The 70,374-nt window shown below is 53.9% G+C and overlaps 1 protein-coding gene across 1 annotated transcript; it reads right to left on the minus strand.

The window, feature by feature from the left end:
- Positions 1-15,845: 15,845 nt before the first annotated feature.
- On the minus strand, positions 15,846-45,241 carry LOC309685192 (electroneutral sodium bicarbonate exchanger 1-like; the record flags this gene model as incomplete). Its single annotated transcript, XM_082501002.1, has 24 exons — positions 15,846-15,933; positions 16,445-16,542; positions 16,955-17,089; positions 17,190-17,363; positions 18,646-18,714; positions 19,530-19,781; positions 20,372-20,533; positions 20,887-21,000; positions 21,703-21,864; positions 22,748-22,853; positions 22,956-23,201; positions 24,086-24,219; positions 24,354-24,528; positions 25,017-25,108; positions 25,273-25,419; positions 25,854-25,941; positions 26,315-26,472; positions 26,603-26,712; positions 26,859-27,047; positions 27,996-28,156; positions 28,347-28,482; positions 28,886-29,029; positions 29,712-29,793; positions 45,197-45,241. 24 exons carry the CDS (start codon positions 45,239-45,241, stop codon positions 15,846-15,848), a joined length of 3,267 nt encoding a protein of 1,088 aa, XP_082357128.1.
- Between the last annotated feature and the right edge of the window lie 25,133 nt (positions 45,242-70,374).

The following is a 70,374-nucleotide window of genomic DNA, read 5'->3' on the forward strand; positions in this document are numbered from 1 at the left end:
TCTCCCTTTGAAGGCCCTTTCCTCCCATTACAGGCCTGGGGCGGTTCATCTCCTCGGGCGAGAATCCCAGCGTTTCTCGTTTTTTTTTGGCTGAGAAAAAGGTTCCACTGAAGTTCCTTCTTGCGGTTTGCGGCCCGAGGGCTCCCGCGCTACGGTCGCTTGTGCCACGCAGAGCCACTTGAGTTTCAGTCTGACCCGATTTTAAGCCGTGTCGCCGTTACTTCTCTTATTTTAATCCCTAATGATCTGCCGTGTTTAACCACCGAGGTCCCACCCACCCGGGGGTACTGGCACAAGCTGTATGGCACCACGCAGCAAAACAGACCAGAAGCTCACAAAAGTAGAAATAATGAAATGTCATCTAATGATTTTTTTTTTTTTTTAAAAAAAAAAAGGAATTAAAAATCCCTGTTTGTTTTCTCCCTTCCAGGGTGTTTGGGACAGTCAACGGGAGGAATGCGCACGTGAAATACCATCGCCTGCAGGAGGATCGGAAGGCCCCAGAGGAGTCTTTAAAGGGCGGCGAAGCCGGCAGAAGCCCAGAGGGTGACCGCCTCTAGTTGGCAATTGGGCAACTGCCGGTTCAGCCCGGCAACCAGGTCCCTTTCCTGCTCTGGGAAAACACACCCACCATCTCTCGCCTCCGGCAGCACCTGAGCTCTGCGGAGGGTCCACCACCACGAGGTCGCCCCCACTCACGAAAGACCCACAAGATGAGAATGGCAGAGAAAGAGTTATATTTAATAGTGTTTCCCCCTTAGGTAATAGTCCCGTGTAGGTTTTAGGTCTTAGCTAGCCATCCTTTAGGTCTTAGTTTTAGGCTTTAGTGTTCTTCTGATAGGAGTGAGGTTTGTTGTTCTGGTACGAGTCAGGATGTTTATCTTGTTATAGGAGTAAGTGGGGGGGGTTATGTGTTGTTCTCCTTAATTTATTACATTGGGTTGTTGAACGTTCCAGTCCTGGGGCTGCTCTTGCTGGGTTTGTGCTGTAAATAACTGAAGCCGTCAAAACCCGTTCCACACGGTTGATGGTGCAAAGTGAAGGAGAACCCGGGCCCGTGCCGTGTTGTGCTGTTCCTTGGTCGGTTTTCCCACCGGAGAGCGCCACGGCACCGCTGTGACAGAGCCGGCAGTAGGATTGGGGCCGGTAAAGGCATTGGATGGTCGTGAGGCCTCTGGGTTATCTGCCAGAGTCGGTGTTGGCCTTTCGTGCTGCGCTGTAGCGCCCATCGGTGTTTGATTGCACAAATAACGCGGCTTTCGGCAGTGAAAATGGCAGTTGGATTAGTCCAGGGAATGACATTGCAGTTTGCCCTGACCGGATGGCTGCAAAGGTTTTTGTCATCATAGTGAGTTTTGTTCGAATGTCTTAAGAGTCTCGTTATCAAGCAATTATCTCAATCTTATGTATTAGTGATATGGGATAGAAAATGAGGCTCATCCAAGTACAGAAAGACTTGGATAAGTCTCAAAGGGGGGAATTGTTGTAGTAAAATGGACATCAACTAGGAAAATTAAATGTCATTGAAGCAACAAAGGAAACCTGCTGCTGCTCAAGTCCTCTCTACTGCCCCAACGCCATTTCTTGACCTCATCTTCACATAGAGAAATAGTTACTGGGCACGATTTATCTATGGTTCGGTTAAGGAACTACCCAGCAGGCGATGGAGCACTGTTGAGAAGCAGGGGGTTCCTGTCGAGAGAGCCATGAACTGTAGGCCTGGTCAGCAAACCCCGAAAGCCACTCGGAAGTGCCAAGATGAGAGGAAAAGCAGGTAAAAGGGAGTTCCGGCAGGGGGAGATGGTGACCACCCACTCATTGACCACCTCCCCAAACGGTACCACCTACTCAAAAGAAGGAAAAAAAAGACAGAGTCTGCGCACTCCTTTACATGGGAAGCAAAGAAATCTCGACCAGTCATTAGAGGGAATGACAGGGAATATGTATTAATTGTTCGAATATGTAATAATCAATGAATAAAAGTGGAGATTTTTGGAACTAAGGTGTGAGCGCTCCTGTTTTGGGACAAGCAGCCCATTTCTGCGCATTAATGGCATAAACTTAGAAATACCTCTGCTTTGTGTGTGTGAAAAAAGGGGAAAAGGGCTTCACTGAGAGGTTCAAATTAACAATTTATTTGGACTTCGCTCACAGGTCCAATACGTCACTATTGCAAGTTCTGTGTGTGCGATGGCGATTACACTATCGCAGTTTAAAAGAAATTAGCGGGATCCACTATTGCGAGCTACAAATGCCCCCGACAAGTAGCAACGCAAACCACAAGGGCGCTAGATATTAATGCCTTAGAAGAGTGCACCAGTCACAAACTCAATCGCATGCCCTATACCGTACGGATGTTTCTTAGTCACTTACCCTCTCTCTCTCAGGTGAGGTCGCTCCATCCCGGGGAAGTTACCCTGTACAGCGTCCTGGATGGGGGGGGCGGATCTCCGAGGGGCCAGCTGTATCCTTGGAGGATTCCCCATTTGTCTCCCCAGACCCTGCGGTTTATATTTCCTGACTCGGTGAGGGTGCAGGATTATGCCCGAGTGGATTACACTGTCTGGGATATTTCCCTCTGGTGGTGCCATAGCGAAGTCTCTGTTGCCAATTTGTGATGTCCGGCGCTCAACGTCACGGGAAGAGTGGTGGGATGGGACTAGAGGCATTTTGTTTGTTAAGGGCCATTTGGTTTTGGTTGTTCTGTGCCATCTGGAGATAAGCCCGGGCTGAGCTGTTTTGCAGCTGCCCCCAAGTTCTCTCTGCACAGCCAAGGCACGGCGGGGATGGAGCTGAGTGGGATGGCAGCTCCCTGCCTCTCACCTCTGGTGCTCTGAAACCGGCTTGGCTGGCTGCTCCCACACAGGGAGGCGTGTGCATCACGAAGCCTGCACTAAAGCGGGGTGGGGGCAGTTGGTTAGCAAAGCCAAAGTGGTTATTAATGGTGGTTAATGGCACACTAATTACGCCCGTGTAATGCGGAAGCTCAGATGCCCCCTAACCACCCCACCCCCACCCCCCCCCCCCCGGTGCTTCTCTAGCCAGGGGAGCGCTGGGCGTCCCCCCCGCAGGAGACGAGCGCACCTCCGGGGTGGGTGGAAGGGCATCACCCTCTTGTGGTTCGCTCCAGGTAAACGAACTGCAAAACTTAACCAGCGCGGCAGTCATTGTGCCACGAGACCAAATCCCAGATGAGAACGAGGAGGTCATCGTTAAAATCATTGGGCATTTCTTTGCCAGGCAGGTACGGTTTGGCCGTGGCGTTACCCGATATTCCCCGGCCGCTTTCATCCACCGAGGAAAGGCGTGGGGCTTGCTGAGCCCAGCACCACCCGAGCACCCTGCCACTCTTCTTTTGGGTGGTCCCTGTGCCCCCAAGAGGCACTGAAGGTGTTTCGGTAGCTTCCCCCCGGCTGTGCAAGTGCTGAAATTGAAGATTGGCTCGATTGAGCTAAAAATGTGTGTTCTGGAGGCCGTGCAGAGCAGCGCCCAGGGTGTGAATGGACTCCTCTGTGCAGGCAAAGCCACCCGCATCCCACCTGGGTGCATCTTCCATAACTGCACAGCGCAAGATGAGGGAATTGCTCCAGCAGGTGAAGCAGCAGGAGCAGAAACACGCTCCGGGAGCCCCGGCCTCGAGCACAGCAAGGGAGGCTCCCGCCGTGCCGCCCAGCACCGCCCGATGACTGTAACCCCGCCGCCAGACATCCCCCCCCCCTCCCCCACCCCCAGCAGGTCAGGGGAGCAAACCAAAGACCCCCCCAAACACACAGCCCCCCATTCCCCGCGGCGCTGCGAGGATGCACAGCCAAGGGGTACGGGGAGGGCTCTCTCCATCCCACAGCCTCCCCCTTCCTCCTCCGTCGCCTCCCGACGCTGTCCCTTTCGTTGGACTAACGTGGGCAGGTTTGGGTACCTCAGCACCTCGCGCTTGTGTCTCCCTTTTAGAGATTTTGTATGCCTTGGAAACCTGCGAGTTGGAGGGTTTTTTTATTAATTTTCTAATAAAAAAAGAAACGAGTTGGACAAAACGATGGGAATAGGCAGCACTGTGGTCATTCTCTCCGGGGCGTTGTGGAGGAAGGCTGCCAGTCTTCCTCCCAGTGTACTTTTCCCCGTTGGCTCCAGACTGCTGCTGGGGCTGAGCTCTGAGCCGCCAGAGCGGTTCTCAGCAGACGGTCACTCGGCGCAGACAATGAGGCCCTGAATAGCCCTTCCTGTGCTCTTGATGGCTCCGGACGGCTCTGCTCCTCTGCTGCTTCTAAGGTGGGGCTGCCCCAGTGCCCTCACTCAGGAGCCTTTTGTCTGTGCAGGTCTCACTTGTGACAGGGGGTGGGGGTGTTGCCAAACTAACTGCTGTGCTGCGATGTGTGAGTGGGTGTTCCTGCCCGTGTCAGTGCCAGAGCTCTTCCGTAGGCTCCTTCTGCCAGCGGAGAGCCAGGGGCCGCTCCTTCAGGAGAGAGCTTGTTTAAAGAGAGGAAAAAAAAAAAAAGGGGGGGGGGGGGGGCGGAATTGTGGGAAAAGAAAAAAGGGGAAAAAGAGAAAAAAAGGGGAAAAAAGTGAAAAAAGGAGAAAAGTGAAAACGGGGGAAAAGGTGGAAACAGAGAAAAAAGGGGGGGGGAAGCAAAAAAAAAGGGAAAAAGCAAAAAGGGGAAAAAGAGAAAAAAGGAGGGGGAAGCAAAAAACAAAAGGGAGAAAGAAGAAAACCCCACATATTAAAAAAGAAAGGTAGAAAGGAAAAAAAAAAAACCAAACAAACCAAGGATGGAAAGTGGGAACAGCCGCCGGGCAGGAGGAGGGACAGGAGCCGGGGGAGGGGGGAGGGGGGGGGAGGTGGCGGTGCCAGCGGCGGCCCCGGGGGCTGCGACACCACGTTTTTGTCCTCTGCTGCAAAGTGTTCTGTGAAAAACAACCAACCAAATCCCACCCACCGACAACAACAAAAACCAAAGAGAAATCTCTCCAGCTCACAGGAGCCTGAGCTCGCTCTCCGTTGCTCTCTTTCCAGTGTCTTGGGGGAGTCACGGCCGAGCTGAGATTGGGGGTGGTGGTGGTGGGAGTTTGCCCCATGGCTGTGATGGGGGGAGAAGGGGTGGGCGGGGAGTGGGGGATGTGGTGTGGGGTTTTTTTGGGGTGGTGGTTTTTTGCCAGGCGCAGCTTTACCCAGTGGCTCGGGGAGGTGTTGGCATCAGGAAGCCTGTGCTAAAGCGGGGTGGGGGCCTCGCCGCAGTTGGTTAGCAGAGCCAAAGTGGTTATTAATGGTTATTAACGGCACAGTAATTAGGCCCGTGTAATGGGGAAGCTCAGATGCCCCCTAACCACTCCCCCCCGGTGCTTCTCTAGCCAGGCGAGCGCTGGGCGTCCCCCCCGCAGGAGAGGAGCGCACCTCCGGGGTGGGTGGAAGGGCGTCACCCAACGGGGAGAGGACCAAGATGGGGCTTGGGTGTCCCTTGGGGTGGCCGGGTGGCGGGGTAGGGCTGCTGGGGGCTGCCACGATGAGGGACACCCCCACGCCTTTCTCCATGGCTCCCAGAGCTGTGCTCCCTCCCTCCCTCCCTCCCACCCATCCAGTGCCACCGGAGAGGTGGTGTCCCCCCTCCCGGGGCGGGCAGGGGCTGTGCCACCCCATCTAACACCTCAACGCACCAAAGCACCTCACTGGGGGAGGGACTCTGCGCCTGGTAGCCCCGTGCGCCCCAGCACTGTAAGGATGGGGCTGAGCCCCCACCACTGCTACCCTGTGCAAACCAAAGACCCCTCCCAAAAACACCCCCCCTCCCCCATTCCCTGCGGCACTGCGAGGATGCACCACCGAAGGGTACGGGGAGGGCTCTCTCCAACCCACAGCCTCCCCATTCCTCCTCCCTCGCCTCCCGACGCCATCCGTTTTGTTAGACTAACACAGGCAGAGAGAAAGAGAGGTTTTATTATTCTTTTTTTTCTTTTAATTTTTTATTTGATATTTCCTAAAAGCCACCGGTTTTTCATCCCAGGCATGGCCAGAGGAGCTCGCCCAGCGTTGGGGGGGGGAGGTTGGGCTGCGGCACACAGCACAGCAGCTCATCAGTTTTTACAATCAATGTAACGATAACGAAACTAGCGGCTATTTTTAAGTTTTGCAAGGATTTTAATTCTTTATTTATTTCATTTCAGAGGGGGCCGGGGCAGGAGGGGGACGTTTGTTTTTTAGCAAAAGCCGGCTTTTCTAGAGGTTAAAGGAAAGGCCGTCCTCGGCTGTAAATGCTCCCCTCCAGCGTCCTGGATGGGGGGGACGGATCTGCGAGGGGCCAGCTGTATCCTTGGAGGATTCCCCATTTGTCTCCCCAGACCCTGTGGTTTATATTTCCTGACTCGGTGAGGGTGCAGGATTATGCCTGAGTGGATTACACTGTCTGGGATATTTCCCTCTGGTGGTGCCATAGCAAAGTCTCTGTTGCCAATTTGTGATGTCCGGCGCTCAACATCACGGGAAGAGTGGTGGGATGGGACTCGGGGCATTTTGATTGTTAAGGGCCATTTGGTTTTGGTTGTTCTGTGCCATCTGGAGATAAGCTCGGGCTGAGCTGTTTTGCAGCTCCCCCCACGTTCTCTCTGCACAGCCAAGGCACGGCGGAGATGGAGCTGAGTGGGATGGCAGCTCCCTGCCTCTCACCTCTGGTGCTCTGAAACCGGCTTGGCTGGCTGCTCCCATACAGAGTGTTACTGGCTTGCCCAGCAGGTAAAGAACCCAGATTTGGGACGCCACTAAGGTGTCTGTTAGGGATCCTGGGCGGCCCTTATGTGGTCCTGGGGGGGGAATCTTGCAGGCCAGAGGGAGTCTGGGGCAGCCCTTCAAGGATCTGGGGGTCCCCTCTGGTGCCTCTGGGGAGGGTTTTGTGGCTGGAGAGGGCCGAGCTGGTTTCAAGAGGTGCTTCCTCCCTTTCTCCAGCCCACCCAGCTCCCCCGACACCACCACCCCCCAGGTTGGTGGGTGCCAGCAGTGCCAGCCTGTCCCACTGGGTCGGGCACTGAGGGGGGCACAGCCCCAGCCACGGGATGGGAGGAGGAACCACAGCACCAGGGATAGAGACCAACATTTTATTTCTTTAACATTTCCCATGGGGGGCACCCCAGGGTTGCGCGGCTGCACCGCAGCTGGTGCCAGGAGGGAGTCCAACATCCCCCCCGCAGCTCACCTGGCTCCGCTCGTGATGCTTTTGATGGGGCTCAGCGCGGTCTCTTCTGTGCTACGGACCAAGCGGCTCCAGGTAGGCGACTGCTGCACCGCACTGTGCCGCAGCGTGGGGTGGGGTGGGGGGCTGCGGCGCGGGGCTGGGAGCTGCTCCCGTCTCACCCAGCTCCCGGGGTCCTGCAGAGGGACTGGAAGAAGCCAAAGCAAGGGACGACGGACGCGAGAGCCCGCCCAGAGGAGCAGAGCAGTGAGTGGCCCTGGCACCGAGCACCATGCAAACAGCCCACACCCCACGGCAGCCCTGAGCCGGGGCTGTGCCGGGGGCTGCTGCCTGCTCACTCCGTCCCCTCCCTCAGCAGCTTCTCAGCTAGCGGATGAAGGATGGGAGCTCAAGTCGACACAGGAGAAGCAGGGAGTGTGGGGGAGACCCCCAGATCCTGCCCCAGACCCTCAGCCCGTGCCCTGCCTGCGCTGGGCAGCCCTGCCCGCCTGCTGAGGAGGGGGTGCTGCCCGCGGGCCCCGACGGAGGAGACGGGGTGCAGCGGGTCTCTTCTCTCTCCTCCTCTGCAGGGCAACCGAGGAGGGAGCACCGGGCCCCACAGGACCCACTGGGCTCCCTGCCAACCATATACCATCTGAGCAGTGATGCCTCTCTCTACCCCCTGACCCCCCCAAGCCCCCACGTCCCCCTGCCTTCCTCTGCCGCCTATAGGTCCTATCAGTGGGGACAGCTCCTTCTGGTCCAGGGAACCCCCCGGGATCCTGGGCCCCCCAAGGGCTACCGCAAGAGCCCCTGCAGCCTGTGCTCGCTGGCCAACTCGGAGGACTGCAGCAGCCTGTTGAGGAGCAGCTCCTCTTCCCAGAGCTCCCTCTACCACTTCCTGGAGGCCTGGCCCAGTGCAGCAACAGAGCCAGTGGTGCTCACACACTCAGGACACCCCCGCTCTCCCATGGCTGCTGGTGGGGCAGTGGGGAAACTGGGGCTGGTCCTCGGCCAGGAGCCTCCACAGGAGCTGCCAGCAGGGACCGAGAAAGAGCGGGTTCCCAGGCAGGGAACGGAACTGAGCGTGGAAGCATACACTGTGGAGCTCTGAGCTGCTGCGTGGTGCCAGGTCTATCCAACGTCAGGCAGTATGTTCCCAGGAGACATCACCGCTGACAACTCTTCCGAGGAAGTGGGGCCATTTCTGTAGTCGTAGCCTGCCTGGAGAAACAGCCCCACGGAGCCAATAGTCTGCTGAGCAGCAAGGGAGCAGAGTCGCTGACTCTCAACCAAGGACTGAAGTACAGCAACCCACTCTATTGCCTTCCCCCTTCGCCCGCTGCCTCCCACAGTCTACAAGAAAAGAACCAGGGAGCTCCAAAGGAGGGGACCCCTCCCCCACTCCCCCAAATCTGCCCAACACCCCCAAAGCTCCCCAAAGACACGGGACTCCTCCCACACACCTCCACTCCCCACACCGACAACCCTCCCCCTCCCCCAACGCTCCAAAAAGCAGCAGTCCTTAGGGCAGACTCCTTAAGCTGACTCCACAGCTACGGCTCCCCGTCGGCTCCGGGGGAGATAAGGGGGCCCCGGGGGGTCTCCGTGGGCTTTGAGGGGGTCCCAGGGCTGCCCACGGGCTCCCAGCAATGCCCATGCCCACCACCCGCTTCAGGGGGCCCAGCGCTGACACCCCCCGACCCATCTCGGGGGTACCTGGGGGGACTCGGCCGTGGGCTGGAGGCGGGCGAAGGGGGCACGGCCGGGCTGACCTGCCGGGGGGGGCTGAGAGCGGAGCCCAGAGCGGAGCCAAGCGCCCGGCCAGGCCGGCCCCGGGCACCCTGCGCTGCGGCCGGGGCTGCCGCCACCTGCGGGGAGCGAGCGGGGGGTGAGGGGACGGCAGCGGGGGACGGGGGAGCCTGAATCGGCCCTGTTTCCCCCGGGGACGCCCCACTCGGCTCTACCCCCCCCAAACAGGCCCAGACCGCCCCCCGCGCCCCCCAGCCCGGTCCCGCCACCCCACAACCCCCCGAACTGGCCCCGGAGACCTCCGCACCGCTCCTGCCGCCGCCGCCGCCCCACCCCCACCCCGCTCCCGCCCCCCTCGGCCCCGGTCCCCCCGTCTCTCCCGGTACCAAACGCCGCAGCTCCCGCCCACCGCCGCACACCGGAAACGTTCTCCTTCGCGTCCGCCCACCCGCGCATGCGCCATGGGGCAGATCCGGGCCACGCCCCCCAACGTCGCCGCGGCAACGGCGGGCGAGAGGGGCGGGGCCGCGCCGAGGAGAACGAGGCCCCCTCAGCCCCGCACCACCGCTTCTTTCCGCCCCGGGCACTGCGAGGCCGAAAACAGCGCAGCCCTCCCCCAAATGCGCCGGGACCCCCCTAAACTAGCCCAATCCTCCGCAAAATTAGCCGGGACTCCCTGAAATCAGCTCAGCCCTCACCAAAATGAGCCCCACATCTGCCTGCAGAGCTCCGCCAGCCCTCCCGACGGACATCACGGGGATGGGGGGAAAGAAAACAACCAGAAAGGTACTGAAAACAACGTGGAGACGGTGCTTAGAGATCCTTCCGAGAGGCAAAACTCGGCCTTTATCCTCATTTTTGAACACGGGGTTTCGCAGTGCTTCGCGGGCAGTGGTTATCCAGGGGCATCAGCTATCCCGGGAAGCGAACGTTCCCATCCCGTGTGGCAAAAATCCACTCGCATGAATAACTTAGACAAAACCAGCCCACAAAAGGACAAGAGGCACCTTTGGTCACCTTTTCCTTGAAGCTTCGCTAAAACTGTATACTCAGATTGGCCCTGTCCTGCAGTTTCTTTCCCAGAGTTTTGCCCCAAACCCACGCTTCTAGCCCCGCTCCCCAAGCCCTCCCTCGGGGCCACCTCCTTTCCCCAGCCCAGCCTGTCCTTAAAGCTTTTCTTTCCACACACAGCCCTTTCCACTCACCTCCCTCCGGGGCCTCCTCTCTCACAGACAACCTCACAGCCCTGCAAACCTCCGCTCCTTCACCTCTCCCGCTCACGAAAATCTATTCCCCCCTCACAAACATCCATTCCCCTCACTCCCCCCTCACACGCTCACTCCCACACCCCCAACCATTCCCCCCACCATTCTCCCCTCCCCCCTCGACCCACCTCTTCTCTTCTTCTCCTTTTTTCTTCTCCTACCCCTCTCTCTGCCCGTGGGCAGCCCTGGGACCCCTTTAAAGCCCACGGAGACCCCCGGGGCCCCCTTATCTCCCCCAGAGCCCACGGGGAGCCGTAGCTGTGGAGTCAGCTTAAGGAGTCTGCCCTAAGGACTGCTGCTTTTTGTAGCGTTGGGGGAGGGGGAGGGTTGTCGGTGTGGGGAGTGGAGATGTGTGGGTCCCTTCTGCCAAAGTGCAGTGAGAACCACGTTCACTGAACCCCCATTCTACATGGACAGGGTCAGTTGGATGTATAGGACCAAGTTGTTGGAATAACCTCAGCTCTTTTATTAGCAATTCCAAGGCATTGGTATGTTGGTCCGTCCATTCCCAGGATTTTCCCTTCCTGAGCAAATCATCAAGGGGCGAGCAATGATGGAAAAGCCAGGGGTGTGTTTATGCCAACAGCTTAAAGTTCCTAGAACTTGCTGTAACTCCTTCACACTGGGTGGATTCTGCCCCTGTTCTGTTTTTTTTAGGGTATCTTGAGGGACCGAAGCAGCTCCTTTAATCCACCAGAGCCCCAGGAATTGCACTTCCTGCGCCGGTCCTTGACACTTGGTGGGGAACGGCCCCAGTTTCAGATCTGACCTTGGGGGATGAAACCAGGCTTGGGTCTAGTGGGAGGTGTCCCTGCCCATGGTGGGGGGGTGGAACTCCATGATCTTCAAGGTCCCTTCCAGCCCAAACGGTTCCGTGAGTCTATGATGGTGTCTGTCCAGCTGATGAGCTCCCACCCGAGTTTCACTCGGCGAAAAGCAGCAGCCGGTGCTTGGGTACCCAAAGGCTTCTTTTACATTTTTCCTCTTCTTTGTTTCTTAACTTTTTCAACTCAAACCAAAGGTGTTGGAAAGGGTGGCCCCGTGGGCAGAGAAATCATTCCTCCCTGCGAGATGGGCTGTGGCACCACGGGGCCATCTCACCTGAAAGGAGGAAACCCACAGGTCACTCCTTTGGTCCAAAGAGTGGAAAAAAATAGAAAAGAGAACCACCACCACCACCACCCCCCACCCCCCACCCTCCCCCACCCCCCACCCCCAACCACCAAATCAGCCCCTCGCTGAAGGCGTAAGGTGGGAAATAGTGCAACAACTGTATTTTTTGCAACAGCCCCACTTAAAAAATGCTGTAATGATTCATAATGACCCATCCGACTAAAACCAGGAGTAGCGGTGACCTACCCGTCAGCTTTTAGCATCCTGCTAACCAGCTTAAAGGCACCGGTGAGGAGAAGAGTTTAGCCACAACCAGCTCGAAGGAGGAAAAGAGGATCTTGCTTTTAGGGGAACGGCTGTCTTTGCAGAAGGTAAGTGCCCCCGCGGCTCGACCGCCCCTTCAAACCTCGATTTCTCTGGCTGTTTTCTCTGTAACTGCTCCCACAGCACCACGGATCCTGCAGCTTTCCCTGAATCATAATAAAACCTTCCCTAAATCCGGCAGCAGGTTTCTGACGTCTCCAACGCCTCCGAGCATCCCACAGGGATCCCGCACGCCGCTGGTCCCCCGGGATTTCCAGGCTCTGACCCCTGGCTTGGCTCAGGTGCCCTCTTTTTTCACTCAATTCCTCAAATTTTAGGTAAAAGGGCACTGGGGATGCGCCTGCCTGACCCCACAGACCTGTGACAGAGGGGGGTTTGAAAGAAATGAATAAAAAAAATACTATATGAAAGATAACTAGAATCTCTTTGGATTTAATGTAATGCTAATTAACTGTATTGCAGATGGGCAAAAATATACCCCCAAGAATGTAGGGAGGAAGAAATGCTCAATTTCTGTTGTGCGCCGACCCCTCCCTCCCCCCAGTCCCTTTCTGAGCTCCCTGAGCACCCCACGGTCTGGCAGAGGGGACACGTGTGACACTGCTGTCCCCTCCCTCCTGCAACACAGAGCTCATCGCAATTACTTGCACAGAAAAACAACCACAATTAAAAAAAAAAATATAAAAACCCAAATTAAAGAAACCCACAAAATTTAAACCCCCCAAATTTAATAACCCAAATTAAAAAAAAAAAACAACAAAATTTAAAAAACAAAACACAGTTAAGTCATTCAATTTTTCAAACCCCCAAACCCACTAATTTCAGCCCTTTCCCCAGTCAGCTGGTTCCCCACCCCCACGCAAATGGGCTTTCCCCCAAAAATCAGTGCTGCCCACTCCCCCATCCCCTCCAGCCCCCCCCAAAAAAGCTCCACACCCCCCTCTGCCTCCTCCCCGCCCTCCCAAAGACACGGCAGCAGCGCAGTGAGACAAACGAGAGGTTTATTCCATTCTTTTTCCCATTACGTTCAATGAGCAACAAGAGAAAAAGGGCCGACAGTCCCGGCTCCGGTGGGGGGAACCCCTCAGTCCACAGTGACGCTCCACCGACGGGACCCACGCGACGGCGACAGGGATTTGTGTCATTTGTGTTCCACAGAATGAACCCAAAATAAATTAAAAAAACCCAATGAAACAAAAAAACTAAAACCAAACACAAAACCGCACAAAGATTCAAAGTTATAACTAACACAGATTTGCTTGGGGGATTCCCCCCCCCCCGTTTTATTTACAACACGGAGCGTTTCCAAACTAGATCATCTCTTACAATAAAATAAATATATTTCAGCATCTGCGCAAGAAAAAGAATTGCTGCATTTCTACATGTAGTGCACTGGGGGGGGTAAAATAATAACCCCACCCTTTTATATTACCTTTTTACATTACACCCCCCACCCCCTGCTTAAGGATCTCTATTAAGCGCATCATTTTAGGAAACTTCTTTCGAGGGGCCCCCGGGGGTGTGAGGAGCTGTTTGAAGGCACCGAAGCGCACTGCAGCCCCCGTCCCGCCTCGCTGGGAAGGGGCTTTGCTGCCAACTAAAGCATTGCGGGTCACTGCAGGGATATCTCTTTTGATTCCTAAAGTGACTCCAGCAGCAGCTTTGAGAGGGATTCCTCCTCCCGACTCCTCCCCGTAAAATTCTCCTCTGCACAGGGAAATATTAAATCCTCCCAAAATACAGAGCCGGCCGTGGGATCACGGAGCACGAAGGGGGGACAGGCGCAGCACTGTGTCCCACAGTCAGCCCGGGGGGTTACAGCCGCCTTTTAGGTGGCTCACAGTCACGTTGTTAACCAAGGCCTCAGCTTTCATTTAATTCAAAATAAATACATAAATATATAAATAAATAAAAAGTCTCACCTTGTAAGCAGCAAAAACCCCCGAGCTTCGAATGCAGAAGAGGGCCACGCCGGGGAAATCTGCTTTGTTTTTTAAGTAAGGACTTTTGGAGGCAGCCGCCAAGGTTTTGTGGCCCCTGGGGAGGGGGGAGATGCAGAGCCGGACTCAGCCCGCTCTGCCCCAAAACCGGTCGCGTTTTCCCTCCAGGGTGATTTTCTTCCTTTCTGTCTCTGCCGGAGTGATGCCCGGCACGTGCCGAAAACAAGCCCAGGCTCTGGCCCCGGTCCCGGCCAGGAGGGAGTGAAGCTCAGCCCCACTCCCTCCTTTTCCAGGGAGGAAAACAAAATGGAAAAAAAAAACCCAAATTATCCTATATTAGAAGTGTATAATTCCATTTTAGAAGTGTATAATTCCATTTTAAGGGCAGGGCAGCAATAGGGCTAGTACCACAGCCCCACAGCCACTGTGGGTCACCAGCGTAACGATTAAGTTAAAGTTTCTTTTGGGAAGGGGGGAGAGACGGGGACTCTCCTGCTCTGGGACCTTTCCCCTCCGGGGAGGCAGAGCCGGAGCAGCGAGCACGGTCCTGCCCGGAGGGCAGCATGGAGGGGACGTGCATGGCCATCCCTGAGGAACAGCAGCAAGGAAACCCCGGTGCTGCACCTTTCCCTTCCTCCGAGCCTTTTTCTTTTCCTCTTTTTAAGGGCTCAACCAGTTTCTTCCCCCTCCGACCGTCACCGTGGGGCACTGGCACCAGCCGCTTTGCAAAACCCCATCCCGTAAAAGCCGCCTGATTTTGGCCCTGTTTGGGGATGCGCCGCTTCCATCCTTACAGAGCAAACTGATAGATGATTTGTTTTTCTCCCCCCTCCCCATTTAGCAAGAAGCACCAACGTGCCGTTGTCATTTTGGGTCGGTTTGCTGCAGAAAAAGGCTCCCACAGGGGACGGGATAAGCCGATGGCAGGAGGGTCCCTGCACCCATCCCACCGCTGCTGGTGGAGGGCAGCAAGGGGACCTTTTCTTCGGGGTTGTCCTCTCCTCCCGGGCTCCGCGGCCCCACGCCGCAGCCCAACGACCCCACCGAGATGGGAAGAGAGCACGAGAACCATCTCTGCTCAACAGCTTCTTCCTGCAAAGGGGCAGGAAAAAGGAGGAGGAAAAGGCACCTTCCCACTTGCCTCCGGGCTCATCCCACCCTGCGAGAGGCTTTGTGAGGAGAGGGGAGGAGGAAAAAACACCACAGCGAGAGAGCCAGGGAGGGAAAAGGAAGGAAAGCGGAGGGACAGCGGAGGGGCAGCCCGGGGACACAGAGCCCCAGGTCTCGCCTGGCCGCTCCCGCCACCACCCGGCGGATTGGAGGGGTTTGATCTGAAGCGCTGCCTTATATTAATTTAACAGCCGGGGGAGGAGAAGGCGCCATTTCTGCCTTTTGCAGCTTCCAGGCTGACGGCAGAGCCGAAACAAGAAAAATAATTATCATAAAAACAAACAAACAAACCAACAAACAAAAATTCCAAAAACACTCCAGTGTAAAACTGGAGCGCAGGGAGCAAATGCTTTTCCTTCGCCTCGGCCCAACCGCTCAGGCGCTCCGCGCTGCCCCGCCACGGAGGGCATCCCTCTCCTGCCAGGGAGAGACAGAAGGGCGAACTGAAGGCAGGACCCCAAACCAGACCCGAGAACCTGGTCGCGATGAAGAAGAAAGTGGAGAAAGCGTCACATACAACAGAAACATTCAGAGTTTATTTTTGGGGAACAAAAGAAAGATAAATAGAAAAGGAGTGAGATATTAAAAAAATAGCACCGAACGATGAAGCGGCAGCAGTCCCTCTACTGCTACAAAATGGCAACAACCCACACACTAACACACGGAGGCGGAACACCACCGAACTCCCACTGACTGTCATGTGCACCTCAGTTTGCTGCTCTGGAGAGAGGGAATGCCTGAAGCACACCAAGGACAGCTGAAACCATCGCCGTGGCTTAAAGGGGAATCCGCCAACTGGAAAACAAAATAAAAGCGGTTTCTGCCCATGTCTGCATGGGCACATCCCCGAGTCACGTTCTCACGCCTCTCCTTCAAAGTCAAGATTCCTACACATGAAAACTGGAGTTGGGGGGATGGAGGAGAGAGAAAAGGAGGGAGAGCGTCATCAGTGGGGCTGCTGCCCCACTCGTGGGACCGTGCCGGCAGAGAGGAGCTGGTTCGTGTGCCGCAGCCCTCGCCGCTTGCTCGACATTGCCGGCAAAAAAAGAAAAGCCGTAGGCATGTGCCACAGCTTGCAAAGGAGCACGGCCACGTTCCCACGCGATCCTTTACCTCTTTTCTCCCCAGATTCAGACTGTTTCCATGCTCATAGTGAGAGCCTTCCACACGGGTGTTTTTGATATCTCTTCCGAGATATTAATCTCCGAAGGATCAGTCCTGCAATAAATATTTGAGACAGCAATCCGTGACTGCGGGAACTGATGCCACCCAGCGCATCAGCACCAGCAAGAGGAACGGGGGGGGAGGAGAACCAAAGCTGCGCATAAGCACAGCGGGTTGGGCGGGATGAGGAGGTTTGGAAGGCGAGCCGGAGAGCCGCAGAGCCACAGCTCTGTGCAAAGGCTCTGCACAGAATCCCAGACTGGTCAGGGCTGGAAGGGCCCTCTGGAGCTCACCCAGTCCCACCCCCGCCAGAGCAGGGGCACCTACAGCAGTGGCACAGGACACCTCCAGGCGGGTTTGGAATGGCTCCCAAGTGGGAGACTCCCCCACCTCTCTGCGCAGCCTGTGCCAGCGCTCTGCCGCCCGCCCTGCCCATAAATTTGCTCTTCCCGCCAAGCTGAGTGCATGGCGCTGGGATGCTCAGCAAAGATAAACGTGGAGAAAATTCTGCCAACCCCCTTCAGGCTAATCATGCCGGGGGTCCTGCTGCTTGGTGGGGCTTTACCTGTCGCTGCTTGGCTTTGGGATATCCGCGCTGCTGGTCTTGCCCAGCTGCAGCCAAACGGAGTTTGCAGCAGCAGCTTCCATCATCTCCTGGGACTCCTGACATAAAAAGGGACAAATCAAAGTTCTCTGTCTATGATCGAAGTGGAGATAAACTGAACACCCAGCAAAACCCACATGCTGCCCTCTCCTTCTGACCTTCTGTTAGCGCAGCCGGGGAAGGACCTTTCACTCCAAACATTTTGGGAGGGGGTTAAAACCACCCTTATGAGCAAATCTTTCCATCATAATTATAATGTTTATTATAAATGGCACCTTTAAAAATTGTACCGCTATTCAAGTGTTAAGCTCACTGCTAATTTAAAAAGTTATGATGCGGGATCCAGGCTGTCAGGATCTATTTCTATTGAGTTCGGATCTTCCCCCAACATTTCAAGAGAAGCTGTGACGGAAAGAGGCAATCTCAGAGCCCGAGGGAGACACCCACCCCCGAGCACTCAGCAAGCATCACCTCTTCTTCTTTGGCTTCATTTTTGGCATCGGCCAACTTCTTCCTGCTTTCTGGCATAAGGTCATCCAAAAAGCTGAGCTCCCGCTTTGAGAAGCAGAAGTCCATCACTTTCCGGACAAACACGAGAGCCAAAACCTTCACAAAATAAGAAGGAAGAGGGGGTGAGGTCTGAGATGATGTTACATCTCACTCCGACGCTGCAAATGTCCCACTGCTGAGCGGCACCGGCTCTTACCATCATGGGAAAGATGATGGCAGCACGGGACACCTTGATGGCCCAGAGCAGGACGAGGCAGATGAGCTGGATCATGGTGAAGAAATGCACTTTCCGCAAGGGAACGTGCCGCAGGTAGATGAAATCCGGCTGGTGTTTTGCCGGCATCCAAAAGAGCTTCAAGCGGTCGAAGAACTGCAAAATAAAAGCGGAAAAGTTACCCCTTGGGGCTGCGGAAAGTTTCCGGCCCTGTTGGCACGTGGAATGAGTTTTCAGGATCTCGCGTGCAGTGAGAAATCCTGAATCCCATTTTGTTCCTCCCAGGAGCAGCACCCGTTTTCCCTTTGCTCCATCTATAAACCAGTGTGCCCATGAGAGCTGCCCACCAAATTGCAATTATTCCACGTCCTTCTATTATAGAATCACAGAAGGGTTTCGGTTGGAAGGGACCTCGAAGATCATCCAGTCCCACCCCCTGCCCTGGGCAGGGACACCTCCCACCAGCCCAGGTTGCTCCAAGCCCTGTCCAACCTGGCCTTGAACACCTCCAGGGATGGGGCAGCCACAGATTCTCAGGGCAACCTGCGCTGGTGCCTCACCACCCTCACAGGGAAAAATTTCTCCCTGATATCTCATCTCAATCTGCCCTCTGTCAGTGTCAAACCATCCCCCCTCGTCCCATTGCTCCCCTCCCTCATCCAGAGTCCCTCCCCAACTCTCCTGGAGCCCCTTTAGGCACTGGAAGGGGCTCTGAGGGCTCCCCGGAGCCTTCTCTTCTCCGGGCTGAACACCCCCACCTCTCCCAGCCTGTCCTCCCAGCAGAGAGGCTCCAGCCCTCCCAGCAGCTCCAGGGCCTCCTCTGGCCCCGCTCCACCAGGTCCATGGCTCTCCTGTGCTGTGGTCCCAGAGTTGGAGGCAGCACTGCAGGGGGTCTCCCCAGAGCAGAGCACAGCAGAGGGCACAATCCCCCCTCGCCCTGCCGGCCACACTGCTGATGCAGCCCAGGATGCGGTCGGCCTTCCGGGCTGCGATCGCGCATTGCCGGCTCACGGTGAGCTTCTCATCAGTCCGCACCCCCAGGTCCTTCTCCTCATACCATCTCCCCCTCCCCCTCCCTGTTCTTCTATAAAAATATATGTTTAATATATTCTATTCTTCTGTTTGTTATTTGGCATTTCTCAGCCCACTCAACCCCCCAGTGAGGATTCCCACCGGCAGTAGAAATCGCCTTCGCTTTGCACTGAATTCCCCCATTTTCACCACACCAAACACTGCCCTGTCCCAAACCGTGACGCAGAGCGCGCTGAACTTGCCTGGTCCTCCCGCCCTACGTACCTCCTGTGCCCCCACCAATCTTTTCCTTATACAAAATACTTTCACTGCCTGCTTTTGGGGAGGTTTTCTCCCACACCACTGCTTTTTTCCTGCTTCTCTGGAGATGACACAGCAGGGAGCTGCACGCTGTAAGAGTCCGTACCTGAATCCCTCTGAGCGACGACACACCCATGTAGAGAAAGACACCATAAAGCACAGGCATGGGTATAAACTGGGAAATTAAAAAAAAAAAAAATGCAATAATTTATTTTTTTAATTGGTTTTTCAGTATTACTGCTCTCTTCTAGAGGCACTGCCTAAAATTGCCTAAAGCTTTCCAGTTTCCACAGGGTTAGAGATGTTTCAGCTCTCAACCCGTAGAGGTTTTGTGCGTGCGAGTGAGTGAGTGTATGCTCTGCTTTAGGCAGAGCATTTAGTTACGTTTCATTAGAATAATCTAATAAATTTTTAGTTACGTTTCATTAGAATACTCCTGTTTTCCTGAAAGGTTGGAGGAAAATAGGTCATTTCACCCATGAAACTGTACGCCACGTTCTGTGACGGCAGAAGAACATTTCTACACATTTTTGTGGCAACACGCAAAAGCAAAGTGCCTCCTTTTAGCCTAGAGCTGAGGTGACTTTGTGGGAGGAGCACACAAGGAAGCCCACGGGGATGATTTTGGTGTGTTTAGCTACTGGGAACGGCTGTTGGGAGGCATTTGGGGGAGCCAATTGCATCCCATAAGGTGCTGCCTGCTTGAAAGAGAGCAGTGTACTGGTCTGAATCTGCTTTGTCGTAACCCATAAACACAGGTGGGCCTGAGAGACACCTGGGAATGAAAGCAGTTGTCCTGCTCGCTTGCCTCGAGGACACCAAACTGGTGGAAAGGGTAACTGAGGCTGGTTCCCACCGTGGGCCAAGCCTCAAGGTTTGGGATCGCCTCCTCCTCTGCTCCACACCTACTCAGGCCTGGAGGGAGGGGATGGTTTTTGTCAAACCTCCAAAAAGCTCATGCTTGTTGGGCGTTTTGCATTTTCCTCTTACCTTTAACACCGAAGTGAAGAAGACAGAGCAGCCCATGAGCACAAAGATCATCAAGCCGGTGACTCTCTGCTCTCGTATCCCCAGAAACTTGGGTTGTTCTCCTGGAGCTGAGCAGCCAGACTCCACTTTGAGGTTATTGACGTGGGTGATGGACAGGACAGTCGCAGCCACAAACCAGGGCAGCCCCATCACGGAGCACACCCCGAGCATCACGGCCACCATGAAAAGGTCCAGGTGGTACCCGCATCCTTTCTGTGGGCAGCAAAACAAGGAACAGAGCATCCCACAGCACAAGAGCGAGGACAACGTCGCGACTCAGACCCTACTTGGGCGCAAGTCACCCTCTTGAAAATTTAAGAGAAGAATTGGCAAAAATAAGGATGGATCCGGTCTTTGCGCAAGCACCTTGCATGAAAATCTGGCAGGAGTTCAGACCAAGTGGATTTGGGAGGTTTGTGCAATAGCTACTTCTCAAACAAACACACAAACAAACAGACTATTTTCATTCATAAAGAAATTTCTACTGCTTGTAAGCAAGATGTGACCCCGAGTTATCCCTGGCAGTGCGTCAAAACAGTTCGTTCCCCCAGCTCCTGCTGGCATTCTGAAACAAAAACACGCTTCTATAGTGCTCGAAAATTAATTTGCTCCTCCAAAAGATTGCTCATCTGAACTGCCCTCGTTTGCTCCCTGTGACATCACTAATCCAGCAGAGCATCCTGCCACACAGCCTGACCTTGTCCCAAACCAACGCCTTCACAAAGCACTTGGCATAGGAGCTTCTCCCCACACCTGCAGCCCAGAGTGGGGTGGGGATGGGGTCAGCTCTTGCAGCCCCTTACCTTCAGCTTGTGCTCCTTCCTGTTGACAATGACAGACGTGATCTGCTGGTCCATGAATATCAAGATGGTGCAGAGCAGAGCTGGGATGGGCGCGGCCAACACCGTCCACCAAGGGTTGGGCCCTATGGGGTTGACCAACCACCCGCGGTCGTCTCTGGTAGGCTGCAACAAAGCCAAAACACACATCAGGATCAACTCCCAGCCCAGCCACTTCACTGGCTTTGATTTTCCTCTCCATCGCTGTGCCGCCTCATCTCCTGGCCCTGCCTTCGTGTCACCCTCTCCTACGGGGTTCAGCAGTGCCAGCGTCCTCGTCGCAAGCACCTATAGATACTTCTGTAGGTATCAAGTTTTGGGGCTGGCTTCCTCTTTCCAGAAGGAAACGATGCACTCGGAGGTGGAAGAGGAGATGGTAACACCACCAGCATCCCCAGACTCAGCCCTGTCCTGTCCCAGCATCACCCTGTGGCATCCCCAAGGGCCAAAAGCGGCTCCACACCAAAACACCCCATTACCTTGAACATGTGGGGGACGTGGAGCTTCGGCGATGGGATCCCAACCAGGAAGTCAATGAGGACCATGATGACGATGGTGAGGAAGACACCAAAGTCACTGACTGTGGACCGTACCTGGGGCAAGAAAGCAGAGCTGAAAGGGACAGCACAAACGGGGCCATACCGTGAGATGGAAAAGTTAAAGACATCAACAGCATTAAGGCTGGTTAACAAATTCCCACCACTCTGAGAAGATGCAGCCAAATCCCTCGTTTGGATAGTGTTGCTGTGTTTGTACCTGCAAGATCTGGTGTCAGGCAATAAAAAAAGTTTAATTAGGTGGAAAAGGGTGGTTTAAATTCAAACTTAAAAAAAAAGCCAATAAATATTAAAAAATAATGAAACAGACGTCTGCCACTACAGCTGCACTCACAGCTACAATGGGAATAAGGCACTGAGGCATCATTTGCTCCTCAAAAGGAAGAAACAGTGTCTTTTGTGTCTTTTTCTATGGCAGTTCCTCATTTGAATCAACTTTCCCCTTGGGCACACAAGGTGAAAAAAACCACAAATGAAAATACAACAAACAACCAACTTTGGAAGACCGATTTCCCACTGCCTGGGGAAAAAAACACTCCGGGGCAGGTCACGAGGCAGGTGGGAAACGCTACGATCGTTTTGCACTCCTGGAAATGAGTGAGAGACATCCAAGTTTGGCCTTCAAGGTCCAATATTTCCCAGTTTGACCAAGCGGTAGCAAACACTGCTTAGTGCTCCGGGAAAGCCATTTTGGGAAATGAGTGTGGAGACTGCTGCTGGCCACCGTCTTCTACCTACTCTGGTCGGGAAGTAGCGGCTGGTTTTAAACTTCTTCAATAAGCCCGACAGGACAAAGGTGGAGAAGAAGAGGATGCAGCACCAGAAGAGGACATCGGGCGTGTAGGGGCCATCGTGTCCACAGGCAGGTCCACGAAACTCTCCATGCAAATACCGACATTCCTGGGGAAACAGAGCATCAGGACACAAAGGTAGTGCACATGCGTCAAGGAAACCTCGGATAACTAGGGGGTTTGGAGGATCTTGCTCCAAGATCTGTGACCTCGGGACTGCTGCAGCTAGCGGAGATTTATATTTAACGATCAACAGCAGCTGAATAAGTGACACATGGAACTACACAGACAGCGGAGAGAGGAGATGTGATGGGACACTGTACCACAGACCTATGGCACATCCTCTGCTTGAACAGCAGGTAACCGTGGCTGAAGAAGACACCAGAGGGGAAGGAAACACTGGGAACTCTTGGGGAGAGTGAAAGAGGGAACGGGGAAGGAGGGCTAAGACAACAGTGACAGGAAAGGAGAAGAGACAAATTGTCCCTTCCCAGGGTCGGGCTCACAGGACACGGCCAAGGGGGGTGAAGATGTCCATAAGAGCGTCCCACCCTGTGCCTGAGCTCTGCTTCCAGCAACAACAGCCCAAGGGGCTGCTCAGACATGCAAGTTTATGCACGTACCTTCAGACAGCGCTGAGTAAGAAAGCAAGGCCTGGAGTTACTAGGAACCAATGAAGGAAGCTAATTACAGCCTTCAAGCATGAACTTAAGTCCTCCAACTTCTCCAATAACCAAAGCACCCACTGAACCTTGCTCCCAGACAGAACCGCTGTCCTGAGGATAACAGTTATTGCCCACCATGTCAGGGATGAGGTGAACTCTCCTTCCCAGGCCCAAGGAGGTTAAACACACTGAAGTAATGACTTTTCAGAGCAGCACTGGCACAAGTTGAAGCCCACCATCACCTGAAGGGCTCTGAGCTTTGCACCAGGCCAGTGCCCCTGGACCCTGCGGCCGCGGCACGAGGAAGCAGTGACTCGGGGCACTTACAGTCACCGTGAGGTTCTCCCAGGTGATGCCAGACACATTGATCTTGTTGCTCTCCCAGAACTGCAGGGTTTCGTTGCTGGGATGGGTCGGTGCCTCACACTTACAGCTGGGAGGAGAGAAGCCAAGACAGGGGTGAGGGGAAGGCGATGGAGGTGCAGCCCTGAGCTCCTGCCAAGGGGCAGCGGCACTTTAGAAGGAAGAAACCCACTAGGAGATGGTGAGGAAGTCCAGCTTGCTGTGCGTGTGCACAGGGTAGGGCTCTCGCAGGTGACTCAGCTTCTCCAGAGCCTCATAGATGAAGATGATGCAGATGAGGGAGGCGAAGGCTTCTTCGGTGAAGCGGGTGATGTAGCACACCAAAGAGCTAGCATCAGTGGCCACCAGCACTATGCAGAAGAAGGCGGTCCACAGCCCGATGCATGCCCGGAGAGAGAGATAAGAGAGCGCGTAGTCCCTGGGAAAGCAAAAGAAAACGCAGGGTGGAGAGGGCAGCAAGAGACTCCGAGCGTTGCCTTCCTTCGGGGAAAGTCGGCAGCAATTCAGGAGCGTGTCAAGGCTGCGGATGGTAAATGCAGTTTCCGGTCCTACGACAGACAGCCTTGGGACTGCGGCACAGGGTGTGGGCCCGCAGGAGGAGAGGCTAATTAATCCTTATTTAACAATGACCTTGTGTTAATGCCTCGGAGGCTAATTGAGGTCAGGTCCCTGTTGTGGAAGGTGGTGTTCTCCCACATCACCCCGATGCCCTAACAGCGAAACCGGCTGGGTTTGCACCCAGTTACCTGCTGCCAGCAAGTTGGGGCTTCATAATAAATTTAATTGCAATAAGGGGGTTAATCTCCCATCACAGTTGCCACAACAAAAAGACTGTCATGGAAAATATCCATTTCGCGTGAAAAGCTCCTGCTTTCTCAAAAATCATCAAAACATTTGACCAGAAAACTCTTTGGATATGTGGGTAAAATATATTTCCACTTCCAGCAAAAATCATACAAAAAAGTGCCCGAGTTTGTACTGAGAGGAAAGCAAATCTTCCCTCATTCCCAAACCAGAGTCATTTGTCTCATCTTCCCTGTGCAGCCCATCTCGGGCATCCACATCCTTGTGGTTTCTCCTCCTCCTGCTCTTTCACTTTAACCCTAAAAAACCCGAACCACCCATCCATCCTTCAGAGACCGAGGGCTCCTGCACCGTCACATACTAAAGCAGCAGCGCGTGATGTCTGTGACACAGAAGACAACTTAAATCTACCAACTACCACTAAGAAAAACATCCTTTCTCCATCCCTGCCTTCTTCCAAAGGCGCTCGCAGCACCTGGCCGCAGAAGCCAGCCTTACTTGCAGAATTTGTAGAGGATCTTCTCGAACACGAGGACGGGGCCGGTGCTGCCGAGGATGGTGAGAGGTTGGCCAGCAAAGAGGGAATACACCACGCCGGTCATGGATGCGCCCAGCAGCGACTCCATGGCACTCTGTCCGGGGAAGAGAGGCAGCAGCGAGTAATTAAATCATTAGGGGGAAAAAAACAAGTGCAAATTCACTGCAGCAAGGACTTTTGCATGAGTGTTGTCCTCCCCCGTGCCACCCAACAGAGAGAGGTGCTCACTATGTGGCCGTTGGTCGCCTCCCCCAGCAGTCCCCCGAAGGTGATGATGGGGGACATGCAGGCACAGTAGAGGAACAGGAAGGACGCCAGACACTGCAGGCTCAGACCATCCCGAAAGTCACTCCAGAACCAGGGGGCTTTTCGCTTCACATCCCGGATCAAACCTCCAAAGAGCCTGGAGGAAGGAAAAAAAAACAAAACAACATTTTCGTGGAAGACAGCATTGAGTTTTCTTGGCTGAGGAAGGACAATCACAAGCACAGAGTAACTTCCGTTGCTAAAAAGAAGTCTCCTTCTCCCATTTTAGCCCCAGTAGAAACTGAGGCATACAAAAAACCCCTCCAACAAAAAGAAAAGGAGACCAAACCTGAGAGCCCGTCCCCTCTTATTGCAACAGTCCCTCACTTTGAGAAGCAGCAGAGCTCTACCTGGAGGTACTTACACATCTGCTTCCACCCCAAAGCAAGAAAACCTGTGTGCAACCATGCTGCGGCTCAGCCCAGCTGCCCAAATGTCCCACCCACCCAGCCCAGGGGACCAAGCTGGGAACCTGGAGCCCCTTCACTGACCCAGTTAACCCCAAAACTCTGCTAGAAGGGAGGTGCACACTCAGATTTTAGGGGCAAACAGAAAAACACCCCACCAAACTATTTCAGTTCACACCTTCCTGTCCGCTCCAGTTCAGGACCGCTGTGTTTCTCCAGCTTGCTGTGAGAAGCGCTGTCATCAAGAGCTTCTGGCAACTTCCTTTTTTCCTGTTAAAATGCAAATAAGATAAAGATATGTCTTTGCAGCCACTGGCTTGTTTTGCTTTTTGGGCTGGGTACGTGACCTGTGAATTTGGGCCCCTGAGCAGCACCCCCAGCTGTGCTGCCCTCCTGCCTGTCCTCCTCGTGCCTCCTTCTGCCGCAGCACCCACCTGCGAAGGGACGTTTTTCGGGGGCTCAATTCGGATGGAGGGATCCCACTCTCCTGGCGGCAAAACCATGACCTGATCCAGAAACTCATCGATGCCAGCCACCAGGTCAGCCCGGTTCTTGGCTTTATAGGCAACGTCGTGGAAAACCTGCCGTAGGAGACAACCTGGTGAGAGCATGACCCATCTCGGATGTCCTAACCAGTGTAATAAGCTCTTGGCTAAATGCAAGGTCATTTCCCCCAAATCGCCTGTTGGAAGTGGCAGGAAATATTCCCCCCAAAGCAAAAATCTGTGCATCACAGTATTTGTAACCATCTCCACCAGGCTCCCGTCCCCCATGGCACACCACAGCCTTCTGCTTCAAGAGGAGAAGTTTCACTGGCCCTGGCAATGCCACCACTGGGGACAGCATGCTGGGGACCCTGGGGAGAAGGATGAGGCGCGGGCTGCAGCCCAGGTGGGATTTTAGCCTCCTGCAGGCAGCTAAGAGAGACAACAAACCCTCTTCCTCACTACTACAGAGACAGGGAGAGGTGAAGCCCCAAAAAAATGACCCAGAGATATCTCTTATCTCGTCACACCTCATCCGTCATGATAGTAGCCATGGACCTGCCGATCTCATGGTACTGATGGGCTTTTCCTCCTGGTCCAAGCAAAACAAACAGGAACCTAGGCAAGAAAACCAAAATGAGAGAGAAGAACATGGCCTCACTCAAAGGGCGCCCAAGGAAATCCCTGGGAGCTCCCAGCCCAGAGCGTGGCTCCAGGGGGGACGTGTAGGCTCACCGACTCCGGTGATGAATTTGAAACGCATCAAAACCAAACACAAATTTGAGGTTTGGACCAACTTTCATTAAAATTGGCCAATGGGTTTAAAAGCTCCAGCAGGGAAGGGAGGAATGAAAGCAGGGAGATGTGGGTGGGAGAAACGTGCTTGCTCCCACTGGCTGTGTTCCCCTGGGACGCCCAACTGATGCATGAATTTGGTGTTTTGTTGTGGTGTTTTTTTTTTAAATAAAAACTTTGCGCTTCTCATTCAGACCTCGTTGGGATGGGAACTTCCATCATGCCCGAGAGGAGGACAGCTGGGCTCAGGCGGACAAATGCCACGATGGGCTGGCGAAGGAAATCCAGCTCTCCTACGAGCACGCTGCACGCTTCAGCCCCGGTGGGAATTTTCTTCATGAAGCGCAGCTCCGCCTGGGCACGACAAGGGATTTTCAGCCATTACCCCAAAAGCAAAGCCCACAGCACTCTGCAGAACACTCTGCAGCCAAGTTTGCAAGAGCAAATCTGGCCTAAAAGCGTAAGAAAGCTACGAGTGTCTCACCTTGCTTAGATCCATCGGATGGCTGTCATGGTTCACCCCATTTTTAGCTTCTGCAGTGGTGGGAGATGGATGAGGAGTGAGTGTTTGGGTTGGGAGGAGAAAGAAAGACACTGAGAAAGACAGGCAAGGAGCAATCGGGACACTTCTCCTTTGCCGGGAGAAGTCTAATGGGGCCAAAGCCCTGCAGAAACCTTCACCTGGTGCCAAAGCCTGGCAGAAACCCTCACTGGGTACCAAACCCTGCAGGAACCCTCACCTGGCTTGTCAAGGGGATGCACGTCTAACTGCTTCTTGCTCATGTCAGCAAATGAGCAGACGATGGGGAGAAGGTTGTTTCTTTTCTTCTCGTTCTGATGGTGATGCTTCTTCAAAAGCACTTCTCGAACTTTCGCCCGCGTGCGCTCATCAAACTCCGTGGACTGCTCTTGCTGGCCCAGGATCATATCTGGAGATGGCAACGGGAAACGAAGCCGTCGGAGCAGAAAGTCCCCAAGCCCCGACCCCTCAAGCCCCCGGCGAAGGCTGCGACATGCAGGATACCCTAACGCGGGCTCAGCCTTGCTTAGCAAGACGTTTTAATGCAGTTCAGCCTTTGCAGCCAAAGGAAGAATTCTCTTTTGCTAAAAGCCATCATCAAAGTGTTTATTCATCACTCCGCTCAGATAATTATTCCCCATCCTAGATAATGTGATTTTTTTGCCCGATCTGGCGTTTCTAGACAGACTTTCTAGACTCGACACATGTCAACAAATTATAAGCAATCTCTAGCACAGACTTTCCCAGAGTTTCCTTTGCCCATCGACTGCAATTTGCCAAGCCCAGGGAGAAACGTGCTAAGAACGGCTCCGACTTCTCCAGCTCTTGCAAGGGCTGAATGGAGACCTGCCAGTCAAAGATAATTTCTCCAAAGCCGCTTTTTCAATTAACTTCAATTATCTTCCCCACAGAAATATGCTGCTTGGTCACCTGCCAGATAAACTCTGCCTTTAAAGCTCTTAAATCCTGGATGTTAAGGCAATAGGAAAAAAAAAAAACAAGAACAGGAAGAAACAGCTTGTAGTAAGTAGCTTATTTAAGGAGGTTCAGCTCTTACGCAGACTCCGTGTTCCTGAGAGCAGCCTGCCAAGCCCTGACACTCCTTTCTGGCCGGAGAATATTCTCTAATCGCCTCTCTGACCCCACAAATTGCTTTCAAAAGGCTCCCATACTGGGAGAAAAAGCTGATGTGACTGTTGTACACCCAGTCTACATCCAAAAAGCAACCCACGATTTAAAAACACAGTGGAGGTTCTGGAAAAGGACGTGCCATTGGGGCAGGGCTTGATACGGGAGTGAAGGGCACCACGGCAAATTGAGCTCGGCCGTTCCCAGCGGGTCGCAGTGCGCTCAGTACCTGCGATCTCTTCAATGCTGTTGGCACAAACATCCAGCAGCACCATCCCGTTGCTGATGCAGCTCCGCAGCTCGAAGAGGCTGTGCAAGGACAGCGTGGCCACGTAGGGCTTGCTCCAGCGCTCGCCACCATCTTCCACGTCCTCCTCAAACTTCAGCCACCTGCGGACATTGGGCACGATCAGCCCCGTTGCAAGAAAACAGCCTCAGCTCTGCAACCTCTTTGGTGCAGCTACGGGGCAGCAAGAGGAGAAGGCTCCGCGCATTGGCACCTGCAGCTGCAAAGCTTCATGTCCCAGAGAGCGGAAGGCAGAGCCCACGGCTGCCACCGCAGCCGGCGGCAGGGATTTACCTTGCCGTTTCCTTCCACTCGGCATCTTCACCCGCCTTCAGGAAGATCTCATCCAGCTCAGTGAACAAGTGGTGGGGAACATGCTGCTCGTCCTCCTCGGTGCTGAGGATGAACTGCACCCGCTGGGATGGGGTGTCTGGGGGCAGAAGATAAATCCCGTTACCACACCTGCATTCGACCCGTCACGCTCATACGCAAAGTGGCCATCGATCGGCACCAGTTCAGCCCTAAATATTGGGCTGGCCCCTCTCCCCCGGGTCTGGCCGGGCTTGCACAGAGCCACGGAGAAGGAGAAGCATCTATTGCACGTCTGCATAAGGACGGGCCACTTTCCTTCCCCACGTTTCCATTTTTAATGGCAGGATCCCTCTAAGGAAGACCAGCCTCAATCCATTATGCCTTCAACTGCCTCCCAAATAATGCCACTTTCCCTCAGAAGAACAGCAAACCACACAAATCAGCCACACAGACCTGCTTGCAGAGGACCCCGGCACCCACACAGCCCCGAGAAGGCTCGTGAACGCTGCGGCGGGACTTACAGTGGTAGCCCTGCTCCATCGGGGCACAGTCCTTCTCCCGTTCCTTCTTCCGATGCTTCTGGCGGTGGGGTCGGTGGTGCCGGTGGCACCGGTGGCTTTGCCTCACCAGCGGCATCCGCACGCCCACGGACAGGGTGCGGTGGCCTGCGAAAAAAGCAGTGTTCGCATCACTCTCGATATTGTGGAGACGGTTGACACCGCTGCCACGATTAAACCAGCGCATCCATCCCAGGAGGAAACACCAACTTCTCTTCATTTTAGTTTCACTGCATCCCTGAATGTCAGAGACATCCTTTTTTCCAAGCCTGTTTAACTTTGCAACAATAGAGCAACAACAAGCGATGGCTCCGGGTCACCTAAAAGTGCCCTGAAAATATCAACCCTTGTCTAAAATTCCAGCTTTGGCTGGACAACACTCAGACCTGCTCATTAAGCAGCCACAGAAGGTAATTATTTTTAAAATCTTTGTATGGCACAAGGCAACAAGAGGAGATCCAATCAGTCCTGTGATAATGAAGTCTGGAACAAAAAAAAAAGAAAATCACAGCCCTGTGTCTGCAGCCATCAACTTATTCTCCTGACCTCTCCAAGCCAAGAGCAGCCTCTGAGAAAACAAGCTGGGAACTACCAAGCTCTGTGGCCAACGCTCACACCGCAGATGCCATGGGGGCTTTTTCCCCTCTGTCTAAAAGCCATAATATTAAAACAATGTGAAAATAACTGTGCTTGTTTATTTGCAGGTGATGCATACGCTGAGCACAGGACGCGGCAGGGACTTTGCGCGACGGGAAAACGCGTGGGGCTGGTGGCACCTCTCACGACTCACCTTCCAGCTCCTCCTTCTCATAGTGAATAGTGACAGCGGTGCTCGTTCTTCCCTGGTCAATCACCGCCTCCTCGTCGTGTCTCTGTTTAGTGAGGAGAAGAAGGTACAAGTTGGGGCCGGGTGAGGAGAGCTCCCTTACGTCCTCCCAGTCATCACCCATCCCTGCGGCCACGCGAGCCCAAGAGCATCACACCTCTGTGTGTCTCCTCCTCCAGGCACAGCCCTAAAAACACGGACTTGGAGGTTTTTATTCCCATACCCAAATAAAACCACCTGTAATGTCACCTGTATTGTATATACCGTGAGTCTGGAAGGCTTTACTAAAAGGGGAGAGAGTTGAGTGTTTCAAACCAAAACCAAACCTCCTGCTTCGTTCTTGTGGTTCCTTTCGAAAAATTAAAATTGAAAAAGGGATTTCCAAACTGGGGTGGAGTGGGGTGGGGGAACCCAACTCCACACTTTTGAGCACAGCCAGTTTCATTCTCCAAAAGTGATACCTGCAGGACTCACTAGATGGCACTTGGCCACAGGACATGGCCACCATCAACCTCCAAAGGCCCTCAAGAACCTGCAAGGGTGAAGCTTCGACTTCAGCCCAACCAGGCTCGGGCTTCTCTTGCTGCAAGCCTGCTTTCCACACAAAACTGCGTTTTTCTCCTCAAAAGAAAAGCCAAAGGCTAACAGCTAATGCCCTCCTTGGCTGAAATACCACTGCCAGTGCTGCACGAAGAGCATCTGTGCCTTAAAAGCCAAAGGAGAATTACAGGCGTTCTCTTCTCCCCTTGCCCCTGGGCTGGGGAAGGGCATCACCGGGATCACCACGCTCAAAGAAATAAAAACCCAACCACGTCTCACACTCGAGTCGCAACTGCAACTTTGAAAGGGCCTCCAGGAAACCCTTCTCTTTAGAGAAGAGCAAAACACCAGAAATCTGCTTTTTATCCCCCAAATCCCTGCTTCGACTGAATGGCATCACCTGCCGCTGCGCAGCAGCAACGCTCGGGAAGCTCACACCTCCCGCTCACCAGTTAATTTAATGAGCAAAAGGAACAAACGTTCCCATCTGGGAATGAGTTTTTTCTGGCCCCCGAGTACTAATTTCAAAGCCGACTTGCTGTGACCTCCCCGCCACCTCCCGGCACTCGCCCGTGTCACCCGGCAGCCGGATTATGACACGCCTGTGGCTTTCCCGTCCTCTCTCCCACGCCGATCTCCACCACCCTCCGTCCCTTCTTAGCAATGCGTCTACTCCCCTCCAGATTTACCGGAAAAAAACCTCAAAAACCCAAACCCCATCCTCAGAAAAGGCACGGGACAAAAGGGGCTTAATCAAATCGCTTTAAATGGCAATTTTAGTAAAATCATTACTTAAGTAAAACACCAATTTGAATTAAATCACAATTTAAGTAAAATCGCCACCGAAATAAAACCCCAATTTGAATTAAATCACTGTTTAAATTAAATCGCAACTTAGATACAATCACAATTGAAATAAAATCGCAATTTAAATACAATAGCGAGCTTGAGTGTGTTACAGGGGTGTCAGAGTGGGAATAAAGGGAGCGATTTGGGCATCACAGCTCCCCAAATCCCCCCCGAGCAACATGGGGAAAGTCTGCTTCTCTCTCAGAAACCATTTTGGCTCCGTGCTCCCACCCACGATGCTAAACCTGCCCCCGGCAGGGCACAAAGCATCGTCCCCCCGCATCCTTCCCTGCTCTGGCGACATGCCAGTGGGATTTTGGGAAGTCTCCCCCCCTTTTGGGGGGATGCGCAGCCCCTCGGCACAGCCCTCCCACCTGTAACTCTTCCAGAAGTGTCATTTTGGGACCCTCCTCCTGCTTCATCCTCAAGTCGGTCACCGGTTTTGGGGGATAACTGAGCCTCCAGATCAATCAGAGGACCAAACCCTCCGACTGCAGACCAGTGACTCCCAGTCTGCACCATCTCCAGCACATAAACAGCGACCGTTGCTGGGATCGGAATGTTCAGGGTGACCCCGGCAGTTATTTAAAGCCATACACCCCAATACTGATCCCGCTTGGAAAACTTAGCGGATGGGGAGAAACCAGCTCTGTTTTGAGGAAAAACTATCCAGAATAGAGAAAAGGGGTGGAAACACTGCATCTTGGCAGGGCAAAAGGTGTTACACAGTGTTTGGGTGTATTTGAAAGCCCAAACTGCCAAAAGACCACGTGAGGCACAAACCGTTGGGGAAATGCCCGTTATGGGGCAGCCCTGATTTTCATAAACATTTCCTGCATCAAATCAGGGTGTTTCAGGGAGGTCTCCCTTCGGCACAGCCTCCGTCCCTTCGCGGCTTCCATAAACCCTCGTTAGCCAGACCAAGTCCTACGTCGTACGGAAATGGCCAGAGAAGCCCCATGTTTTACTCTCCTCGCTTCCGCCAGCTATCTCCAGCCCTACTTTATATTCCGAGCGGAGCTAATCCCTCATTTCCAGCCTACAGATTCATTTGCTGTCATGAACTTCCTCCCCAGCGCTGCTCAGCACAAAGGTTGACGGCCCCGGCTCGCCCTGAAAGGCAACACGGGGTGTAAAAGAACACAGTGAAGGAGGGTGACACTGAGGTCTAATCCGTTAAAATCCCATCGGGATCCAAGCTCAGATCTCTGCTGCTTTTTTATTATTTAGTATTAAAGCTTCAGGCGCAAATACAGGAGAAAGAAGCCAAGTGGGTCTGTGGCAAGATGCTCCGAGCATCCCATCGCCCTTCCCCAGTTGTTGCAGCATCCCCGAAATCGCGGCAAACCTCGCACAGAGATGCCACCGAAGGAAACGGTGCCACTCAAAACCCTCTTTTTCCTGATTAAGCCACTCAAATGGACTCAGAAATGTTATTTCATTGAGGAAATCGCTGGAGGATTTAAGGATTTAATAAGTCTATGGGATCTGTGGATGCGTGGGCTTGGGATGGGACGGAGCAGGACAGAGAGATGCGTCCAGAAAGCGAATTATCCCATCCCAGGATGGGTACCAGCACTCACAGACGCTTTGCCTTCCCTCTTTGTCCTTCTCCGCTGCTGCCAGGCGCCTGGAAAACATCAAATCATCGAAACTGGGCTGGGAAAGGGGATGGCGAGATCACTTTTGGTTTCGGAGGAGAGAGTGTTGTTCCATCTCAAGAAAACTTCTCCAAATTACTATTTTGCTGCAGGGTTTTTTTTGTCCCAGCAGAAGAGAGAGGGATTTTTGACTGTCCTGCCTCAGTTTACCTGTCTCAGTGCAACTCCTCCAGTTAGAAAGAAAAATCTTATCTGATCCCAGTGTTATAAGGGGATGAGGGGCCAAACTGGGGGAGCTGCTCTGGTGGCGGAGCAGGAGACCCCCCTCCTCGCCCCTCTCCATCTCCATCCTACCCAGACGAAGCCACCAGTCCTGTGGCTCCCTCCTTTGCTATCGGGGGGGTCAGCACCGTCCCCTGCGGGGACCCCTCCGGCTCCTGAGCCAGGATTTGGGCTGTGACGGGGACTGGACCCGGGAGAGGACACATCTCCAGAGCCCCAAAGTGGGGCTGTGAGGGGGGGACACACGCAGGTCACAGCTGAGCATCACCAGAACGTGACCGTCTTCCCTTGCTGGCAGAGACGCAAATTCCTCTCAGTCTTTCCCGTGAGCTGTAATTTCAGGGCAGATTAATTAATTGCCCACCTCTCGTTTGCACCCGAGAGCACCTCCTGCAGCCGGGTCTCATGGGTGCAGCGGGGGGGCGGACAGGCCCTCCCCCAGGCCAAGGAGATGCAGAAAGATGGGGGGACCACCCAGCCGCCTCCTGCCTGCACCCCAACACCGGGCGCACCCGTGCAAGCGCCTGGTGGGACAATAGCTGAGGTGACTGGGTGGCATGGGGCTCTGCGGGGACAGTGGCCTTTGTCCCCCTGCTCTGAAGGGCCACAGCATCACCAGGGGGTCACATCGAGATGCGGAGGAGGGGACAAGGAGGGAGGGTCTGGTGGGGAGACCCCCAACAGGCATCGCCCAGGTGTCTTCCTCCCCTCCTCACATCCCTCCCGCACCCACGTTGGGTACCCCTCGCCTCCCCCTTTGCGCCCCCACCCCTCCGCCTTGCAGATGCCTTACACCCACCCCCCTTCAGCAGCCTGCTGTCTCCCCTCCTTGCACACCCCCAGCAACCCATTTTAGACACCTACCACCCTCCTTACCCCCTCCAACCTTGCAGATGCCCTTCACTCCCCTTTCCGCGGCCCTCACAGCGCCACCCCCCTTCTATTGCCTCTCATAGATTTCTGCCATCCAAGTAGAAGGCAAATTAATTTTTCTTATTTTCTCTTTTGACTGATTCCCTGTCCAATCAATACACCAAGGAGTAGATCGCATGTAATGCCATTCTCCATGTTCTGCCGTCTTCCAAACTGAAGGGAACTGCATTCGAGAAAGTGCTCGAAAGCCCAGCAGTTATCTGTTTTGGACCTGCACTTAAAGGAGATGCGGTTTCTCAGCCCCAGCCCGAGAAGCGAGCTGCACCAGCCAGTGAGAACCACGCTGTTGCGGGTTTGCAACCACCAGTCCCCATCTGCCACCCAGTCTGGGGTGCCAAACTCGGATTCCAAAGCCACAGGCGCAGATGCCGGCAGCCAGCTGCCTGCTCGCAAGAACCCATGCGCCAGCGCCCCATCTCAGAGGAGCTACGACATCCTTCTGGGGTAGGACCCGATGGAGAGCATGCCCGAGATCCACCAGCAACTGGAAAACTACATCCTGGAGCCCCTCTGCAAGTGCAGCACCAGCTGCTGCGCTGGTGGAAGAAGAACGAGCATCGCTTCCCGGCTGTGGGGCGGCTGAGCTGGCAGTACCTCGCCATCCCCACCACCGCCCTCCTGCCAGACCAGGCCTTCGCTGCTGGGGAAAGCACCCTGGAGCATGGGCGCGCCATCCTGGCGCCGGAGAATCTGGTCCAAATTCTGTTCTTGCATCCGCATTCTGATTTTTTAGAATCAATGTGAAACAGCAACAAGACTTGGAACAGGAACTGGCATGTGGAGCCCTTCCCTGGGTCAGTGGAGGTTTAAATCGACCCGTGGGGTTTTGGATGCCACAGTTAGATAGGGTGCCGGGTATTTTTCCCAAGCTTCCGCCTTTTTGGCATCGCTTTGGCAGCACCGGCAGTGAGGAGCAGGCTTAGGGAAGAGGTGTGAACACGCCAATGCCTCTTCTGACTTCTAGGGTAGTTTTTTTATAAATACAAGTGATGGGAAACAAAAGGAGAATGTTCGTACCCGCTCTGCAAAGCGGGCGCTTCGGGGAAAGAAGTTTACCATGGCCCAGACCTGAAGATCAATCCTTTAAGGACAAAACAGAACCAAAATACAAATTTGCTTCAACTGGGCGGAAATATTCAGCCACACCAAAAAAAAAAAAAAAAAAGAAACAAAGCCATGAAAATCGGGTGGCCTGGCAACGAAAAGTAAACCTTTTCACCCTCCCGGTACACCACCGGCAGAGACCATCCCCTTTCTTTAGATGTCATTCCCTGAACTAACCCAACCGCCATTGTCACTGCCAAACGCCGCGTTATTTGTGCAAACAAACACCGATGGGCGCTACAGTGCAGCACGAAAGGCCAACGCCGACTCTGGCAAATAACCAAGAGGCCTTGCAGACATCCAACGCCTTCACCCGCCCCAGTCCTGCTGCCGGCTTTGTCATGGCAGTGCCGCTGCGCTCTCCGGTGGGAAAACCAACCGGGGAACAGCACTGTGCGGCGCAGGCCCAGGTTCTCCTTTGCTTCGCACCACCAACCGCACACAGAACGGGTTTTGATGGCTTCGATTATTTCTGGCTCAAACCCAGCAAGAGCAGCCCCAGGACTTGAACGTTCAACAGCTCAATTTAATAAATTAAGGAGAAGAACACATAAAAAAAAAACCTTACTTCTCTCAGAAGAACAACAAACCTCACTCCTATCAGAACAACACTAAAGCCTAAAACTAAGAGCTAAAAGATGCCTAACTAAGACCGAAAATCTACACGTCACTATCACCTAAGGGGGAAACACTATTAAATACAATACCTTATTCTCTGCTGTTCTTATCTTCTGGGTCTTTCTGGAGCGGGGGCGACCTCGTGGTGGTGGACCCTCCGCAGAGCTCAGGCGCTGCCGGAGGCAAGAGATGGTGGGTGGGGTTTTCTTAGTGGTGGAAAGGGACCTGGTTGCTGGGCTGCACCGGCAGTTGCCCAGTTGCCAATGGGAGGAGGTCACCCTCTGGGCTTCTGCCGGCTTCGCCGCCCTTTGAAGACGTCTCCAGGGCCTTCCGATCCTGCCGTGGGCGATGGTATTTCACATGCGCGTTCCTCCCGTTGACTGTCCCAAACACCCTGGAAGGGAAAAAACAAACGGGGATTTTTAACTCCTTTTTTAAGAAAAAAAAATTCGTTAGATGATGTTTCATTATTTCTAATTTCGTGAGTTTCTTGTGCGTTTTGCTGCGTGGTGCCACACAGTCTCTGCCGGTACCCCCGGCTGGGTGGGACCTCAGTGGTTAAACACGGCAGATCGTTGGGGATTAAAATAGGAGAATTAACATCACGATGGATTAAAATCGGGTCGGACTGAAACTCGAGTGGCTCTGCGTGGCACGAGCGATGTCGCTTGGCACGAGCGACTGCAGCGCGGGAGCCCTCGGGCCGCAAACCGCAAGAAGAAACTTCAGTGGAACCTTTTTCTCAGCCAAACAAAGGAGAAACGCTGGGATTCTCACCCAAGGAGATGAACCACCCTGAGCCTCTAATGGAAGGAAAGGGCCTTCAAAGAGAGAGAGAGAGAAACCGTTGTGGCTGCAGTCAGCGGGAGACGGAGGAGCCCCGAGTGCAGGGGAGACGGGAGGAGGATGGAACTGAGCAGGAACAATCCCGACAGGTTCGTTGCTCCAACGGGCACAGAGGAAAAGCAGCTGTTAAACAAATGGTGGTGACAACACGTGGCAGCGTGCAGCATGGGACAGGTGCCCCAACACCTCAGGGAAGAGACCGTGAGGCCTTCAAAGGCACAGGAAAACACAGCGGTTTCGGCTAAAAGTCCAACAAAAGCAGCAGGTGGCGGCGGGACAGGGGGAATCCTCCAGCTGCCCTTAGTTCTGCTGCCCCCCGGCCATCTCGGAGAGTTTCCATCTGTTTGAGCCCAAAGCAGTGAGTTTCAAGAAGAAAAAGCGAGCAGCTCACCTTCCACACTGCCCGCAGGGAAACCCGGCTGCATCGCCTGCGCCCCCAGCCCCACACGGAGCGTCCCCGGGATGGCGGGAGGGACTGCCTGTGCCACGGGGCATCTTTTCGCTGCTCTTCCGCTTTCTTTTGGCATTCTCCTTCAGCCCGAGCCGGCGCCTCTTCTTCGGGCTGCAACCACCCTGTAAAGCAGACAGCCTGTGCTCATTTCTCCATCTCCTCAGCAAGGGGGACAGCTAAAACGAAAAACTGGCTGGAAACATCCCCAAACGGCCCAGACACTGAGGGGTTTATTTGTGTGCTGGGTGGAACGCGTTCTATCAGCCCCAGCCTGCCCCGCTGAGCTCCTCTGAACGTTAAAACAGCCAAAACAATGCCGAAATTCGACAGGGAGGATGGGGTGCAAAGACAGATGGTGAAAGAAAAACCGTATTATTTCCACTGTCCTCAGCAGAACAGTAGAATTTCTGAGAACTGAAGTGACATGCTTACCCAGTGGCTGCCACCAAAAAAAACCCTAAATAATATATATTTCTGTGAGCCACATTTCTGCTTCCTGGCAAGGAATGTTTTGGCAACACCCGCGCAGAGGCGGGTCCCCGGCAGTTCCTCTTCCAGAGCACTGGGACATTACAAAACATCCCCGAAAATCATCATCAGCAGCAAGTTTAATGCGAAGGGTATCGTTTCCCAGAGCCCGGGAGAAGGCGATCATGGAGGAACGGCATCTCGCACCCACCCCCAGCGGTTTTCCTACCTTCTCTTCAGCCTCCTCCACCTCATCCGTGCCTCGCTGGAGCCTTTTGGCTGTCCGTCCAGGTCGGGTGGCGCCAAACCTGACGTGTTTTTTCCAGGTATAGTAATATTCCACACACTGGGCCACGGTCTTCGTCTGAATCTGTCGGGAGAAAACCAGAAGCGATCGATGAGGGAAATAGCGCAGCAAAACACCGAAGGCACAGACCCAGGACGGATCTATCCAGTGCTCTTTGTCTGTCCCCCCCTGCGTCTGCAGTTCCCACAGGTGAGATCAGGCTGAAAACGAGCCCCCTTCTTCTGAAAGGGAAGTAAAGAAGCCTTGGGAGGGCAGAACTGTACATTACATGCCGATGGTCAGCGGAACGTGTCATTATTCTTTTAATATTTCCCATATTTTGTACCGGAGAGATTAAATATTGTTTGGTAATTACACATTAGGGAAAATTATGTTTCGTACCAGTGTCTTTTTAGCATGAAGCTGCATCCCAAGGACAGGATTCTGACACGCCGATCAAAAGACTTTTCTGGGTTAAAACTCCCCTCCACGCGACCAACCCGTGACCCGCCTCGGACTAACTGCTTTACCTTCTTCTGTATCAGGTGGAAATTCTTCTTATGCACATAAAAAGCCTCTTTAAACAACTGCTCCTCCAGGGGCGTCCAAGTGTCTGAGCCTGGGAAGAAACAGCCACGTGCAAATGATTAGACCACTCGCAGCCTACCTGAAATCTGCACAAGTTATTCATCACACATCCACATCTCTCCTCCTTTGGAAAGTGATTAGCCAATGCCGCAGGGAGTTCGTTAGCACGAGCAGTTATGGCTGCCAGCAGAGCTGCCGTGAAGCCGGCGTGCAAAAGGAGGAGCGTACGGCAGCGTGGGGCATCACTGCACAGGACAGCAGTGGGCTGGAACACAGGGACAAGGCACTCCCCGCGCCAAAAGGCCCCCGGAACAGATTAAAACGACTATTTTCCCTGCCCCGAAGAACACGAACCGCTGCTCGCACGTTTCTAAAAAATCACTTCTTTCAATCAGAACAAAGGGAACGGCAGTACCCGCTCGCATTCCCAGAGAAGCAACAAGCTCTGCTTCCAGTTTACCTGCGTAATGATAATCAGCCAGGGGATGGGATTCAGGTCGCTGGGGTGCCCCAGACTGCAGCATCTCCAGACCCTCCTGCGGGAGTTCAGAGAACAAGACTTAGATTCCCCCTCAGGAGGGACCTCAACTCTTCAGCCCACTGTGGGAAGACGGTGCTCAGTCGATGCTCAGAAACAGCGCGTCGGGGTCACCTCCGCCCACGGCAGTCGATGGGAATATTTCCTCAATCCACACTGATGTGTTTTAAGAAACCAGAACCTGCGCAGATCTCCGGGGACCAAGCTGTGGCACCCCAACAGCCATTGCTTGCTGCTGGAGTCCTTCTGGGCTCGTCCCTGCTGCAGGCAGAGCTGCCTGCAGGAGTAGGAGGACTTCTATTCTCCAAATTGGCACAGAATTGACAAGAGACACAACAAGCTCTCATTGATACACAGGGTCTGTCATCCCACAAGACCTTAATGCAGAGGGCGGCCAACAGGCAGCACGCAAGAACTCTGCCCCTTTAGCAAAGGGACTGGAGCCTGTGGAACAGAAAACTCAGGAGCGACTCCCAGCTCACCCCAGTAACAAAGGCTGTCCTAGTCCGGTAGGAATTCGAAAATAGCTGCTTCTTACCAGAGCTTCATGCAGGCGGTGCAAGGCGTGCTCCAGGTTGCCTCTTCCCCCCGGCACCATATTGGAGCAGGCGAAATTGAGCAGATTTGTCACTAGAAATGCAACAAAAACCAACAGAAAGTCAGTTCCCATCAAGAAAGAGGAAAAGATACGATACAAGGCCGAGGGCAAACAGAGCAGACAGACTGGAGACCCAGAAAAGGCACTGAAAAAAAGGCAGGTTATCCGGTATCGCTCTCTCTCCCTTCAGAGCAGCTTTGGGACCAGAAGCTCCAGAGACAGATCTCCCCTCTCCCGAGGTCGCTGCAGTTGAGGTGGGACAGCTACAAACACCCCTGACCGTCTCTCCCAGAGGACGCGACTCAGAGCACCACCGGTTATCTGTTCACTGTCCCATCAGATCTGAGCACCCTCGGGTGCTACCAGCCATGAAGGCAGTCAATGAAAGGAGGGAGAGGGTCCCAACAGACAAACAGCTGCTGTGAAAATGTGCAGTTTTCAACCCTTAGTATCTCGGGGGGGAACTGACAAGAAAAACGTTAAGAGAAACCTCTGTCCTGTGTTTCCGGGTTCGTTGCGATGTCTCCCCAGGGCTTCCACACTAGCGACGCTCCCTCCTCCTCCTCTTCCAAACAGGATCTCTCCTGCAGGTCTGGGATCTCTGCCTGAAAGTCGCTGCCAATGTTGACGTGTCTGAAATTGTTAAGGCAGAGGAGGTGAGAAAGCAGAGCTGGGAACAGCACGATAGCACGCACCCGCTTCAAAGGAGGGGATGTGTCAGGTACGGCAGTTATTTCCCAGCACAGCGTCACCAACTGCCCTCTAACAACTCCCACAGCCCCTTCTCGCCACCAACAGCATTACCGTTCCACCACGTGAGCCCTTTTGCGCCCCATCGGGCAAGAAAATTGCCGCTTCCTTCCTCAAAACCCTGAGCAAACTGGCAAAGTTCACTCCAAGAGCCACAGCCAGCAGCAGAAGAGCTGCGACGGTGGGCCAAGACCACCGTCGGAATGTTGTGTAGAAGGCGGGAGGCCGGCAACCGGCATCATGAGGTCAGCCTGAGTGGCAAGCCCAGCCTGGGCTAGCACTGGCCATTTCTGGCCAGCACAGGGGTATACTCCAGCCAAAAATAACCCTCCATTACCCTCCGCAGTGCTGTGGGGCAGTGGGAGAAGTGGCCGAGCCACAGGGAGATGGTCAACGGCAACAGTGAGGGCTGGCAGAGCCCCGGCGCCGAACCAACCACGCACCCACTCCTCAGCCCCCTTTCCCCAGGGTTTGCGGTTATTCTGACCGCTGGGCCGGAACTCACGGCCCAATGCGGATTTTAGAGTTAACCTTCACTGGCCAAAACACAAAGTCCCCGTCCATTCTGCCCGAAAGATATATGAAAAAACCCGCTCACGGTAAAAATCATTGAGACCATCCTTTAGCCTTCTTCGCCACCCTCATCATTGAACACCGCTCCCCATTCTCCCAGAATGTCCCTCCTTTCGGGGAAATCTCTCACTGGACACGGAAGGTGTGGAGATGGACCCTCCGGATCTCCTGGCACAGCTGCCCCTCACCTGGGTTACAGTCGGCCCCGCAGGGATTGAGCCATTCAGGGCTTTTTCCAATCCAAAGCCAGGAGCGGAGCAAAAGCCCGGTGGGCTGTTTCCATCCCCTCTGCCACAAAAGCAATCCCAAAGGAGAAAGGCACATCCTTTTTCACTTTTCCAGACTTTCTTTGCAAGGCACGAGTCTCTTAACAATATAGTTTAATCACCGTCAACATTAGATCCGCGCTTGCATTCACTCAGTAGAGCTCACTGCCTGTCTAGCTGGGAAATCTCTGCTGCTCAATTAGCGGCAAAAGATGGGAACTGAAGAAAAATCCACAGCGGGACATCAATCCCTGGCGTTATCACGATACAGCCTGAAATAAGAGATGCGGTTAAGATCCATTCTCCTTCCAGCGACTACGTGAATTGCACCCATTGACAAATACGTATAAATATTTGTTTCAAAGTTACAGATGTCGCTTTTTAATTGCGACACCAAAAAGGAATAACCTGCATTAAAAATGCCAGGAGTGTTTTCTTCCCATACCGTGCTGGAATTTCTGAAAAATCCCGTTTCCTGCACAGAATAACACATCGTTTGTGGATAAGAAATAGCGAACTCAGCGTTTGGGGAAGGTGAGCTCCAAAGTGCTGAGGATTCATCTCTCCATTTGCAGGAGGAAGATAGCAAAGGCAGTCAAAGCTTCCCAGCGCAGCATCCTTACTGCCTGCCTGTTCCTATAGCCCGGGAGATCCTTGGAGACTTCCCACAGGGAAAGGGAGGAGGGGGCTGACCACCAAGGCCGGCTGGACCACGTAATGATTGTCACCACATTCGTTTCTTGCCAAAGAACGATGAAATTCATCCATCTGAACAAGACAGCAGGTCCCTTCCCTGCCATGGTTCCAGCGCTGGAGGAAAGGTGCCTCTCCCGAGGCTGCATTGGCATGGCACTGCTACACAGAAGGACAGAGATTTTTAAATCTCTTTATTTCTTCCAGGGAAAAACTTGCTTTCTCACTCAGTAAAGGACAAGCTCCCCAGGCCGGGCAGGAAGGCGGCACAGCCACGATTTACTTACAGAGAAAGGACCAGAGGGGTGTGCGGTCCCTGCGCCCAAGGAAAGCTGCCATTGCCAAAGCAGAGGGCAGGACGTGTCTCATCTTCAGCAGAGAGAACCGAGTCACAGAGTCACTCTAAAAAAAAAAGAATTAACCACAAAATTAGCTAATGGTTTCCTAAACCTAAACTCAGGCCCTGTCTCCATGATTATAATACAATAATGGTCTTAACAGGCAGGCAGCTCACCAGGAATGAGATGGAGAGTGACCCCCATATTCCCCTGGAAACCCTTCGGCCAGGCAAGACCCTGAACGCCCTCCCAGATTGTCGGTTCTTTACCTCCACGAGGAACTTGTGGCCTTTTATTGTCATATTGGGTGACCAGAACAAGCCCCGCCATTCCTTATTCCAGCCTTAACAGCCTTCAGCGTTTCACTCCGGTCACCTCCCTGTCCCACTTCCGTCCCTGCACAATTTTTAAGATGGCGACTCAGAAATTAGGTCTTCTGGTTCTCATTGAAACACGCATTAATTCATACAACCAAAAGCTAGGCAAATGAAAAGGCCATAGAATCAGTGAGGTTGGAAGGGACCTTTAAGATCATCAAGTCCAACCATTAACCTACCCTGATAAAAACACCACCACTCCTAAACCATGTCCCTAAGCAGCTCATCTACCCTTTTCTTAAACACCTCCAGGGATGGTGAATCCACCACCTCTCTGGGCAGCTTATTCCAATGTTTAATAACCCTTTCAGTGAAAAAATGCTTCCTAACATCTAATCTAAACCGGCCCTGACATAACTTGAACCCATTTCCTCTTGTCCTATCACTTGTCGCCAGGGAGAAGAGGTCGGCTCCCATCTCTCTAAAACCTCCTTTCAGGTAGTTGTAGAGGGTGATAAGGTCTCCCCTCAGCCTCCTCTTCTCCAGGCTAAACAACCCCAGATCCCTCAGTCGTTCCTCATAAGGTTTGTCCTCCAATGTTAAATCTCAGCCCCCAGGGAAAAGAAATGTGCCTGACGAGGGGCTAAAAGGCACTCTGGCAAACCACCCTCCTCTCCAAACTGCAGTTTGCTCCAGGAAACTGACAAGTTTTCTTCCTCTGCGGCCTTAGTGAGGCTGTAGATTTTTCCACCCTGCAGGGAAAGAAACAATCCTCAAAAGCAGATGTTATTCTGCCTGCAAGGAAAGCTTTAAAATAGGCATTCTGCCTTTAAAAAAAGAAAAATAAACGGAACATCTGAGCTGGTTTCTCCATGAAAATAACACTTTGCACTTGCACGGCAAAGCAACGCTCATTAACCAATCTCATAAAGCTTCGAAGGCATTAAGAAACACTCCCAGTAACACACATGCGAAGAGGAATCCCCATTTACGCACCCCGGCTATATCAAACCGCACTATTTCCCTCACAAGCTGTGATGGAAATGGGCCACGCTCCCATTCCTTGGCTCCAGAGCTCCGGCAATGCCGGGATCATGCCGACACTCAGCTGCTGTGGGCATCAGCTCTGCTAACACCCCGCTGACGGGCCAGCGACAGGAATCTGGGAGCAGGAAGGGGATTGTACCACCCAGGCTCCCCAAAATCCCACGCAGGTAAGAGGAATGCAAATCTCAGGCTCCCCTAAGCCAACACATTTCTCACCGTGACTGCTGCACTAACACCCAGAGCAGTTTTTAAGCAGCACGCACCGGGTTTAACCTCTGCACTTGAGAAATACCCTGCCCTGAGGGCTGCCGGTCCCCTTGGCCCAATGCAGGAGGCAGCAGCAAACCCCTCCAGACAGGGCAAGAGGTGCTTGTAAGAGTGACATCCAGCTAATAACCAAAAAGCACTTAAACCAACCCCAAACTGTGGAGACATTTAGTCTCGGGCCAGCAGCAGCATGTTGCTCAGTAAGGCACACTTCCACAACTCCCCTCAATTAACCGTCACCTCCAGAGCCCGATCTGTGAAGGTGAGAAGTTCCTTTAGGTTGACTCTTGACGTCCCTTTCCCTCCCACAGGCAACAAGACCCCAAGTATTTCCACTTGAGAGTGTGGTTCCCCTTCCATGGGCACCCAGCTCGCTCTGCAGTTTTGGATTATCACCGACCTTCAACGTAACAAATTTTACCATTTTTCCACCCCTCTTTCTTGGGAAAAGACAGAGGGAATGAGACAACTCCAAACCGCTCTCTTTTATTTGATCTGCAGCGATTTGACCTGGTATTTGATCTGCAGCAACCTGACAACCCCAGCACTTCCCGCTGGATTAGGCTTTGGGAAACAATTCAAGGGTCCCAACTACAAGTAAGGACCACGCGTAAGGAACGAGCCGTTACTAATTGGCGAATCAGTAAAAACACCAGCCCCAATCATGAGGAGAAAGTCTCATTTTTCAGTCATGGATTTTCATGTGTTTTGTTTTCAGGCCACCCAAAGAGCGCGCGCTTTTATAGCCATCAGCAATTAAGTTCTCTGTCCCCTCCAGAAAAGCCTTTTCCTAAAGGCGCTCTCCTTCCAAGGGCAGACCCACAAAAAGAAGCCCTCTCTGCTTAATCCATTTCACAGAGACTTTCAAATGCAAAATAGAATTGAACAGGACATCTTTTCCCCGCTTCCGGGAAAGCCAGTAATAGAGACCTTGGCAACATATTTAGCAAATCTATCATTGTAATGCCTTTGCATTGCCCATTTCCACCTGGAGAGCAGGCTGAAAGGACTCTCATAAAAGAAAAAAAAACAAACCATCCACAAAACATATTCCTGTCTAGGAGGTAATTTTATGAAAATAGGACAGAAGTGAAATTCCTGTGAAACAGAGGGGTTATGATTGTTACCATCTTCTTCAGCCTTAACGATTTGAACGTCTTTTTACAGGTACAAGGCAACAAGAAACATTCTCAAGGTGCAAAAAAAAAATACAACTAGTCACCTCTTTACCCCAAAGATCTTTTCACCACACGGATTCCACCACCAATACACAGCTGCTAAATATCCCCAGCTGCTGCCGATCCGTAAGAAACCCTTCAAAATAAAAGAGAACGCCGAGCCCGGCACGCTGACGGTGCTGCCAGGGCTGTGAGTCAGAGCTGGACATAGTCGCAGCCCCTGAGGTTGAAATCAGCCCCATGTTTAGGCACAATGCGGGGTTTTAAGCCTCGCTACAAACCAGCCCCCTGCTTCTCAAGAAAAACAGGGAGATTCACCTTGAAATAAACCACTTTCTTGATGCCGCATGGGCGCTGGTCCATGGCCGCTGCCGCCCTTAGGGCCAGTTCCATGGGGCTTCGCTTGACCTGGAGCAGAACTCGAGGGCGTGAGGACAACGAGCCCCCTACACAAAATCTGAAAAAAGGAAAAGTTCAATAAGATTTGCTCTTACTCACCCACTGTAATAAGTAATTTAGCAAAAGAATTTTGCTTCAGCTAAAATGGATGTGTGTTCGCTATGGCTTCAGCTAAAGATGGGTATATGCTTGCTATGCGTTTGATAGATGTGTGCTCGCTATGGCTTCAGCTAAAGATAGTTATGTGCTTGCTATGCGCTTGGGAAAGGGGATAGTGTTAGACAGGGGATCAGACGAAACCAACAGTTGGAGACACCGAACCATTGCAAAACAAAGGGTGGTGTCTCTAGCTAAGATAACCACAGAAGTGTAAGGAGTGAAGAAGCCACAAGAAGGACATGGTGATAAAGACTTTGGCCCTCCCTCCATGGACTATCAGGAAGACCCCAGAGGAAGCATGCCGCCTGGGAAGGGGGCATGTTGCATTCCCAGAACTCATTGACTATGTACTTGGGGGCATGTTGCATTCCCAGAACTCATCGATTATGTATTTGGGGGTGGGTCGCGTTCCAAAAACTCATTGACTATGCAAACTATGTTCCAAGAAGAAACATGAATAATTATAAGGAATATGAAATAAAAACAAGCGGTTGTAAAGGGAAAAATGAGACACAGGAGGAGAAATCCCCTGTGTAACTCCCAGCGCTGCAATAAATATTCTTTGCTCCACCGAATTTGCCCCGGACTAAAATTCAATACAGTGAGCGTGTTTCTCACACCCACCAAAGCCTAACCACTACAACTGGCCCTTTCACAACCAGGCCTGATCGCAGAAGAAAACTGAAATATCCCAATTCCCAGTTCACACACAAGGCGTGGAGCTGCCCAGACCCCACGTGTGGGCTGGGGAGATGGGGGGCTCTTCTTCTCAAAACCCGCAGGAAGAGAAAGGGCAGGAGTGTTTTCCCAGCCCTGGAAGAGGTGTGGGGAGAAGGTGGGAGGGAGGAAAAGGCTGCCCAGGAGTGGGGTTGGGGGAAGGAGAGGGCTCCATCCCTGGGGGAAACGCCGTTCCTGGCCACACAGGCGGCTGTGGGACCACCCTGGGGATGGATTTGGGGGCTCTCCCTGAGGGAAACCCCATTCCCGGACACACAGGAGGCTGTGGGGCCACCCAGGGGACAGATTTGGGGGCTCCCCCTGAGGAGAGCCTGTGGGGAGGAGGGAGGCGGGGGCCGCCCCAGGGCCGGGGCCACTCCTGGAAGGGGAGGGGGGGATCTCCAGCCGCCCACGCGGGGCTGCCCGAAGCCTGAGGAGATGAAAAGAAGAGGAGAAACGCCGAAAATTCCCTCCCCGCCATCGCCTCTCACAGCCCCGGCCGTCCCCGCCGCGCCTCATGGCGGCTGTGTGCGGTGTCACCTGAGCGGGGGGTGGGGGCTGAGGCAGGAAAAGGCGAGAGGGGAAGGGAAGGGAAGGGCGGCGCCATTTTGATGAGAGGAGAGGGAAAGGGGGGCCGAGAGATGGGGTGGGCGGGAGATGGGAGAGGAGGAAGAGAGGATGGTGGGGGGTGTGGGAGCGAGTGTGTGAGGGGAATAGGTGTTGCGCGAGGGGGGAAGCGAGGGGGGAATGGCTTTTCGTGAGAGGGAGGTTTGCAGGGCTGTGAGGTGCCTGTGAGAGAGGAGGCCCCGGAGGGAGGTGAGTGGAAAGGGCTGTGTGTGGAAAGAAAAGCTTTAAGGACAGGCTGGGCTGGGGAAAGGTGGTGGGCCCCGAGGGAGGGCTTGGGGACCGGGGCTAGAAGCGTGGGTTTGGGGCAAAACTCTGGGAAAGAAACTGCAGGACAGGGCCAATCTGACTATACAGTTTTCACAAAGCTTCAAGCAAAAGGTGACCAAAGGTGCCTCTTGCCCTTTTGTGGGCTGGTTCTGTCTAAATTATTCATGCGAGTGGATTTTTGCCACACGGGATGGGAACGTTCGCTTCCCGGGATAGCTGATGCCCCTGGATAACCACTGCCCGCGAAGCACTGCGAAACCCCGTGTTCAAAAATGAGAACAAAGGCCGTGTTTTGCCTCTCGGAAGGATCTCTAAGCACCGTCTCCACGTTGTTTTCAGTACCTTTCTGGTTGTTTTCTTTGCCCCCATCCCCGCGATGTCCGTCGGGGGGGCTGGCGGAGCTCTGCAGGCGGATGTCCATCTCATTGTGGGGAGGGCTGGGCTGGTTTCGGCCTCGCACTGCCCGACGCGGAGAGAAGCTGTGGTGCGGGGCTCGTTCTCCTCGGCGCGGCGCGGCCCCGCCCCTCTCGCTCGCGTTTGCCGCGGCGACGCAGGGGGGCGTGACCCGGGACTGCCCCTCGGCACATGCGCGGGTGGGCGGACGTGAGGGGGAGCACTTCCGGTGTACGGCGGCGGTTGGGACCTGCGACGGTCGGTACCGGGGGAGACGGGGGGGACGGGGGCCGAGGAGAGCAGGAGCGGGCGGGCGGTGGCGGAGGTGTCCATGGCCAGTTCGGGGGATTTGTGGGGTGGCGGCACCAGGCTGGGGGGCGCGGGGGGCAGTCTGGGCCTGTTTGGGGGGGGGCAGAGCCGAGTGGGGGGTCCTCGGGGAGGACAGGGCCGATTCAGCCCCCCCCCGTCCCCCGCTGCCGCCCCCTCACCCCCCGCTCGCTCCCCGCAGGTGGCGGCAGCCCCGGCCGCAGCGCAGGGTGCCCGGGGCCGGCCTGGCCGGGCGCTTGGCTCCGCTCTGGGCTCCGCTCTCAGCCCCCCCCGGCAGGTCAGCCCGGCCGTGCCCCCTTCGCCCGCCTCCAGCCCACGGCCGAGTCCCCCCAGGTACCCCCGAGATGGGTCGGGGGGTGTCAGCGCTGGGCCCCCTGAAGCGGGGGTGGGTGGTGGGCACGGGCATTGCTGGGAGCCCGTGGGCAGCCCTGGGACCCCCTTAAAGCCCACGGAGAGCCCCGGGGCCCCCTTGTCTCCCCCAGAGCCGACGGGGAGCCGTAGCTGTGGAGTCAGCTTAAGGAGTCTGCCCTAAGGACTGCTGCTTTTTGGAGCGTTGGGGGAGGGTTGTCGGTGCGGGGAGTGGAGGTGTGTTGGAGGAGTCCCGTGTCGTGAGGGAGGTTTGGGGGTGTTGAGCAGATTTGGGGGAGTGGGGGAGGGGTCCCCTCCTTTGGAGCTCCCTGGTTGGTTTCTTCTCAACTGTGGGAGGCAGCGGGCGAAGGGGGAAGGCAATAGAGTGGGTTGCTGTATTTCAGTCCTTGGTGAGAGTCAGCGACTCTGCTCCCTTGCTGCTCAGCAGACTATTGGCTCCGTGGGGCTGTTTCTCCAGGCAGGCTACGACTACAGAAACGGCCCCACTTCCTCGGAAGAGTTGTTAGCAGTGAAGTCTCCTGGGAACGTACTGCCTGACGTTGGATAGACCTGGCACCACGTAGCAGCTCAGAGCCCCGCAGTGTATGCTGCCGCTCTCAGTTGGCTCCATCAAATCCTCCGACCTGAGAATGCCAAAGTTACAGAGTTGAAATGGGCCGTTCCTCACCCGCTGAGTCAGATGAACCTTTTTGCGCCCAAGTCGGCTGGGGACTGCTCCTGCCTCGCCGCCTTCCGGCGGAGCATGGCTGTGAGCAGGGGAGCTCAACACACAGTGCTTGCTGATTGCAGCCTGCTCCCTCAGGGGAGCACCCGCAGCCGTGGGATGGGAGGAGGAAGGACAGCACGAGGGCTAGAGACAAACATTTTATTTCTTTAACGTTTCACATAGGGGGTACCCCAGAGGGGTTCCTGGCCCCACACCCCACAGCCGCTCAGTATTCGGGGCACTGTTGGTCTTCTGGGCCTGGCGCTGTCACCATTTGCAGGGCTGGCAGAAGCAGACACGGCTAGTGGCATCTCCACCAGCCCTTCAGGTAGCCCCACAGCCGGGCGCAGCCCTGCCGCAGGCACCTTCCTGCCCTGCACAGCCCTGGGTCTGCCTGGCCACACTCCCTGCCCGTGGTCTTGCAGGACTCCTCCGTCTTTGCCTTCAAGGCCTGGAAAGTGCGGGTGATCTCCAGCACCCGCTCCACCTAGTCCATGTCCATGGCTGGGGGCCTTCCGGGGGACAGGTGCTTGTCCGTGGGGCTCTGTGTCCTGTCCATCCCCTACCTGGGAACCCGCTCTTTCTCGGTCCCTGCTGGCAGCTCCTGTGGAGGCTGCTGGCTGAGGACCAGCCCCGGTTTCCCCACTGCCCCACCAGCAGCCATGGGAGAGCAGGGGTGTCCTGAGTGTGTGAGCACCACTGGCTCTGTTGCTGCACTGGGCCAGGGCTCCAGGGAGTGGTAGAGGGAGCTCTGGGAAGAGGAGCTGCTCCTCAACAGGCTGCTGCAGTCCTCCCAGTTGGCCAGCGAGCACAGGCTGCAGGGGCTCTTGCTTTGGCCCTCGGGGGGCCCAGGAGCCCAGGGAGTGCCTGGACCAGAAGGAGCTGTCCCCACTGATAGGACCTATAGGCGGCAGAGGAGGGCAGGGGGACATGGGGACTTGGGGGGGGCGGGGGGTAGAGAGAGGCATCACTGCTCAGATGGTATATGGTTGGCAGGGAGCCCAGTGGGTCCTGTGGGGCCCGGTGCTCCCTCCTCGGTTGCCCTGCAGAGGAGGAGAGAGAAGAGACCCGCTGCACCCCGTCTCCTCTGCTGGAGCCCGTGGGCAGCACCCCCTCCTCAGCAGGCGGGCAGGGCTGCCCAGCGCAGGCAGGGCAGGGCACGGGCTGAGGGTCTGGGGCAGGATCTGGGGGTCTCCCACACACTCCCTGCTTCTCCTGCATCGACTTGAGCTCCCATCCTTCATCTGCTAGCCGAGAAGCTGCTGAGGGAGGGGACAGAGTGAGCGGCCGGCAGCCCTTGGCACAGCCCCGGCTCAGGGCTGCCGTGGGGTGTGGGCTGTTTGCCCGGTGCTCGGTGCTGGGGCCACTCACTGCTCTGCTCCTGCGGGCGGGCTCTCGCGTCCGTCATCCCTTGCTTTGGCTTCTTCCAGTCCCTCTGCAGGACCCTGGAAGCTGGGCGAGACGGGAGCAGCTCCCAGCCCCGCGCTGCAGCCCCCCACCCCACCCCACGCTGTGGCACAGTGCGGTGCAGCAGTCGCCTACCTGGAGCCGCTTGGTCCGTAGCACAGAAGAGACCGCGCTGAGCCCCATCAAAAGCATCACGAGCGGAGCCAGGTGAGCTGTGGGGGGGATGTTGGAGTCCCTCCTGGCACCAGCTGCGGTGCAGCCGCGCAACCCTGGGGTGCTCCCCATGGGAAATGTTAAAGAAATAAAATGTTGGTCTCTATCCCTGGTGCTGTGGTTCCTCCTCCCATCCCGCGGCTGGGGCTGTGCCCCCCTCAGTGCCCGACCCAGTGGGACAGGCTGGCACTGCGGGCACCCACCAACCTGGGGGGGTGGTGGTGTCAGGGGAGCTGGGTGGGCTGGAGAAAGGGAGGAAGCACCTCTTGAAACCAGCTGGGCCCTCTCCAGCCGCAAAACCCTCCCCAGAGGCACCAGAGGGGACCCCCAGATGGTCAAAGGGCTCCCCCAGACTCCCTCTGGCCTGCAGGAGTCCCCCCCAGGACCCCATAAGGGCTGCCCAGGACCCCTTACGGACACCCCAGTGGTGTCCCAAATCTGGGTTCTTTACCTGCTGGGCAAGCCAGTAACACACTGTGTGGGAGCAGCCAGCCAAGCCGGTTTCAGAGCACCAGAGGTGAGAGGCAGGGAGCTGCCATCCCACTCAGCTCCATCTCCGCCGTGCCTTGGCTGTGCAGAGAGAACTTGGGGGGAGCTGCAAAACAGCTCAGCCCGGGCTTTTCTCCAGATGGCACAGAACAACCAAGACCAAATGGCCCTTAACAATCAAAATGCCCCGAGTCCCATCCCACCACTCCTCCCGTGATGTTGAGCGCCGGACATCACAAACTGGCAACAGAGACTTCGCTATGGCACCACCAGAGGGAAATATCCCAGACAGTGTAATCCACTCGGGCATAATCCTGCACCCTCACCGAGTCAGGAAATATAAACCGTGGGGTCTGGGGAGACAAATGGGGAATCCTCCAAGGATACAGCTGGCCCCTAGGAGATCTGTCCCCCCCATCCAGGACGCTGTACAGGGTAACTTCCCCGGGATGGAGCGACCTCACCTGAGAGAGAGAGGGTAAGTGACTAAGAAACATCCGTACGGTATAGGGCATGCGATTGAGTTTGTGACTGGTGCACTCTTCTAAGGCATTAATATCTAGCGCCCTTGTGGTTTGCGTTGCTACTTGTCGGGGGCATTTGTAGCTCGCAATAGTGGATCCCGCTAATTTCTTTTAAACTGCAATAGTGTAATCGCCATCGCACACACAGAACTTGCAATAGTGATGTATTGGGCCCGTGAGGGAAGTCCAAAGAAATTGTTAATTTGAACCTCTCAGTGAAGCCCTTTTTCCCGTTTCGTCACACTCCCCGAGCCACTGGGTAAAGCGACACCTGGCAAAAAAAACACCACCCCAAAAAAAAACCCCACACCACATCCCCCACTCCCCACCCACCCCTTCTCCCCCCATCACAGCCATGGGGCAAACTCCCACCACCACAACCCCCCAATCTCAGTGCGGCCATGACCCCCCCGAGACACTGGAAAGAGAGCAACGGAGAGCAAGCTCAGGCTCGTGTGAGCTGGAGAGATTTCTCTTTGGGTTTTGATGTTGTCGGTGGGTGGGATTTGGTTGGTTGTTTTCACAGAACACTTTGCAGTGTGGTGTCACAGCCCCCAGGGCTGGCGCTGGCACCGCCACCTCACCCCCGGCTCTCGCCACCTCACCCCCGGCTCTTGTCCCTCCTCTTGCCCGGTGGCTTTCACCCCGTTCCTTGCTTGGTTTGGTTGGTTGTTTTTTCCTTTCTACCTTTCTTTTTTTTTATATTTGGGGGTTTTGTTTCCTTTTCCTTTTTTTTTCTCCCCCCCCCCCCCCTTTTTTTCCTTTTCCCTTTTTTTCCATTTCCCCCTTTTCCCCCCTTTTATCTCTTTTTCTCTTTGTTCTTTCCCCTCTTTTTTTTTCTCCCCCCATTTTTTCTTTTGGTTTTTTTCTTTTTCTCTTTTTAAACATCTCTCAAGCTTTCTCCGAAGGAACGGCCCCTGGCTCTCAGCCAGCAGAAGGAGACTATGGAAGAGCTCTGGCACCCGTGGGATTGCTTTCCTTCTCCCGCCTCGCACTCAGTAGAGAGTGTGTTTTCCAACTCGTTTTTTTTTTTTTTATTAAGAACATAAACAAAAATAATGCTCCAGCTATCAGTTTTACAAGGCACACAAAATTTCTAAAAGGGAAACAGAAGCGCAATGTGCTGAGGTATGAAAACCTGAGGTAGTTTTTGTGTGTGGATGTGTGTGTGTCGCCTGGGGTTGGGGGTTGTGTCTGTGTTACTTTTGAAATTAAAAAAAAAAAATAATAATTTTGCTAGTGTGTTGTTTTTTTTCCCCCAGCCCTGGGCTGACAACCTGTTGGAAATCTGGCTCTGCCCCCCTTCTCTCTTTGCAACCGGGATCTTTCCCCAAAGCATTTTTATCCCAGCACAGCCTTTCCTTTAACCTCTAGAAAAGCCAGCTTGTGCTAAAAACCAAACATCCCCCTCCCGCCCCCACCCCCTCTGAAATGAATTAAATAAATAAAAAAAAATAAAATACTTACAAAACTTAAAAATCGCCGTTAGTTTTGTTATTGTTACATTAATTCTAAAAACTGATGAGCCGCTGCGCTGCGTGACGCAGCCCAACCTCCCCCCCTCAACGCTGGGCGAGCTCCTCTGGCCGTGACGGGGATGAAAACCGGGTGGCTTTTAGGAAATGAAAAATTAAAAAAAAAAAAGAATAATAAAAACTCTCTTTCTCTGTCTCTCTGCCTGTGTTAGTCCAACTAAAGGGATAGCGTCGGGAGGTGAGGGAGGAGGAAGGGGGAGGCTGTGGGATGGAGAGAGCTGTCCCCGTACCCCTCGGCTGTGCATCCTCGCAGCGCCACGGGGAATGGGGGAGGGGGTGTGTTTGGGGGGGTCTTTGGTTTGCACAGGGTGGCCGTGGTGGGGGCTCAGCCCCATCCTTACAGTGCTGGGGCGCACGGGGCTACCAGGCACAGGGTCCCTCCCCCAGTGAGGTGCTTTGGTGCGTTGAGGTGTTAGATGGGGTGGCACAGCCCCTGCCCACCCCGGGAGGGGGGACACCACCTCTCCGGTGGCACTGGATGGGTGGGAGGGAGGGAGGGAGGGAGCAGAGCTGTGGGAGCCATGGAGAAAGGCGTGGGGGTGTCCCTCATCGTGGCAGCCCTACCCCGCCACCCGGCCACCCCAAGGGACACCCAAGCCCCATCTTGGTCCTCTCCCCGTTGGGTGATGCCCTTCCACCCACCCCGGAGGTGCGCTCCTCTCCTGCGGGGGGGATGCCCAGCGCTCGCCTGGCTAGAGAAGCACCGGGGGGTGCTTAGGGGGCATCTGAGCTTCCCCATTGTTATAAGTTGATCCCACAAATTGATGCGAGACAGAGTCAATTAAAATTTGGAATATTTATTTAGCAAGCAGCAACAAGCAAAACAGCGCTGGGCGGCCCGGGAGACTCACTCCGCCAACGGCATGCGCCTGGTTCCTGAAAATCTTTTGGTTTTATACTCTTCTTTTTCCGGTATAGGCGTACTCCGCATTTGCACGACTTGACTTGTTGCTAGGGGGTCGTTTTCTGCTTTTCTTTTCCTCCGGTGGTCGCAGGGATGAAAGATTCATGTCTTCCTCACATCATGTACTCTTCATCTTCATGAGCCCCCCTCCCCTCCTTCAAGTCTTTTCACATCCTACTTTGTTTGCATAACCTGACCTTTGCAGTTTTTAACCTTGCCCGCTCACAGGATACTGTGCTGGCTATCTTGCAACATCCGGTTCAGCAATTGCCTTTTTGTAAAACAATGTGACAATGTAAATTTCTAGGTTTGGTGAACAAACAGCGCTGGGCTTATCACACCCATTACACGGGCCTAATTACTGTGCTGTTAATAACCATTAATAACCAGTTTGGCTCTGCTAACCAACTGCGGCGAGGCCCCCACCCCGCTTTAGCACAGGCTTCCTGATGCCAACACCTCCCACAGCCACTGGGTAAAGCGACACCTGGCAAAAAACCACCACCACCCCAAAAAAAACCCACAGCACATCCCCCACTCCCCACCCACCCCTTCTCCCCCCATCACAGCCATGGGGCAAACTCCCACCACCACCACCCCCCAATCTCAGCTCGGCCATGACCCCCCCGCGACACTGGAAAGAGAGCAACGGAGAGCGAGCTCAGGCTCTTGTGAGCTGGAGAGATTTCTCTTTGGGTTTTGATGTTGTCGGTGGGTGGGATTTGGTTGGTTGTTTTTCACAGAACACTTTGCAGTAGAGGACAAAAACGTGGTGTCGCAGCCCCCGGGGCCGGCGCTGGCACCGCCACCTCCCCCCACGGCCCCCCATCCTCCCCCGGCTCCTGTCCCTCCTCCTGCCCGGCGGCTGTTCCCACTTTCCATCCTTGGTTTGTTTCCCCTTTTCCCCCCATTTTTCTTTTTCTCTTTTTTCACTTCTTTCCCCTTTTTTCTTTTTCCCTTTTTGTTTTTTGCCTTTTCCCCGTTTTTTCTGTTTCCTGTCCCCCCGTTTTACTTTTTCTCTCTTTCTACTTTTTTCCTCTTTTTCCCCTTTTTTCTTTTCCCCCATTTTTTTTTCTCCTTCCCCCCCCCCCCCCCCCCTTTTTTTTTTCCTCTTTTTAAACAAGCTCTCTCCCGAAGGAGCGGCCCCTGGCTCTCCGCTGGCAGAAGGAGCCTACGGAAGAGCTCTGGCACTGACACGGGCAGGAACACCCACTCCCACATCGCAACACAGCAGTTAGTTTGGCAACACCCCCACCCCCTGTCACAAGTGAGACCTGCACAGACAAAAGGCTCCTGAGTGAGGGCACTGGGGCAGCCCCACCTTAGAAGCAGCAGAGGAGCAGAGCCGTCCGGAGCCATCAAGAGCACAGGAAGGGCTATTCAGGGCCTCATTGTCTGCGCCGAGTGACCGTCTGCTGAGAACCGCTCTGGCGGCTCAGAGCTCAGCCCCAGCAGCAGTCTGGAGCCAACGGGGAAAAGTACACTGGGAGGAAGACTGGCAGCCTTCCTCCACAACGCCCCGGAGAGAATGACCACAGTGCTGCCTATTCCCATCGTTTTGTCCAACTCGTTTCTTTTTTTATTAGAAAATTAATAAAAAAACCCTCCAACTCGCAGGTTTCCAAGGCACACAAAATCTCTAAAAGGGAGACACAAGCGTGAGGTGCTGAGGTACCAAAACCTGCCCACGTTAGTCCAACTAAAGGGAGAGCGTCGGGAGGCGAGGGAGGAGGAAGGGGGAGGCTGTGGGATGGAGAGAGCCCTCCCCGTACCCCTCGGCTGTGCATCCTCGCAGCGCCGCGGGGAATGGGGGGCTGTGTGTTTGGGGGGGTCTTTGGTTTGCTCCCCTGACCTGCTGGGGGTGGGGGAGGAGGATTTGGGAGGGGGGGATGTCCGGCGGCGGGGTTACATTCATCGGGCGGTGCTGGGCGGCACGGCGGGAGCCTCCCTTGCTGTGCTGCGAGGCCGGGGCTCCCGGAGCGTGTTTCTGCTCCTGCTGCTTCCCCTGCTGGAGCATTTCCCTCATCTTGTGCTGTGCAGTCTTGGGGAGGAGAGGGGAAAAGCAAGAGGTGGGGGTCAGGGCACTGTTTCTCCCCCTACCACCCACCCCCAAGCCCCCACCGAGCATCTCGCCACTCCCAACTTGTCACTCTGGACAAGCTGTAAGTAATTTCAAGGGTTTTTTTGTTTGTTTGTTTTTTTTTTTTTGTTTGTTTGGTTTTTGGTTTGTTTTTTTTTTTTTTTTAAACTTGTGCTTCCTCCATCGCTCCTCAAGACCACCTGAATTTTTCTGGGGGGCCACCATCCCTCTCGAGTGGACAGGAGACAAGGTTATGGAAGATGCACCCAGGTGGGATGCGCGTGGCTTTGCCCGCACCGAGGAGTCCATTCACATCCTGGGTGCCGCTCTGCACAGCATTCAAAACACCCATTTTTAGCTCAATCGACCCAATCTTCAATTTCAGCACTCCCACAGCCGGGGGGAGCTACTGAAACACCTTCAGTGCCTCTTGGGGGCACAGGGACCACCTGAAAGAAGAGCGGCAGGACGCTCGGGTGGTGCTGGGCTCAGCACACACTGCGCCTTTCCTCGGTGGACGGAAGCAGCCGGGGAATATTGGGTAAAGCCACGGCCAAACCGTACTTGACTGGCAAAGAAGTGCCCAATGATTTTAATGATGACCTCCTCGTTCTTGTCCAGGGTTTGGTCTCGTGGCACAAGGACTTCCACACTGGTTAAAATTTGCAGTTCATTCACCTGGAGCGAACCACAAGAGGGTTTTGTTGTGGAAGAGCCAAAATGCTCTGCTGCCGGTGTCACCACGGCACCAGGCACCCTGTGTGTCTCCCCCTTCCTTGGGACCAACAAGAACCACCACCAGGACATAGGGGCTGAGGGTCAAGACATCGCCGAAACCACTGTGCATCCAGGATTTGTCCCCCTGGGGTGGGCAGGGGTGACGGCTGATGCCCAACTCTGCGTCCCCAGGGCACCACCACCTACCATCTTGCCACCTTTGCCTATAACATGGCCGGTGGCGAAAGAAGGCACCTTGATGTGGGCTTCAAGCTTCATGTCTTTCGCGTTTTCCTCTTTCATCTTCCCAAAATATTCACCCCTGGGCCTGGGGAGGAGACGGACAGAAAGGAAAACCATCAGGCAGCACCCACTGTGCCTCTCCATCCCCAAAGCTGACGATGTCCCCATGTCCAGCAGCATCAAAACCACTGTACCCAGCAAAGAGCTCCCCTGGCGCTGAGGGAGGCCAAGGCAGGCTGCCAGCACAGTGGTGACCACAGGGATGCCCTCGACTTGTCCCTTACTGTCGCCCCCCCCATAGCCCCCACCCAGCGCACCTTGAACTGAGCCTTGGGAAGCCCCGTGATGACCATCCGCTCGCTGGCCTCGGGACCTTCTGCCGGGGTGAGCTGGGGAGCGATGAGGGAGAGGGAGCATGAGCGCAGCCCCCACTTCAGCAAGACCTTCCCTTGGTGGGATGTACCCCCCCAACGCAGGGCAACCGCCCCATGCAGGAGCATCCCCTCCCACCTGAGCTGGGCTGATAACCAGGGTGCTGCAGGCCTGGCCTTCTACTAATGACAGGCTGGAGAGGTGGGCACATGCCAACCTCATGAAGTTCAAGGAGGCCAAGTGCAAGGTCCTACACATGGGTCGGGGCAATCCCCAGCAAAAATCCAGGCTGGGCGGAGAATGGATGGAGAGCAGCCCTGAGGAGAAGGACCTGGGGGTGCTGATTGATGAGAAGCTCAACATGAGATGGCAAGAGAAGCTGTGGCTGCCCCATTCCTGGAGGTGTTCAAGGCCAGGTTGGTCAGGGTTTGGAGCAACCTGGGCGGGTGGGAGGTGTCCCTGACCAGGGCAGCAGGGTGGACTGGATGGTCTTCAAGGTCTCTGTCAACCGAAACCATTCTATGATAATTTGGGGAGCAACACTGTAACCCGCAGACTCCCATTCCCTGACCTCGGCAGTGCAGAGGGGAAACTGAGGCACGAAGCGCAGGACCAGCCCCGCGGCCCCTTCCTCACCTTGATGGAGGCACCCAAAAACCGCACCAGCTGCTTGATGTGCTGCCCCTTCTTCCCGATGATGGCCCCCACCGCCTGCATCCCGATGAACAGGTTCACAAACTCTTGCTCCGGCAGCTGAAGGGGCACAGAAGAGCGAGAGGGTCAGGGGACCGGACGGACAAGGGACAAGGGAGGTGGCTGTCCCCATGTTACCATCCCATGGTAGTAGCTGCTCACCCTCCCAAGGTGCCCAAGTGAAGATCTCCTGGAAAGGGGTACCAGGCACTTACTGGGTGCTGATGGCGGAAGGCACCGGCCGGGGGGGGCTCCATACACACCCAAGAGGTACATCGAGGAGCCCTATGGTTGGAGAGAAAACGAGGGTCAGCAACAGCCCCAGCGTGCCAGACCCTTCCCGGCCACTCCCAGTCCCACGCAGAGCAGTGTGCCACCACTGTGAGCCCAGCAGGGACACGGGGACAACCCTTCAGGCCCTGAAACCCCCCCTCACAGAGCGTGGGTGCACCCGAGGGTGCATTGGGGTGAGCTGCAGCCCCGACCCAGCGCGATGGGGCTGGGAGGCAGACAGGGGCTCCCAGTTACCCCCACACCCCCCCCACTGCCATGTTTTCGTCTGTGTCCTGCCTTTGTAGGGGAAAACCAGGACACAACTCTCTTCTGCTCTGCATTCCAGCAAGTGCAACCAGATGCTACCTGCAAACCACCATTGCTCACATGGAGGACGAGCAGACCCAGCTCCCCTGACCAGGCTGGACGCCGCTCTCGCTCCCAGCCCTCCATTTAAACCCACCACGCCGAGGTTTTGTGCTCCTCCTCGCATTGAGCTCACACTCCCCGTGTCCACCCTCTGCTTCGGGCCACGGGCTGCTCCACGGCTCCTACACCAACGTGTCCCCTCCTGCCCAGACACTCCTCGACGCCGGGCTGGACACTGCATCTCCTCACTTCCTTCCCTTCACTAGGAGGCTCGTTCCTTCTCCTCCATCCTTCCCACGACTCTACAGCTCCACAGATGAAGCTACAGCCACCGACACCAGCTCCTGCTCAGGACATTTGCTCCTCTTACACTTAAAAACCCCTCTGGAAAAGCCTCTCCGCCACGAGGCTGCAGCAACACCCGCACATGTCCACCCCCCGTTAACGACGGGCGAGCACCGCATTGAAGAGCCCCCTTAGGAGCAAGGGCAGGGCGAGGCAGCGCCCCAAGAGCCAGCCAACCCCCCGCACACAGCTCAGCGCTCACCACACGCTCGCCGGCCCCCGCAGCAGCGGCTCGAGCGGGGCTGCCCGCGGCCGGCGGTCGGGCGCCGCTCCGTCGCAGCCGCTCACCATGGTGGAACGCCGAACGCAGTCCGCGTCCTTCCAGTCGCACCGCAGCCATGGCGCAGCCGGATGCGGCCACCGGAGCTCCGCGCCAGAGGGGCGCAAAGCGCCGTGCGAGCGCGGAGGAAAGGGCTCGGTAAGCCCGGGACTGGCATTCCCTCACCCACCGCGGGCAGAGGAGGCAGGAGGGGGCGCGCAAGAGCCCGCGGTGCCGCTCGCCTCAGTCCTGCGGGACGCCGGAAAGCTTCTCCGCTCTCGGGGGGGGGGGGCCTCCGCTCTCTGGGAGGCTTCTGGGGGGCTCCTCCGCCTCTGGAGGGCTTCTGGGGGGCCCCCTCCGGCCTCTGTGGGGGCCTCTCCCCGAGGGCAGACAGGCCTCTTCCCCTCCTCCGGGCACTCCCCGGCCTCCCGGCGCCCAGCTGCCAGCCGGGGCCCGGCTCGGGGCTTCCGGAGAAGGGCCAGGGCCTCCCCAAGACAGAGCAGGGCGAGGCGGGCCGGGCGGGACGGCGCCGGCCCGGCCCCACCGCAGGGCAGGGGCAGAAGTGGGCCGGGCGGCCGCTAACGGCTCCCTCAGGCAGAGCACAGACGGCGGCGCGCCTGCGCGCGCGCACCCACCGCCCCGCCCCTCTCTCCCCCCTCAGCCTCCCCTCCACTAATGGCTGCGGGGGGCCCTCGGCGCCCTCCTCGCCGCCCCCGGCCCCGCCGCCGCGCAAGAGGCCGCCCCCCAGGGCAGCGAGCCGCCCCGCCGCCTCAGGGCCGCCCCCGGGCATCGCCCCGGCGCCCACTCCCCCCTCCGCCTGGGGCCTGCGGGACCCCCGGGGCTCCTTGGCGGGAGCCCGCCCGGCGCCTCGGCCGGGAGCGGCGTTAGTCGCTCTGTGGGCTCGGGTGCAGGGCGGGGTCTTGCTCTGGGGCTCCCCTGGCTCTGGCCTCGGCCCCTCTGCCCGCCCAGAGCCCCCCCTCCGGGGCGGTGGGGCTCGTGGTGGGCCCCGGCAGCCCCGTGCCCCCCCCGCCCTCTCCCAGCCCGGCAGCCCCGTCCTTCCGGCCCTGTGCGGCGGCTGTGGCTCCTGCCGCTGTGGGCTCGCCCCGGGCCGCAGTCAGAGTCGTTCCCCTGTGATGCTGAGATGACTGTGGCTTCCAGATGTTCCCCCCAAATCCGTGGGCAAAGCCACCCCCTCGTTGGCTTTCCGTCTGCACAGCGGGGGCTTGAAAAGGGAAAAAGAGGGGGTGGAGACTTGGAGTGGTGAAGGAGCGGGGAGCAGCTTAGTACAACTTCCCAAGAGAGAATTCCTCTTTTCTCGCCCTCAAACTGATCCTAAACCTCCAAGTGGCTGGTAAAGTAAAAAAGGACAAAACAAGGCTCTCCCAGGTGCCGGGTGCTCTGGTAAAGCTGGAGAAAGCGGCATTTCTGTTCACAGGCAGTTGCCGTAAGTGCCGTCAGGTATTGAAACTGCGCTTCTCTCAGGACGTAGCCTTGAGCCTGGAGAGCAGCTCAGAAGGAGTTAGCTCCTGCGAACAATTGAGCAGGAGGATACAAAGATTTTGCCTTCTCTACTTTTGCCTTCTGAAGTATCAAATATGCTGAGTAAGAATGCATTTTCATGGGAAGATATTTACCTCTAATGCCTACCCCCCGATATTTTCTGCCTGACTTTAATAGCATAGTAATAGCCAATACTCTTGACATTGTATGAAAGGTGCCGTTAGGGACTTCTTTGTGCTCCTGATACAGAGAGAAGATAGTCCAGAAGCAATGCTATCATCAGGGTTCGGGGGCATAACATTTTAAAAGAAATTCCTTTGTGTAAGAAAGACCAAAGAATTCTTCAAAGAATCCTTGCCGTCTTTCATGACATTTGGGAGGGCAAATAGAGGCAAAAACCCACCTAGGACCAACCTTTGTGCTCCATTCCCAAAGGAAAAAGTGATTGAAGTGGGTGTATGCATGAGTTGCTTTCCCACCTTTTATTTCCTGTCCTCCTTAGACTTTTCTTTGCAACTCAGTGTAGTGATTTACGAAATGAGATGGCGTAGTAATCTCTGGTGTGCTGCTTTCCCCGAGGAAAGAGGAAAACTTTACATATGAACTTAATTTTTTGGCGATAGGAACAAACGTTAAATGTTAGGAAGCATTAACCGAATGAGAAAAAGAGGCCTAATGTGCTGCAGCGGGATAATTAGCTCTCTGAGAGCGGTCGTTGGCTGGGAGAGGTTGGGGGGTGTTGAGGAGGGGTGCAGTTAGGTGTATGTGCCTGAGATGATCCCAGGGGCGCTTGGAGGGGGAGACCTTCGGGATAGGAAAAGTAACTTTGAAAGTTTGGGCGCTGTGAAGGGAAGTCAGCCTGTTGGGAGCTTCCCTAGGGCTGCAAAACACTGTTGTGTGTGTTCTTTCCTCAGCGTTTGGATACCTGTGGATGATGGTGACGAGAGTCTGCCGAAAAAGAAAACATCAGGTATTGCACATTACAGAAGTATTGAATATGCCTGATTTTTCTGAGGTTTCGTGTCCCTTGGAAAAGTCTGGCTTTTGTGCGCTGGCATTGTTCCTGAAACTGTGGCTTTTCAAGCTGTTCTTTCCTTGTGGCTATCTATCCCTATAGCCAATGGCTTGAGGGTGTACTGTAGCCCTTAGCCCTATGTATGACGTTATCTGCGGTGACTGTGGCAGGGCACAATACTTTTACTGCCAGCAGGAGATAGCCCAGGTCTCTGGCGGTGAGCCCGCGCGTGTCAGCAGAAAGAGTATTTTAAATCAAAGCTGTGTGCTCCCTCCTGGCTGTATTCGTAATGTACCTCTGTTGGTTTTCTATCATGTTCTTACATGGCCTGTCTTTGTTTTTTAGATTATTCCATCTCTGAACAGAAAGAGAAACTTTCTGCTGTGGTGCAGTTGCCGACCAAGGCAACCAAACGCCCGGCGGCTTCTTTCAGCGAAGATGTTCCATTCCCAGAGTCTGCGGAAGAGGTTAGCGAGGGGTTTGAAATATTAGGATCTGTGCAAGGTGCGAGAGCAAGCGGCTCTCCCTAATGCATCTTGAGGTTGAGCCTGCTCTGAGCCTGTACAGCTGTAGGTGGTTCTTTTCCATTTCTAGCAGGCAGCTATAATGTGGGCTGGGTTTGCCTTACTCAAGTCTGCGTTATTCTCTTTCTCAAGTTTGTGGTTAAGGAATCAAAATACACTACCTTACAAGAAAAACTGCATACTTTCTGTGGATAAACCTATTTCTGCTCATTATCCAACAGTTCAGGAGAGGATTCCTGTAGGACTTTGGCTCTGTAAAAACGAGCCACCGACTGCTTGACTCCCTAGTTTGGTTCAAAGGTGTAGTGCTATTTTTCTTATTACCCCATGGGATTAGAGGGCTAAGAGACTGTCGGGCTCTAATTCTTCATTCCTGAGAGAGTCGTTAACTCTTATTTGTACAAAATATATTTTTCAAGGGCTGAATTATCACACTTTGGAATGTTTAGGAGCTGACTGCACGTATGAGAGCCTGTATTCAAAAATTAAAGCGTACCTGTCAAAGGTCCTGCAAAGATTGGCATTCTTCTGCAATCTGAACCAGCAAGTCATGGTCCCCGAGTCATAGCAGAGCTGACTAAGTCTCAGGAAGTGTGTTTGCTTGGATTCTCATTCAGGTTATACTCACATTGGTACTTTTTTTTGTTTTCTTTTAAGATTCGGTCCACTTCTTTTGAGACTTCATCTAAAAGACCAAGATTTTCGTCGCTTGATGGAGCAATGCTGCAAATTGGTAAGGCTGACATCAAGTTATACGACTTGTTTCATTTTCACCCTACCTTGTGTACCGTCCAAGCCTACCCCTGGGGTTCTGTACGGATTATTGCAGGCACAGGACGAGGCAGCATCTGGGAAGACTTGAGCGTGACCTCTGTTTCTTACCTGCATCCTTGCATTGCTTCTGGAGTGGAGCTGAGCGTTTATCTTGTCGTCTCAGTGCCAGAGCTGCCTTGGATGCAGTCCTTCCATTCTGATCCGTCCACTGTTAGCTTGCCAGAAGTAAATTGTTTTCAATGCTTCTTTTAGGTAGTAGATCCCGAGAAGCCTTTTGTATTTCAGGTTTCGGCTGGCAATACCTTGTGCGCACAACTTGCTGTAGTTGCCGGTGTGAAAACCTGAAAATGTCCTCAAGTGACATAACAGAAATAATATGATGATGTGAGAGAGAAAATGACAGTTTATCTTTGTTGAAGCTCGTTACTGTAAACTCATGAACCTCTTCAGTTTCCTTTTAGAGTTCCTGATGCCTTATGCTCTTCCCTCGTAGGTCAGATGCCGTGTGGAACCCATGCTCACCTGAGGAAGGAACCACTATCCCATCCTCACAAGATAATTCCACGTCTGAGGTAAAAATCCTTCTGTTTTCTTTGACTTCTTCCCCAAAAGGTTTACTGCCTATGGTAAGGGAGGTCTCCAGCTGCTTCCCCCTGAAGAACCAATTTTCAACTTTTTCTTTAAACCCAGCTACTTAATTGACGCAGGAGATTAGGTAGAGATTAAAGGTCTGCAGTAAGAGGAAGTGTTGAACTTGAGAGGAGGCTGAGGACACAATCAACAGCGTATCTTCATCTGAAAGTCATGAACATCTCGTGTCTGTCTCCATCATCATCGGTGTACGTGCTTGACAAAGTAGTTGGTGGTGGAGGTGCATATTGGAATGTTCTCTGGATACCATTTATTTTGCCGTTGATGTTTTCAGCACAAGCCGGAACGGCAAACAGAGCATCAAAGCTGCTCCAGACAGCTTCTTACCACTGAGGCCACCCATGAAGGACCGCGCTGTGCCAGAATCCGCCACTTCAGATGAAAATCCATATCATGAAAATGATACAGAAAACAGTTTCTCATGTAATCTTAAGTGCGCTGGCAATAGCATTTGAGAGCGGGTCAAGACTCTGCTTTGGGCGTCTAATCTGCCAGTCGTTGCTTATTGTGGTTTGGCTCATATTTTGGAGCAGATCTGGAGCATGAGAAAGAGATTCCTTTCAGAGGAAGGTAAACCAGAGAAGGTTCCTGGGGAGGGTGTCTAATGCACTCCAACTGCTACTGAGCATATAGTCCCTGAGGTCAGAGCAGGGCAGGTCTGAAGTAAAATGTCCCAGCAGTGTGGATGCTGTGGACATTGCCATTCTCACTGTCAGCATAATCTTTAACAAATAGATTGAGCAGAATTGGTCAAGGCTGGTTGAAATGAACGCTGTCTTGTCCCGCAGAGTAAAGTGGCCTCCTCAGGTTGATGCAGATATTTGTCGGATGTGCAAAGAATATTTTTTTCTTTTCAAAGAAAAACCCCAAAAGCTACTGTGAATTGGTATACACTGATAACAAATGCCCCACATATAAAAATTGTGATTCTCCTCTGTTGTTTGTTTCCTGCCCCAAAGCGTTCAAGCCTCCTCCAAGGAACCAGTGACGACTGTGAGTCGTGTGGAAGAACCAAAATACAGAGGAGAGGTCTATCCACGTCCAACACTAAGGACCGGTGAGTATCCCCCTGATTCCAATCCGTTCCACTTTGTAGGTAGACTTCAAATCGGAATAGGGCATTTCTTATACACTGGCAGATGATGTTCAAAGCACTTGCCAGAATTCAAACTTCCTGACCATACAGTCAGCATTCAAAGTTTTTCTTTTTTTTTTTATTTATCACTCAGAAATGGAGAGCTATGTACATCCAATGGTGATTGAAAATCAACTTCTTGTTTTCTTACTACTTCTTTTCTGTGCAGGTGTCGAATGTATAGATGTTTGCTGCCCGCAGTGGTCGCAGAGAGGTGATACGATCAGGTAGAGTCTCTTTTAATGTAGTAATGAGTAGCTACCTTGCGGCTCCGGAATTGCTCGCAAGCCAGTTGCATCTCCAACACAGCTGCCGTGCGAGAGCCGTGCTGCGTGACAAAGAGGGTTGTGCTGGTGTGGTGTTTGCTGTGGGAAGAAAGCCAGTAAGGGTGCGAGTGGTGGCCGTCCCAAGTTGTCCTTGGATGTGCAGAATCCGTTTTTGTTTGTGAGTCGTTCTGCCGAGCCATCAAGGAGCTGACATTTCATTTCTTTCACTTGGAAACTCGCATCCTGAGCATAAGGATTAGAGAGCTTGTAAAGCCTGGTGGGACTTGGGGCAGTTTTTGGGACTTAGAGGATGCATGGGGTTTGACTAGGAGGGGGAAAAAAGCAGCGTGCGGTTGGGTTTGAGAGGCCAGCAGCCTCTCTCAAAGGGGTCTTTTGGTGACAATGCGAATTCTTGTTTTTGAAGCAGGGACATATATCTGGACAACTTTAATGTCTGTGTATCTGTTTGCTCTTCAGAGTCTGTGTGGTTTGAATGACAATCCTCTCCAAATGGGGATAGTCACTCTCTTGACTGGCCTGTAGAAGGCAAGTAAACATCCTGTGGCTGTCCCATTTGGAATTCAGTGTGCTGGTCTTAGTTTCCCGAAGCTCACTCTGTTTGGATGCAAGTCTAGTTGCAGATGTTCCTGTTATACCTTGCAGTAGAACACCCAGCGTGCAGTGTTTATCAGCAGTAGATCACAAAGCCCTCGATAGAGGAAGTGCTGGTTGCTTCTCTGTTTTCTAAATAATGCAACTGATAAAGAGAAGGAAAAGGAGTCTTGTACAAGTAAATGGGAAAAAAAAAAATTGCAAAGCTCCCAGCTCTTCATTCTATCCCAGTCCTGCTGCTAAGAAAGAATGGTGCTGGACATTGAGGCGATATTGTCACGTGTTGATGTGTGCAACTGGGGCTGTAGTCAGAATAAGCCTTGAAAAAGCCTTTCTTGTCCAGAAGGTGAATTCCTGAGAATTCCATGGGAGAGGACGGATACAAAGCTCACTTCTCTCTCTCCCTCTCCTGGCAGGTACTGCACACCAGAGGAAAACTCTGCGGAAGAGGAAGGAGCAGCGAAACAAACCATCACAGGGGTAAGCTTGTGTTATTCACAAGGAAAATAGAGCTATTTGTGATCAGAAACTTCAGCACTCTCCACTTCACATGACTTACTCAACAATATCTGTATTTGCCCAGGTTGTTTTTCCCAGGGAAAGTGGGAGCATTATTTGATGAGTAGTGCTGTCGCAAAGTGTTTTCTGCTGCCGTTAATTTTGTTTCTGGACTATTAGGAGCACACTACACTATAGCATTTTGATTCTTCCCCTTTCATGTGTTGGGTATAGCCTCAAAATCTTTACTGCACAGCCTTAGTTGACCTGCAAAGCTGGACTGGGGTGTCTTTAGTCTTATCTTGTTTGCTGGGATGGGAAGTACATCTCCGACTTCCACCTCTGGTCAGGATTGAGGTCAAAAATAAAATTTTAATCATGGAAATCATAAATAGTAGTCTCACTCTCAACTTAATACCTACACGTGGAGGCTTTGCTGGGGTTCTTAACGCTAGCCCAAGCCAAACGAGCTCTCTGCCTCTCTTGCCTCCAAGTGCAGCACTCCATGGGTGCACAGTTGGAATGCAGTCGTCAATAAAAAGTCACTTTGGGGTTTGCTGTTTGGATGTGTGTACAAAAACCCTTCCAGTTTCCTATATAAGCAAGATTTTCTGTCCTATTCCCAAGCAAACAAATCTGTGCTTGATTGCTAGCTTAACATCCGTTTGTCTAACAGAGGCAGCGTGGCACTGAAATCTCAGAAGATGCAATATTCCGAGGACACCCAACACGTGTTCAGTCCAAAAAGTCAGCCAGCCTCAATGTGGAAGGAAAGAAAGTGCCAGGCTTGGGAAAAACAGCGGAACGCTTTCCTCCGCTCACAGAGGTACCACAGCCGACAGTCTGTTAGACAAAAGAGAAGGTTGTGACAGAGCTGCAGGGAACTCCTCTTATTCTCGGTGGTTTTTAAGGCTCTTTGAAATCTGAAGAACTTGCATTGAACCTGTTAGCGAGTGTCTGTGGCTTGACTTCGCAGTGCGAGGGTCAGCACTAAAGCTGGTTTGAAGGATTTCGTGTGCTCCAGCGCTCCTTCAGTTGTGCTGCCCTGAGGGTTTGTGGGCCTTCTGTTACCAGGACAAAAAATGAGTCCAGGTTGAACACCAGTCTCCAGAGCAGTGCTAACCCGACTCATCCAGTTATATTGGATGTGCCTCTTGTCCTACCGTGGTGATAGAACCTGAAAGATCAGCTTGTGCTGATCCGTGGTGCCGTCCACCGGGGAGTGGGAGTTCAGTTTCCCCTGCTTGTATGAATTTTGGCTGCTTTTATTCTTCGGAGTTGCAGTCTAATTGAGCTCCCCCCGCCTTTTCCTGCCTGTTGAGGATGGACTTGGAAAGGGCGAGCAAATGCAGAGTTTACAAGGTCTGCAGCGTTGATGCTGGGTACAAGGGAAACCGGGTGGTTTTCTTATTTTGCTCGCCCAGATTCAAGCAAGAAGGTGCTATTGCAGATCAGAGTATTTTATACCACCATCCGTAGTGGTTTCTTTGCATTCCCTAGGCAGACTTAGATGGGAACGTGCAAATTGGGACCAGTTGTGTGCACAAGCTGGACTCCCCATTGCCTGACTCCAGTGTAGCTGCCTCAGTTTCCCCCTTTGCCGTTCCCTTTGAAGTCCCCCACCTTCACACTGTTTCAGGCCCCTGACTTAGCTGCCTCGGTACGGAGGATGCCCGCTGGGGTTGGCTTAAACCTGGGTATTGCGAGGGCCGCGGCAGCACGTGGGAAAGGGGTTTGCCAAACTTGTGTTCCATTTTCAGCTGCTTTAGCGTGTTTGCTGAGTTTACGGGTTTTATCCCCACGTCCTTGGTGAAAAGAAACGGCAGCAAGCCTGGGCTGTGAAGTTCAAAGTTGGGATGCTGAAACCAACCAAGCAAGGCAAAAGCGCTATCGCTCACTGAGCCAAAAAAACGTCGAAGGCAGTTGCTCTGTCAGCTGAGCTGAATTTACAGGCCGTGTTTCAGTGGAAAGCTGCCCCCAGGTCAGCGTGCTCCATGCTCTGTTTCACAAGTCCTTCCCCATTGAATTGTTCCTTTCAGGCCATGGAGAGAGAGGTCAGTGCCGCATTTGGCAGAGGTGAGCCAGATGAGATCATGAGCAGTGCCTTCAAACTAAAGGTCACTCGTGAGGACATCCGCACGCTCAGGAACCTTTGCTGGCTAAATGATGAGGTAAAACCAGCTGCAGCACAGGGACAGTCTCATTCAGCCTTTATTGAAAAATACCCCTCCGCCGTGTACAGAAGTCGCATCAACGTTCTTTGACTACCTCCGCGGCAGAGCCTAGAAATCTCTGTACAGGTCTTATTTGAGGTATTGAAGGGTCGATCGTTTCTGGAAGTTCCGTTACTTCTTGTATGACGCAGCTTCCAGGAGTTCGTCCGGGTTATTGGCGTGGGGGGCAGGTGTTTTGATCAAACTGCCGATGTAACCCCGTGTGAAATTCTGCGAACAAAAGCTGACAGCTGATGCTGGAGTTCTCTGCGCTGCGTGCTTAAGGGTGGCCAGAAAAGAGGTGGTGCTGTATTTTTGGTTGGGGAAGGCAGCGTCTTATTTTGACACCTCACGTTTCCTCTTTATGGTACAGGTGGTTAATTTCTACATGGGTCTGCTGATGGAAAGAGGGAAGAAGGAAGGCTATCCAGCGGTCCATGCATTCAGTACTTTCTTTTATGCCAAACTAACATCTGGGGGCTACGAAGCAGTAAGAAGATGGACCAGAAGTGTCGATGTCTTCAAGCAGGACATCATCTTCGTGCCTGTGAACTTGCGAGCACACTGGACACTAGCCGTGAGTCCCACGGGCTTTTTCTTTAGAATTGGACGGGGAGCAAAAACTGGCAAGAGAAGTCATTTAGGTGTTGGGGGTTGTGTGGCAGAAGGTTGTGCTTTGCCTAACGGTCACCTTTTAATAACAGGTCATAGATGTCAGGAAGAAGACCATCACGTACTTGGACTCGCTGGGCCAGAAAGGGGACAAGATTTGTCAGACTTTGCTGTAAGTAACCGCTCCGTCACTGCTTTTCTGGTGTGAATGAGGAGAGGGTTTTTAGATTTAGTCCCTGTAGGGCGACTGCAAGTTTTCACATGGCTTGTAGATAACCAACCCGGAATCTTGGAGTTGCTTGCTGCGAGTTGTCTGGCATCGGCTGCTTATCTGGTGTCACAGCGACCCCTCCGCCCAGGGTCTGGGGTGCCTGGATTCTGCCACCTTCCCGTGATAGGCACAGCCAAATACGCCATAGCCCCGTGGCACACGTGTGCCGACTTTGTTAGTTGGATCCCAGTATGTGGGATGAAGGCACACGGTGGAATTATGGCATTACAGTTCCCTGCTTGGTTTGTCTCTTGGTCCTCTGATAACATGTGATTTGGAGTTTTTTGACCTCTCCGAAGCAATGAACTTAGGTTTGTGTGGAAGCCTCTGTTGGAATTGTTGGTCTCATTCTTGACCATTAGCTCACAGCCTCTCAGCGTGTTTATAAATTGAAGATTGGGATTTTTCCTCCCAAATGAGCCTTAAATCAGCTGCTGTGAGGGTCCTCTGACGTTTTCCCGTCCTGCCGTTCATCTTCCTGTGATCCTTCAGCCACTTTATTTTGTTGTTGGCCTAAATTACAGAGATGAAAAGGGATTTTTTTTTTCCCTTTTGTTTTAACCAGCCAATACCTGCAAAAAGAAAGCCGGGAAAAAAGAAACCTGGAGCTGAATGTTTCGGAGTGGACTCTTCACAGCATGGAGCCACATGTACGTGAGCACCACTTGGGTTTGAAATGGGAACTGTAAGTGCTTCTTTGGGGCCCAGATCCTGGCACGTGACAAAGCAAAGGGTCCCTAAAGACTGGATTTAAGAAAGGTCACTTGAGAAAGACGCCGTGCGAACCTCGAGAGGCCTCGCAGGGAGGAGGGCTGCTGCCCCTTCTGGGCCTGCCAAGAATTTGGATTGTAGTGTCCAAGTCCGGGAGGCAGAGGGGAGGGATGGTGAGCAGTGAACTGGGTCTGTTCCTCATGGGCGGGAGTGGGTATCGGGGATTACGCAAGTAGGGTCAGGAGTGTGCGGTGAGCGCAGTGTCGGTGTGGGTAATGTGCGCTGCTTCCAAGTTGCTTTTCTTTTGAGACAGAGGGAAATCCTCCA

This window comes from Vanellus vanellus (genome assembly GCF_965231255.1).
Source record: "Vanellus vanellus genome assembly, contig: HAP1_SCAFFOLD_57, whole genome shotgun sequence".
Taxonomy (NCBI): Eukaryota; Metazoa; Chordata; class Aves; order Charadriiformes; family Charadriidae; genus Vanellus; species Vanellus vanellus.